This window comes from Dipteris shenzhenensis, chromosome 28, assembly GCF_047967505.1.
Source record: "Dipteris shenzhenensis isolate YYH24624 ecotype China chromosome 28, Dip_SZ_1.0, whole genome shotgun sequence".
NCBI classification, from domain to species: Eukaryota; Viridiplantae; Streptophyta; class Polypodiopsida; order Gleicheniales; family Dipteridaceae; genus Dipteris; species Dipteris shenzhenensis.
In genome coordinates this window covers 28,898,308-28,970,396 of record NC_141623.1, presented here as the reverse complement: position 1 = coordinate 28,970,396, position 72,089 = coordinate 28,898,308, and the positions used below count along the sequence as shown (strand labels likewise).

The 72,089-nt window shown below is 43.2% G+C and overlaps 1 protein-coding gene and 4 pseudogenes across 1 annotated transcript; 3 read left to right on the top strand and 2 right to left on the bottom strand.

The window, feature by feature from the left end:
- Window positions 1-27,465: 27,465 nt before the first annotated feature.
- Window positions 27,466-40,762, bottom strand: LOC147883422 (uncharacterized; annotated as a pseudogene).
- A 529-nt stretch (window positions 40,763-41,291) lies between these two features.
- LOC147883421 (uncharacterized) lies at window positions 41,292-43,952 on the bottom strand (annotated as a pseudogene).
- Window positions 43,953-57,888: 13,936 nt separating this feature from the next.
- Window positions 57,889-58,758, top strand: LOC147883420 (uncharacterized). Its single transcript, XM_087399489.1, has one exon. It carries the CDS (start codon window positions 57,889-57,891, stop codon window positions 58,756-58,758), a length of 870 nt encoding a protein of 289 aa, XP_087255615.1.
- Window positions 58,759-59,183: 425 nt separating this feature from the next.
- LOC147883419 (uncharacterized) lies at window positions 59,184-60,640 on the top strand (annotated as a pseudogene).
- Window positions 60,641-60,738: 98 nt separating this feature from the next.
- On the top strand, window positions 60,739-61,872 carry LOC147883418 (uncharacterized; annotated as a pseudogene).
- Window positions 61,873-72,089: the final 10,217 nt, after the last annotated feature.

Below are 72,089 nucleotides of genomic sequence, written 5' to 3'. Positions count from 1 at the left end.
TCAAAAACACAAGCACACCCGAGGAATGGTTGTAACCAATTCCACCATAGTGATTTGTAATTTGTAGCCCTTTTTGTACTGGAGTTAAAGTCTCACTGAACAAGTAATAGTATTTTGGAGTTAGAACATTTCCTAGCATCCATTGTAGAAAGTGCAAGTGCACAAGGAATGCTTACCTTTTTGAAAGATGTTAATACGACTCCTTTGAGAGCAGCCTGTTTGCATTTATCCACATCCCCATTAGATAGTGAGCCCCAAAATTTTAAGATATCTATGCTCAAAGGCGCTAATAAATTCAAATTATTAAGAGTCCACATCTTGTTTTGATGAGTCTCTTGAGACATCAAATTCCTCCTCCCGAGCAAGCGATGTAGGAATGCATGATGATCCTTGTGGCATGGTGAGATTGTCCATAGCTACCTGTTCTACCAAAGTAGTGAGTAAGATGGAGAAAGTATCCAACTTCTCTTGCTGAGATCAAGAAAGAGAAATTTTTTTGAACCAAGGAAGTTCGGTAGTGACCTTAGGTATAACAGCAGAAGATAGAGCCTTTTCAATTCTAGGCAACATTTCTTCATGATGATGCACATTAACATCATCGTAGCAAATGATTTCATCTATCATAGTTTCCATTTCAGAAAGTAGTGCATAGGCTATTTTTGTAATCTTTTGGCTTGTATCAAGGACCAACGACCATTCTTCAATGCCAAGGGTATGTAACAATGTGCTATTACCTACTTCCTTTGCCACCATGTCATGCTCAATGATCTTTTTGTGTATCTCCTTGTTATCGATAAGGGCCATAGTAGCTTGTACCACTAGACTTGGAATCGAAAGATTATCAAAATATTCTCTTATTTGCTATAGTTGCAGACACTTTGGGATGGCTAATAAAAGATCAGGTGGTAATGGAGGAAATCAATTGTATAGAGCTCCCTTCAGGAAAGCAGCTAGTAAACCAACAATTTGCAGATGATACTACTCTGACCATCAGAAACACAGATGTAGATATACAAAGAGCTATGGATTGTATGGATATCTTTTGTACTGCATCTGGATCCAATAAATCACTTAAAAACTAGTTATGCCCTGTTATCTGGAGACCCCCAAAATCTTCTGGAACAAATGGGCTGTAGAAAATTTCTCATGAATAGATCTTCAGACTTTTGGGTATCCTTATGGGTTTCAAAGATAAGATGAAAGATAGATGGGATTGGTTTCTAGAAAGATTCAAAAAAAAAAAGATAAACTCGGGGGTTTGTAGGCAAACTTAGCAGGAAGAAGGGTAGTATTAAATCACTATATATACCCAATTGCTATCTTCTATCTCTCTTGTTGGTGTCCTTCCAGAGTAGGCTTAGAAAAGTTTATAAGAATCTGTAGATCCTTCTTGTGGGGGGGGAGTGACACTAGAAGGAGAATAGCCAAGGTCAAGTGGGATTTCTACACCAGACCTAGAAAGGAAGGAGGCTTGGGTGTTATAAATATACAGTTAGTAGCTTATAAATTAGCAGCCACTTGGATAATAAAAGCCATGACTGCTCCTGAAAGTGATTGGGCTAACCTCCTCCTCGGAAACTTCAAGTATGTTAGACCCTACAAAGCCCCTATATGGAAGGACTATCCCCTTCTCTCAGCCATAGGGAATCCAGACCATGCACAACCAAAGGGAGCCAGCTTTGGAAAACTCTATGGTGGGCCTTTGAACAAATAAAAAGCCACATTATCCTCTCTGGAAAAGGGGGATTTATGGCTTTAGATTCAATCTGGGTTTCTACCATCTTCACCAAACAACAGTTTAGTGATGATGACTTCCTAAGGCATGGCACTTGGCAAAGAAAGAGTTATCTTGTTGGGGAGATGTATGGGACAAGACCAACTTCAAGTGGAAGACATGGCTGGAGATAAGAAGAGAATTCAGACTCAGCAATGCAGCTCAAGAGTTGATTATGAGTAGAATACAGCTATGGGAGGGAGACATCATTTCGAAAGGGGGCAGGATCCTCAACTTCCCTAGAGGGTTTGGCTGGGTAGGCAGCTCATCCCTCTTACCTATTCCCACTCCCTCTGAAGGTGTTGAAGAGATTGTGACTAAACTTAATGCTAGATATAACAATTCTAATAATGAAAGAAAATGGGGTAATAGATTTGAGCTCATCTGGGACAAAAGAATCCTAGAGAAAATGTACACTTTGTTATGGTTAATTCTTCAGAAGGCTTTCTGGACTGACTATAGGAGCCTCAGAATTGGTAAAGGAGATGGTACATGCAAGCATTGTTTGGTTATCAAGGAGAACATCTTCCATTTGTTTATAGCTTGCCCTAGAGCAAGAAAGGTCTGGAAATTTGTGTAATTAAGAATAGGGGAACCAATAAACTAGAGGTCTATTCTTTTAGGAAATGCACTCAAACTTCCTTATGCTACATGGGTACACATCAGGGCACATGCATTATGGTTTATTTAGATTTCCAAAAATGCTTTTCAATTCAATGAAGAGGTCCTGCATGGTGATAAGATATTTTTTAATTCGTATGAAAGCTATTCTCCTACTAACTGATCACTATTTGCTGTGGTCTAGGCCAAGTTCTTGTTGGACCAAGAATTTCATAATTATAATGATCAAGTCTCACAACTGCAGGCAGAGCTTGAAGACCACATCCAGGATGCAGTGAGGTGTTCCAATTCAGGGATTGACATGCAAGCACATCTCCTTCCATCTCTATTCCCCCTGTTAAAGCAGAACCCACTGTCTAGAGAGCCCTCTCTGGCACATACATTTTCTATTACACAGTTCCTCTATGCCCAGTTCCATTGTAGCAAGTTTTGCTACCAGGATAGCTGCAACCTTGGTGGTTACCAGGTCAACAACAGCAAATTTTGTTCCCAGATCAACTGTATGTTTTTTGGGCATCAAGTCAACTGCAGCAGATCTTGCTTTCTTTAGTTGGATAAGGAGGCATCCTAGCCTCAGGATATAAGATACAATCATCCTTCAACAAACAGAGCAACACATGATAAAGCTTTACTGATCAAAACAATGAATTTGAGCTTAGGCTCCTCTCCTCTTTCACTACTAGATATTTTGTTTCTCACTTCTATACAGTGATTTTTTTGTATGCAAGATAGATATTCCTCTCGAGGAGAATATTCAGTCTACATTTGACTTCATTCTACAAATCATATGATTATAATATAATCAACTATATCTTTGCCAAATATATATATATATATATTCTCTCTTCATGAGATCAACATGCCACTATAGATCCATATGAAGAATAACCATAAGATGTAGTGTTAGTCATACATTCAAGGAATCAGGGTGACCAAACCCCGATGGCAATATTTGTGTGTGTGTTTAAGATTTAGATAAGAACCCCTCAAGAAGGTCCAAGAATATATGAACAACATTTTTACATCAAATGATATATGAGAGAAGGTATTACTAGAGACAAAAATAAGGTTGAATCCTAAAACGAGAATATTTCTAGGATTATAAAGAAAGTTTCCATGACAGAACCTTTGTACTACACTTCAACCAAGAATTAGTTGATGCCACACTTTACAGTCAGGCGGTTGGATGCCTCATATATCTCTGCAACACTAGACCTGATATTCAGTTTGCAGTATCTCAGGTGAGCAGGTACATGCACAGCCCAAAAACTATGCATTGGTAGGTAGTTAAGCCCATCTTCCGTTATTTACAGGGCACGAAGTCTTTTGGCTTATTATTTCCCAGGGGGGGTGACTTGTAGATGCATGCCTATAGTGATTTAGATTGGGCTGGTGATTATGACACTAGGCAGTCCACTAGTGGCAATTGTTTCTTTTTGGGTAAATCTTGTATTTTCTGACTGAGCAAGAAACAATCTACAGTGGCTACCTCATCACGTGAAGCTAACTATAGGGCAGCTTTCACAGCAACAGTTGAATGTGTCTGGCTGTGACGTCTATTTGCTGATCTTCATCTGTCTTTGGAGGGTCCTTCTCCAATTCTCACTGATAGTTAGAGTGCCATTGCAGTGGCAAAAATCCAGTGTTTCATGCTCGCACGAAGCACATTGAGGTTCACTATCACTACGTCAGAGAGAAGTTGCATGCAGGAGAGATCAGTATGATCTTTGTGTCCACAAATGACAACGTTGCAGATATTTTCACCAAAGCACTACAACGTGAAAAGTTTGAGGCATTTCACAGTGCCCTGAACTTATATCCGTTTGGTGATTGATCAGCCTTGTACATGACATTGGCACTGCAGGGGCGTGTTAGAATTATAGATATAATTCAGCAGTGACCAATGTAATTTAATAAGCTAGTTAGGGGCACTTTTCCCTATTTAAGAGGTTTTTCTCCCTAACTGCAGTTAGTTCACTAACTATGGTTAGTGACTACTAAGGTTTTGTCACTAGGACAAAACCTTGTCTCTCACTTTTTCAGTTGTACTCTCACACTCTTCTATTGCAACCGGGCTATCAAGCTTTCAGCTCTCAAGCTCACTCTCTCTTGCTCTCTCTCTCTCCCCCCAAATACTCACACTTGGGGCCTATAAAAGGAGAGGCTTGTCACCTCATTTCTCATCTAGCAAGTCAACAAACAGAGGAGCAGCAAGAGTAGCAGAAGCCTGATCTTTGGGCCTACATCCAGGAGGCAAAGCAGGGCCAAAGTTGCTGCAGACTGAGCTCACTTGGAGCTGAGCCTAGGCTGTCTACTAGGGCAGCAAGGTGCTGAGATCTTTGGATGGAAAGTCTACTTATGCTCGAGGTGGAGGACGCGGGCTCGAGTCTAGAGATAGCCAGCAAATTGGAGAAGGACCTTGTGGTAAGATCATAGGACCACACCATTGGTGGGACTCTGGATCTATCTCTTTTGTACTGTGTCCATAGTTTTGGATGGAAATATATTATTTTGATGGTTTCTCTATCTGGCTGATTCATTGTCTATTGATGAGTCTGCACACCTATTTTATGCACATAAGTTAAGAAGTTTGTGATTCCATACCCACACCGCACACTGTGTGAGCTCCTGGGCATTACTATAAGTCTTCGGCTGTGTGTATCCTCTGTTGGGTCTTTTCTAACATGGTGTCAGAGCCCAAGTAGGAGGCTCACAGGTGTGGGAGCCTGAAAGCAGGGACCTTCCTGAAGGACGACCCTGATTTGCTCTTGGGAATCGACTTCCACGACTGGAGGATTGTGCCCTTGCGAGGAGGGTGACTCAGGTTTAGTCAGGTGCGTTTAAAGTTTGCGGTCCAGGTTATCTGGAGATGTACTTTTGTTGCAAACCTTGCCAAAGGAAGGACGGGTTGAAACATACTCTCAGAGCATGGTGCCTGGAAGACTCCAGGTTGTTCACTCATTATGAGTGGGACAAGTGGAAGATCGTGATGGCTAGATTGCTCGAGTTCGAAAGCGGGAATGTGACTGAAGGAGGTGGTGCCAGGAGCTGCTACCAAAGATGGACCTGTGTACCAGGATGGTGTGCAAAAGCGGAACTAGACCTGGTGGAGCAAGAGCCACTGGATGAAAAGCCAGGAAAAGACTACGACACCGAAAAGTTCCAGAGGACTACGACCAGGGAGTTACTGGAGCATCTTCATCGACGTGTTGGCATAGGGCCGAGTTGTGTCGATGAGAGGGGGTGTTGGAATGGTCACCTCCCCATCTGTAAGCCTCCAAATGAGGAGAGCATGGGGGAGGGAGACCTAGGGCAGGATGTGCCCAAGAGGAAAAGAAGAGATGGGGCTGCCACATGGGCAGCACCTCACATCAAAGCAACATGGAAGGTAACCGGAGCTAGGATGGATCTGCATGGCACTGACATCAGCAGTGTACGAAATTGTACGACGCTGAAGAAGAGTCTGGTAGAGGGCAGAACCAGCAGGACAGAAAGGCGCTAACATGGCAGGTCAGCAGCGCAGGTGTATGGGGCTGTATGGGGCCTAGTGGAGCAGCAAATGGGGGTTGCCAGTGGGCAGGGGCACTTATATAGGCTGGGCCCTTGCCTAGATTGGAGGGCCAAAAGCCCTAAAAGTGTGGGCCATAAAGGCCTAGTTTTGTGAGCCCTTAAAGGGCTGTTTTATGGCAGACTGGTTGGCCCAAACAGACCAGCCAGTCAGCCCATTTAGGGCTGGCTGGTTGGCTAGTTCAAGGGGCCCTTGGGCCCTATAAAGGGAGAGGCTTGTGGCCTCATTTCTCATCCAGCAAGTCAGCAAACAGAGGAGCAGTAGGAGAAGCAGAAGCCTAATCTTTGGGCCTACATCCAGGAGGCAAAGCAGGGCCAAAGTTGCTGCAGACTGAGCTCACTTGGTGGAGCTGAGCCTAGGCTTTCTACTAGGGCAGCAAGGTGCTGAGATCTTTAGATGGAAAGTCTACTTATGCTCGAGGTGGACCACGCGGGCTCGAGTCTAGAGATAGCCAGTAGATTGGAGAAGGACCTTGTGGTAAGATCACAGGACCACACCATTGGTGGGACTCTGGATCTATCTCTTTTGTATTGTGTCCATAGTTTTGGATGAAAATATATTATTTTGGTGGTTTCTCTATCTGGCTGGTTCATTGTCTATTGATGAGTCTGCACACCTTTTTTATGCACATAAGTTAAGAAGTTTGTGATTCCACACCCACACCGCACACTGTGTGAGCTCCTGGGCATTACTATAAGTCTTCCGCTGTGTGTACCCTCTGTTGGGTCTTTTCTAACATGGTGTCAGAGCCCAAGTAGGAGGCTCACAAGTGTGGGAGCCTGAAGGCAAGGACCTTGCTGAAGGACGACCCTGATTCAGAAGCTCTTGGGAATCAACTTCCACGACTGGAGGATTGTGCCCTTGTGAGGAGGGTGACTCAAGTTTATTCAGGTGCCGTTTAAAGTTTGCGGTCCAGGTTATCTGGAGATGTACTTTTGTTGCAAACCTTGCCAAAGGAAGGACGGGTTGAAACATAACCTCAGAGCATGGTGCCTAGAAGACTCCAGGTTGTTCACTCATTATGAGTGGGACAAGTGGAAGATCGTGATGGATGGATTGCTCGATTCAAAGGCAGGAACATGAATGAAGGAGGTGGTGCTAAGAGGTGCTACCAAAGATGGACCTGTGTACCAGGATGGTGTGCGGAAGTGAAACCAAACCTGGTGGAGCAAGAGCCACTGGATGAAAAGCCAGGAAAAGATTTCGACACCGAAAAGTTCTAGAGGACTACGACCAGGGAGTTACTGGAGCATCTTCATCGACGTGTTGGCATAGGGCCGAGATATGTCGATGAGAGGGGGTGTTGGTATGGTCACCTCCCCATCTGTAAGCCCCCAAATGAGGAGAGAATGGGGGAGGGAGACCTAGGGCAGGATGTGCCCAAGAGGAAAAGAAGAGAGGGGGCTGGCACATGGGCAGCGCCTCACATCAAAGAACATTGAAGGTACCCGGAGCTAGGATGGATCTGCATGGCACTGACATCAGCAGTGTACGGAATTGTACGACGTTGAAGAAGAGCCTGGTAGAGGGCAGAACCAGCAGGATAGAAAGGCGCTGACATGGCAGGTCAGGAGCACAGGTGTATGGGGCTGTATGGGGCCTGGTGGAGCAGCAAATGGGGGTTGCCAGTGGGCAGTGGCATGCCTTATATAGGCTGGGCCCTTGCCTAGATTAAAGGGCCAAAAGCCCTAAAAGTGTGGGCCATAAAGGCCTAGTTTTGTGAGCCCTTAAAGGGCTGTTTTGGGGCAGACTGGTCAGCCCAAATAGACCAGCCAGTCAGCCCATTTAGGGCTGGCTGGTCAGTTAGTTCAAGGGGCCCTTGGGGCCTATAAAAGGAGAGGCTTGTGGCCTCATTTCTCATCCAGCAAGTCAGCAAATAGAGGAGTAGTAGGAGCAGCAGAAGCCTAATCTTTGGGCCTACATCCAGGAGGCAAAGCAGGGCCAAATTTGTTGCAGACTGAGCTCACTTGGAGCTGAGCCTAGGCTGTCTACTAGGGCAGCAAGGTGCTGAGATCTTTGGATGGAAAGTCTTCTTATGCTCGAGGTGGAGCACGCGGGCTTGATTGTAGAGATAGCCAGTAGATTGGAGAAGGACCTTGTGGTTAGATCAGAGGACCACACCATTGGTGGGACTTTGGATCTATCTCTTTTGTATTGTGTCCATAGTTTTGGACAGAAATATATTTTTTTGGTGGTTTCTCTATCTGGCTGGTTCATTGTCTATTGATGAGTCTGCACACCTATTTTATGCACATAAGTTGAGAAGTTTGTGATTCCACACCCACACCGCACACTATGTGAGCTCCTGGGCATTACTATAAGTCTTCCGCTATGTGTACCTTGTGTTGGGTCTTTTCTAACAATAGCAGAGGAGTTCTCTGATTATTTTAGGAATGAGTTACCTCCAGAGCAGAATGTTCAGCATAAGATTGAACTAATCCCGAGAGCAGAACCTGTAAATAGACCTCCCTATAGGTTAAGTTTTACCGAAGAAGCGAAGGTATGAAGACAACTAGAAGAATACCTCAAGGTGGGATAGATTCAACCTTGTTTCTCCCCTTTTGCTTCGCCAGTGATATTAAAAAAGAAGAAAGATGATACTTTTCACCTCTGTATAGATTACAGAGCATTGAATAATATCACTATTAAGCACAAGTATCTGATGGCTTGGATCGATGATTTGCTAGATGCGTTACATGGGGCCGTAATTTTCAATAAGATAGATCTTAAATGTGGCTACCATCAGATCGTATTAGAACCGAGGATGTGCATAAGACCGCTTTTAGAAGCAGGTTTGGACATTATGAGTTTTTAGTAATGCCATTTGGACTTACCAATGCTCGAGCTACATTCATCATGCTTATGAACAATTTACTACGTCCGTATATCGGGAAGTTTGTAGTACATTTTATTGACGATATTCTTGTGTTCAACAAAAGTATTGCTGAGAATCACAAACACTTAAGAATAGTGTTCAATACTTTAAGGAAAGCCAGTCTTTATGTAAATAAAAAAGAAAACTGTACTATGTATGGTAAGACTTGAATATTTAGGATTCATTATTACTCCTGAGGGGGCATAAATGGATCCAAAGAAAGTGACTGCGATACTGACTTGGCCTATCTCTCAGAGTTTGACCGCTTTGCGATCATTCCTGGGATTTGTCCAATTTTATCCAAAAAAGGGTGACATGGCATCCGAAAAAGGCCAAACTAATGCAAGATATACCATAAGAGATGGTATGATGAAAAGAAATGGCAAGGTAGTAGTACCTAATTAGAATGATCTCAGGCAGAGAGTCATTCAATAATGTCATGACAGTCCATGTGCGGGACATCCAGGAATCGAGAAACCATATGATCTTGTGAAGCGAGATTTCTTTTGGCCAAAATAAAAAAACATATTCATGAATATGTGACACGTTTTTCGTGTCAAGTAAGGTAGAGCGGGTGAAACCACCCGGACTTTTACAACCTTTGGAAATACCACTAGGTAGGTGGGAGAGCATTTCCATGGATTTTATTGTAGGTTTGCCTATGACACAAGGTGGATATGATTCCATCCTTGTGGTAGTTGATCGTCTTACCAAGATGGTTCACTTCATTCCAACTACAGAGTCTGTTAGTGCCCCGCAAGTAGTAGATTTGTTTATTAAACATATATTTCGTTTGCATGGATTACCCAAATCCATAGTGTCAGATAGGGATGTCAAATTGACCAGTCATTTTTGGACTGTAGTGTTTGAGACACTAAGGACTGAGTTGGGAATGAGTAGTGGGGATCATCCAGAAATGGATGGTCAGACGGAAAGAATCAACCAAATTTTAGAAGATATGCTTAGAGCATATGTGTCATTGAGGCAACATACATGGGACAAGTGGTTGCCACTATTAGAATTTCCCTACAATGATAGAAAACATTCCTCTACAAAGTTCAGTCCGTTTGAGCTGAACTATGGTTATAGACCAGCAAATCCAACTACACTTGGAGTACCTCAGAAAGTGCCTAGTGCCATGAGCTTTGTGGTTCAGATGCAGGAGATGCTAGCACTTGCGAGAGCTAACATCCGCCAAGCTATGGATAGAGCTAAGGCGTATGCGAATGAAAACAGATCCGTTAGAGAATTTAAGGAAGGAGAAAAGGTTTTTCTCAGAGTTCCTTCGCACTCTAAGTCTTTGACTGCAGGAGAGTGTGCTAAGTTATCACCCCGATATCGTGGGCCATGGTTAATTCTAAAAAGAATAGGCAAGATGGCTTGTTTGGGCTTCACGTAAATGATCAAAAAGGAATCAAGGTCAAGGTCCTTGGTGAGGGTGACATGGCACAAGACTAGGTGGATCTAAGGCTAAGGGGTCTAAATGCATTAAATGTGCCAAGGGGCAAATGATTTCAATGATATCTCAAGAGAGGGGTAAATGATGCATTGAGGAGATGCCCTCAATTGTAGACATGTGGCATACTAGATCCATCTAGGGAATTGTGGGCTTTGGTATTTGGCACACAGGCACTTCTCACGTGTTAGATTCTTTTTGATGAGCTTGCTGAACCAGAGATATGGCTGGGCGGTTATTCATCGTGCCATCACCTGTTATTTTGTATTCGTCAAGTTCGTGGTCTTGGCTGAGCTTGTAGTTTTTGGGGGTGATAATCCGCCTAGTTGGAAAAAAACTAACCTGCTGGTCAGTTTACCTCAGGGGGCTGCCAGCCCCTATAACTCCCCACCCCCCCCTCTCGTCCCCCCAATCGCATCAGCCACTAAGGCCTACAGGAGGCAGCGTTGCGCAGGAGTTCACGAGATCTATATCTACAGAGAGTTCTCAATTTTTACCCAGCCCTTACTGGTTTTTTGATGCTCACCTTTGAGCTTGTTTTGCCCACTGTTTGGTGGAAGAATATATATCTAAGTTCTCTCTCTCTGTGTCTCTGTCTCTGTCTCTCTCATGTGATGTCTATTCTCTATTCTTTGAGTGAGGTCTTCATCAGTCTGCTGCATCATTGCTCTCCCATGGTGCGTGAGGCACAAGAAGAGGCATCAGTAGGGCAATTGCCTTCCATCTATCATACTTAACTTTCTGAGAAGTAAGGCATCCTGTAACAAACTTATGTATATCCCTACGCATGGCTGGCTAGTAAAAATACGTCTCCAAGGCTTGAGTAGTAGCTGCAATAACTCTAGTGTCCAGCATATGGGGGTGCATGGCATTCCTCCAAAATTTTATGTCTTATGTCTCTGGTAATGCACATATAGTCATCCATCATCAATTACCCATTTTTCATGGAATATGGGTTTGTAAACTGCCCCTCCTGCATTTGTTGCATTATTTCTTTAAAATCTGGGTCTCTAGCATATTGCTTCGAGATCCCTTTGGTAAGCAATGGTAACATTATTGAGCTGGGGTCTTTGAGATAAGGGTTATCTACCACTCTATTCTGAGCTCTGGTGTATGGACTATTTGAAAATGGAACATGGACAGCAAATTTGCCCAAATTTGTGTGCTTCTCTTAGAGCTTAGTTTGTGTTAAGAAATATCTCAGACTTTGATGATCAATTTAATCAGCACCCAAGAGATAATGCTTCCATGTGTTTTGGATTTCATAAGCCACTGACCATCTTGATGCCAATACACTCTCCACAAGCATCGCAATCCACATCAGGTCAGGGACAACAAGAATTGGTTTGTAGTCAACTTCCCTTTTACAGTATTAAATGCTGTCTTTTATGGTTCATCCCATCTAAAAGCTGTATTTTTCTTGGTCAAGTCATGAAGTGGGGCCGCAATGTCAGCAAAGTGCCTGATAAGTCTCCTATAATAGGAATAGAGGCCCAAGAAGCTGCACACTTAATGTATGGTTTTCACCTCAGGCCATTCTTGAATGGCATGTATGTTGAATGGCCATCTTTCTCCATTCTTGGAAATGATATGCTCCAAGTAGTGGCTCTCTTCTAGGAAAAACTCACTCTTTTTTGCTATTTGCACAGAGCTGACGACTTCACAGCTCTTGAAAGACGATACCAAGATATTACATGTGCTTTTGCTTCAGACTTCGAAAAGATTATAATATGATCGAAAAAGGTACCTATAAAATGCGTGTAAGGATGACGGATACAATCCAACATTCTGTCAGAGGTAGCAGGGGCATTTGTCAACCCAAATGGCATCACTCAATACTCACATAGACCAAATATAATGTGGAATGCAGTCTTGTGTACATCTTGTGATTGTATGTGGACCTGATGGTAGCCACTTTTTCAAATCTATTCTCTTGAGTACTGATGCTCCACTTAGTTGATCCAACACATCATCTATGCATGGAATAGGGAATTTATAGCCATTTTATTAAGTGCATGGTAATAATCAGCGCACATGGGGAAGGAACGATCCTTTCTCTGAACCAGAAATATAAGGGAATAGAAAGAGGAGGAGTTGGGCTGAATTAGCCCTTTGGACAGCAATTCTTGTACTTGGGCCATGATCTCCTCTCTTTGTGTGGCAACAACCCCGTAGGGTGGTCTATTAGGTGGCTCACTGCCTGTCATAAGTTCTATAGTATGATCTTCTAGCCTCTCAGGAGGTAACTCCCTTGGCAAGGCATCTGAGAAGAAATCTTTAAAACTCACAAGAAACTGAAATTTTTCGTTGTCAAAAGCATTCATCTCAGCATGCATTTCTAAATCTTTTTTCTTAATAAAAACCATGTACACGAAAACAATAGACTTTATTACTTTTCCAGCAGAAGTTTTAGATACAATGGGAATAGTCTCCCCTCTATTCTTCTGAATGGAAATGCTTCACACCAGGGGTCTACCCTTACACTGTTCCTCTCTGTGCAAATCCTCTATCTATCTTTAAGGCATCTAATCCAAGTGCACCACTAGAGAACCAACTGGCAAGGCGATCTTAGGCATCCACTTTGTGACCCAACTGAGAGGCATCCAGGCATCCATTCCACTGGCAAACTGAGATCAAAGCAGCCTCAAGGATATCACATGCATCCACATTGACCTTAGGCCTTCCACATGAACACCCTTGCCTCTGGGTGCTTGCTAAAACATGTAGGAGACTTGAAAGGACTACAAACAACACGCATGCACTGCGAAAAGCTGCAAAGCAAGAATGAACAAAGAAAAACATAACCTGGAACCAATTTCCGCTGTTTGTGGCAGAGGGGCGAGCTCCTTCCTCATACTTATCCTTTGTCCAGGCTCCTCGCAAAGTGCAGGTGGCTTCCAACAATCAGGATAAGAGAGAAAATGAAGGTAGAGAATGGAGGGTGAGCGAGAAAGAGCTATAGAGGTCAACATATAATCAAATCTTCCCCAAAGCCTTGACCCTAGGATTTGTTGCCTCGATCTCCGTGCTCCCACAATTCATACAATAGCAAAGAGCCTCAAATCGCATGCCCAGCAGGTCATACAACAATAAAAAGCCTTGAATCATGCGCCAGACAGTTCGTACAGCATGAAAAATGTCTCAAAATTCATGCCACAGGCTGTACAGCCTCTCGAGATGCGTGCCTATAGCAAAGCTGTCTCAAAAAACGTGCCAAAGGGAAGGGGGGAGTAGCTAGAGCAGCAGCACACAAGTAGGAGTAGCAAAAGTGCAACGAAAAACACACAGGGAGCTTCTGCTTGACATCCAACCCCTCTGGGAGAGTGAGGGGAGAGAGATGGAAGGTGGGGGAAGGGCATGCATACACATGCATGACAAATGCACCTCCTCCTTGCCATTTGCCCCTTCATCAAAGTCCTAACCCCCATACCAAGAACAACATTGGTTGTCCTTGGGCCTAACCTTTGGACCCCTCTTTTCAAGCCTTTGCCTTGCCCCTAGGACCTAGTGGTACACCTAGACTTTGCCCCTAGGAACTTCTAGGAAGCGTGCACTTCCTCTAGCCAGTCTCTCACAGCCAAACCATTACTACACTTAACCATGGTTAACCTTGGGTTAAGTGTGGGTTGAGTTACAAAGATGCTTTACATCACTTTTCACATCCCGTGACATACCCACCCTCCTCTTAAAATAGCAAACTACCTAGGTTGCTGTTGAAAAATCACAGTGAAAGTAAAGTAGATAGGCAGAAATAGCCCATACCAAAATATGAAGGAGAGTCCATCCATACATCAATGCATCCTCTGTGTCGAGTGTCATGAACACCCATCATGGAGACCTCACGGTAGAAATACTTTTAGCAAGCAGCATCTCAGGTGAGACAATCGGTGCCACCAGCGATCTCCAGATACATGAGCAGTCTGAATCAAGGAAGGGGAGGTGCTACCCTCCTCTCGAGCAGGAGTCAATGCTCCACATCTCTGCTCTGCTGAACCTGTAGTAGGAGCTTGTACAGCATTGGGCGCAAGCTGAAACGTGCCTAGGTAGAGCTGCGAAATCTAAGGTGACTCTACTAGGTCACCCTCCTCCATCCACTTTGCATCTAGTGCAGGATAATTCATGAACTTCGCCCCGTAGCGACAGGAAACTCTACCTTTCACTTTTCTGTCCATATGTGCCAAAACCTGTTCCGGAACCAAGATTGCATCCAAATCAGGCTGATCCTCATGAAGCAGGTCAGTAGGCACATCACCTTGGAAAGGCTTCAATAAACTCACATGAAAGGCATTGTGTGTGGTCCGCTTCAGCTTGTAAGCTACATCATTAATGCGTTCAAAAACCTGAAAAGGACCATAATACCTCATCTTCAGCTTTGTGTACACTTTGTGCTTACCTTTCATCTTCCTGAGTCGTGCTTTCTAAAAACGCCGCAACACCCAATCGCCCTCTTTCAAGAGTAACTCTCGATGATGCTTATCCATGGCCCGTATCCATGGCCCATTTGTGCTTCTCTTGGCTTTTCTGGAGGGCTGTTTTGACCTTCTGGTAAGCAACATCCAAGCTCTCCACAAATCTATCCACTACCCAGGATAGATGATATTTTGGATAGGCTACAAAAGTCTAGAATGTTCAGCTGCATTGATCTGAAGAGTGGTTATCACTAGATTAAAATTCAGCCAAAGGATGTGCACAAAACAGCATTTTGTACCACATTTGGTATGCACGATTTCTTGTCATGCCATTTGGGTTAACGAATGCACCTGTCACCTTCAACGGAATGATGGACATGATTTTTAGAGAACACCGAGCCTTTGTTGGCACCTTCTTTGATGACATCATCGTGTTCTCTCAGGATGAAGCTGAATAAAAGAAGCACTTGGCAATTGGTTTTTAGGAGCTTTGGAAGCATAAGTTGCTTGTCAATGCCAAGAAAAGCGAATTTTTCATGCATGAGATCCATTTTCTCGAGCATATTGTTTCCAAGGATGGAGTTAGGATGGACCCCACCAAGGTAGAGCCATCAGGAACTAGCCACACCTGAAGAACATCCATGAAGAACGCAGCTTTCTAGGCTTGTGCTCATACTACAAGAGGTTCATCTGGTATTTTGCAGAGATTGCATCCCCTTTACATGCCTTACAGAAGAAAGGGGTTACCTTCCAATGGGGTCCCAAAGAAATTGCAGCTTTTGACCTATTGAAAGAGAAAGTCTGCTCAGGTCCTGATATTATTTTGCCAGATCTTCACAAATCCTCTGCTGTCCAAGTAGACGCTTGTGGGAGCAGCGTAGGAGGGGTACTTATGCAAGAATGTGATGGCATACGAGAGTAGAGTGCTCCAGGATGCTGAAATGAATTTTGGCATCTATGAGAAAGAGATGTTGGCTGTCATACATGCTCTTTCGACCTGGAAGCATAATCTTTTGGGTGCTGATTTTCATGTTCATACTGATCACCAGTCCCTACGGTATTTCTCACTCCGAGGAAGTTGTTTGAGAAGCATATGAGGTGGGCAAATTTTCTTTCTATGTTTCATTGACAGAGAGTCATGCTCCACCCTATGCAGGGCACAGAGGCATTGATGCCACTATCAAAGCTATGGAGCACTATTTCTTTTTGCCATCCTTGAGGAAGGATGTTGGGGCATATGTCAGGACATGCATCACCTGCCAGAAGGTGAAATATGATAGACTGAAGCCAACTGGTTTGCTGCAGCCTTTACCTATTCCCGATCGACCCTGGCAAAACATTGCCATGGATTTTATCTTTGATCTTCCTCGTACACCATCGGGACATGATGGGATATGGACCGTTATTTGCAGATTCAGCAAGCAAGCCCACTTTATTCGAGTAAGGAAAAAAATTATAGCAGACCAAATGGCGAGACTCTTTATGTCTCATGTGTTCAAACATCATGGGATGCCTCAAATAATTGTCTATGATATAGACCCGCAGATGACAAGTCTTTTTTGGAGACGTATCTTTGAGAATATGGATACCACGCTGAATTTCTCATCCTCTTTTCATCTTGAATCTAATGGGCAGTCCGAAGAAGCCAACTCCATTGCCCTTGCTCTTCTCAAGTGTTATGTTTCGGATCAGCAATCGCAATGGGAGCAATTTCTGCCACTTGTCGCTTAGACAATACTGTACACTCATCCACAGGGAAAGCCCCTTTGAAATTGTGTCAGGAGAACGGAAGGGACCTCCCATTCTGCATACCAAGAGCACGGGTGAGCAGTAGGGTGAAGAGCTGGGCTGAAGGAGGTCGATCAAGAGGGATGCTACCAGGGATTATATCTATTGTATGGTCTTCTGGCCTTCAGGGGGCAACTCCTGTGGAAGTGAGTCAGAAAACATTCCCTAAACTAAAAAAGAAAATCTGTCCGCTGTTTTTCCAGCTTAGAAAAATGAGACCGACTTCTTTTCAGATGCAAACACTAAGTAAGCTGAAAGGCACTTTTTCATTACATTGCCAATGGCAAAAGCAAATACAACAGGGATGAATTCTCCCTCCAGCTTAGCATCAAGAATTAGCATCAAGAACGTGGGTTTTGCCACGGTGAGTGTAGCAGGAGATAGACTATCCTCACTCTCTCTCCTGCCCAATACTAATTGCAACTATAAGATGATGCACTCAATACACAAAGTGAGTTGTGGATGTGAGTGTGAGAATCAGAGGGGGAGAATGTAGTGGACCTCCGAAAAGGAAATAGATACAACTGAATAATGAATGCCCAAAGGGCTGAATACAACTGTATGGAGGGGCTGAAACCCTCACTGCAAAACTAGAAGACTAGACTACCTAGAGGAGGTGAATCCTCACTAGATCCTTGAAGAGGCTGAGGCTACCCTGCTGGTCTGCTACGGGGAGGTCTCACTCTGCTGCTCTGAAGGCTTGAAGGCTTGAGGAGTGGATGAAGAATGAGGGCCAAAGGCTACCCTTTTATAGGCTGATAGGTCAGCCTGGCCAACTTGGTCAACGTCAACCGTTGACCAGGTCGACAAAAAGGCAATGCGTTGACTTTTGACCAAAAACTCAACTCTGCATTTTTTGACCTACAATGATGTGGTGCTGATTGCTTGTTGACTGTGTGCTGATTGTTGATTGCGTAGGGTTGCTTGAATGGTTGTACGGACGTCTACATGGTCGTTGACTTGGCTGCATGCACTGGCACTAGCTAGCATGGCCACGGGCGTGTGGATGCTCGTGACAGTGAGTGATTGTGATTGTTTTATTCTTCGTATCCAAAAGCACAAGGGGCCCATCTCTTCTGCCCGAATTCCCATCTTTCCAGCCAGCTCTGGAGAGATGAAGTTGGTCTTCGCTCCTAGATCGAAAAACATCAGAGCTGTCTGGTCTCTTATCTTGCCCAGCCCACCACCCAACCATGATTTCTGCTAGAAAAGGTCTTGAGAAACTGGGATATCCCTCTGAGCCATGAGCCAAACTACTGGCAACATCTCCCAACCAATTTCCAACGAGCTTGGCGCCCCATACCACCAAGGGGCACCGAAGGACCTTGGAACTATTGTTGGGTCTTGGACTACAATAAGAAGCAGACGCTTATCCACCATGACACGAAAAACTGCAAGGAAGAACGAGACTTGCTCTAGCTTGCACTACTGAAAATTGAACCCTTGGGCCCCTTATATAGGCTCGAGCCCTTGGTTGCTATTGGTCATTGCTTTGATGCCCTTCTGAGATCCTTTTTTTTGCACTATGGCTTCAATGACCTCTATCCACTTCTTGTCCTACTCTAACTAGGGGTTAAGTAATCAGGTTTTGTTGGCCATACCGATGTAACATGCAACGGTTATCTGATCATGTAATTTTTAAGAAAAATATAACAGTGAGAAAAATAAGTACAAAAAGGAAATTAAAGAATATGAAGAAGAAAAATAAGACACAATTAACTGGATTAGACATTAAATAATTTCAAATAAAGGACAACATTAATCATTTAAGCAACTAGCTTAAAGAAAAAATAAAAAGGAGAGAACTTGAACATTAGAAATTAAATATTTACACAATTATAGCTATATGTATATATGTAACTCAAAAATCAAGAAGGATGCAAACTTAAGAAAATAAAAGAAAATAGTGAGAAAGGAAATATATAAAGAAAGGAAATTAAAGACAATTGAAAAAGAAAAATAAGAAAGAACTTACATAACTATCTTTATAGAATGAAAAATAAAAAAAGAGGACAATATTAAAGAAAGCAAATAACTAGCAAGATTTATCATTTAAAGAATATATAAAGGGAGTAATCCGCAATTGAAAAGCCCCAACTAAAAGTGATAGCTTCTAAGTCTTGTAAACCTAAGGGGGGTGTAGCTCCAAGAGACTTGACCAAGCAATGGCTTGAGGCAATGGAAAACCGTGACCAAAGTTGAAGTGCGACACAGTTTTAAGGAAGGAGCCCACAAGAAGAAGCAAGATGAATTTTAAGAGAAAGAGTTTGACACAAGGCATCAAAAAGGAAGGTGAGCAAAGGCATGCCTTTGAGAAGCAAGAATACGTTGCTCGCCACCATATTTATACCAAGTCAAGAGATAGAGTCTAGATGAGAGTTTCTAGTGAAGAATAAGAGGTTCCAATCAAGGGGGGGAAATGAAACTCGGCTTTATTTCTTGTGCATCCATCGGTGAGAATGCAAAAAACCACACCTTGCGCTAATTGTGTTTGTAAAGTACGAAAGATAGGAAGGTGGCGCCATGTAGACAGTCGCACAGTCGACGATCAACCTGGCTCGCTGAAACGTAGAGGCAAAACAATAAGGAGTGCTAGTGAGGAGGCAGTGGTCCGAGAGGCAAAGTAAAGAGGCGAATGAGCCATGTAGAGAATAACTTTAAAGGTCTACCTAATTAAGTCGAGCTCCAATAGAGTCACCCAAGAGCAACAAGAGCAACAAGAGCATGAAAGGGGAGGGAAAGGATCTGTGCAGAAAGGAGAAAACACGGTTGGCAAAAGAGAGGGAAGTGTCACCTATGCGGAAGCAAAAGCCATGACAAAAAAAGAACTAAGGTATCACGATAGTGAAACCAAAGCAGGCGCAAAAGTCCATAAGTGCTTCAGGTACGAGAGGGATCACGGAGGCACAACTGCAAAACAACAAGACAGGATCAACCCTAGCAACTAGGAAAGGCAAGGCAAGAGGAAAAGGCCCAAAAAAAGGCGGCACAGCTGAGGGAAGGAGGAAGAGTAAAGGCAAGAGGAGGAAGAGTAAAGGCAAGAGAAGAGGCTGATGAGGGAACAGCTTGTAAGAAACAAGGAAGAGGAACCAAGATGCAGAGTAGGAAACAAGAGAGCAGATGAGCTATGATAAGGCCAAGAAAATGCAGGCAGAAGGGGACGTAGTAAAGTGCAAGGTGGTGGCAGTTAAAAGAGAAAGAATGCAACGTGAGGTTTGGCAATTTTTTTGGGGTTGGGTTAAGTTAGAGTAGGAAGAATAGTTACTTTAGAATGCAATATATGTGCACTCAATCAATGGGATCTGGCAACAATATATAACAATTCTTTAACGTCAGAAGGAGTAACGCCATTATTTTCAAAGTACGCATGGCACCCAAAAATGCACTACTCCAAGCTAAAGGAAAAAGCAATATGTGAGCATGGGAGCTTGTAGCCATGCATCAATGCAAGGTAAGAGCTTTGCTCTAGAGTGTTTAATTAATTAAATACACTAATTAAGTGCCATTTCCATGTAGGCCCAGGGAGGAGGGGGGGCACTAGTATAATACCACAACCGGATTAGCCATAAAAGTTAATTAAAATATATAGAACCTTGTATAAATTTCAAAAAACCAAGATAAAAAGTCGGCAAAAGAAAAGAGCATAAGTGTAAAAATTAAAAGAGGGGGGTGGGGGGGAATACAGAAAAAATACTTAATAAATTATTAGGCAATGCATAAGGGAGGAGGGGGGGGGGGCAATTATTGTGTATTAGAATGTGTGTGCGTGCGTGTGTGTGTGTGTGTGTGTGTGTGTGTGTGTGTGTGTGTGTGTGTGTGTGTTGGGCTCGAGTTGCTAACTCAAGGGCTCAAGTTGTACAATATCTAACTCTAGGGCTCGACTTAAGCTCTTACTCGAGGGTGAACTTTCCTTGAAGCACTTAGCTCAAGGCTCATGTAAACTCTATTGTGACCTTGAGTTGCTAGCTCAAGGATCAAATTACAATAAAGGGCTTGTGGTGAGTTAACTAAGGCAAGGCTAGCTAATGCGAGGGTTCAAGTAAACAACTCGAGGGATAGTCTTAGTTCGAGGGCCTTGTTAAAGTTGTAACTTTTCAAGATTTATGGTTTTGGTCTTCCTCTGCCTAACGTTGTGGAGTGTGTGTATCTAATTATGTGTAGAATAAGTGTAAACTTTAGGTGTTTTTCACACAAAAAATATGCTTACAGCACTCCCAAATCATGCAAGAAGCCATTTTCAATGATGCACAATTTGATGTACCTACAATTGAAATGTTGAAACTAATGCATAAAGCTAACAAGTATACTAAATAATTTAGCCTAGCACAACATGTATCACTTGGTGGGGAACACTCTAGGATATAAAATTATCCTTTCATATGTTTGGCAAAAATTCACCACTCGTGCTACACTTCAAAACTCATGAAAGCCCTTATAAAGTTAAGTTTGTACCTTGAATGTTTAAAAATACTTGGGATAAGGAATAACATATACTAAGCTCATTATAAGGTGCCAAAGTAAAGCTTGGTATATCTTTCCAAGCATTAAATAAATGAACTAGACTCCATACTATAAATGGGTTAATGGATCCTTTGAGTCAAGAAAAAATCTATTATTCTCTATGTCTCATGGACAAGATATCCATTGCTTTAAATGTAAAATGGTTTAACACTAGTATATCCAATTAGTAGAAATTTTTATCAACTTTTGATATGATTCGATCAACATAAAAAATGTCAAGTTCTCTTCATGTCTAATGGCAACACGAGAAATTAAGAAATGGATGAGAGGTGTTTGTGCATTACCAAATTAATTTATCAAGAAACATGAGATAATAGAACATAATTATGTCCTAGGACATATTTGTGTCATGTTACCCACCTAGTAATATGAGTTATTTGATATGGAATGAACATGTAAGCCTCTAAAATGACCTATTAGCTATTTTTCAACCTAATTTGCAACCATAACTAAATCTATAGTAAACAATAGTAGATGAATCATATTCTTCATCAAGCTCTCCAAATCAATATAGTCCAATCCTACTGAGCATTGGGTACTCTATACTCACAATTCTTTAACCATCACACAAGCATTCGGATTGATTTCCCGACAATGGCACCAGTTGTTATGGACTTCCGCTACAACCATGGACACAGAGATGTTGGGGACTCTTTCGAACACCAACAAGAGTGCACAGACTATTATTTTACTCCACTGATGTGTTGGGAGAGTCTAAGGATTGTGTCTACTATACAAAATTACTATTATCTTACTAATGTAAGGTTTCATGATGATAGCCCTACTACTACCATTGTAGTCATAGCACACACAAAGTCAGTCTATTTATACAAATAGATTAGCAGGCACACAGGCCTCGCAGGCTAACAAAAAATTGTACAAGCTATTTATGAGATTATTTATTTATGCTTGCCAAGTAGTTGCAACATAGTTATAGCACCTGAAAAAAAAAGGGTGCTAAAAGATTAGCATGCAAAGATGCACAACCTAGAAGAGAGTTGATTCAAGGACAAAAAGGAGAGACTCGATTAATCTAGAGGATGCCTTTATATAGGCTACAAAAGTGAGGTTCTCTCTCATGCTCAAGTGTGAAAAGGAAGTAGTGAACCTATTTGTGAGAGAGTGTGTGTACCTAAAAATGTGGAGAGTCCCCTTAGCGGAGTAGCACTCTTGTGCTTAATTAACAAAAGCTCCTACCTCTCTTCCCTTGGCTGATGTGTGTTGGCTTAAGGCCATTCCATTGCATGTGTGTCTCTTGATCGGTGCTAAACATGTTACTACATGTCATTAACCTTGTCACTATTCTTACTCCATAGCTATCTCCATCATGCTTGCATCACCATCATGTATCTCATCAGTTGCATGGCCTCCAATAGAATGTTTACCGTCCTCTATACCATGGCTCGGCATAGTCGCGTATATGACTAGGGCCAAAAGGAGAAAAGTCCCATTAATTTCACTCCATGCTACTCAATGGACATTTCTTTTTACAATCCATGATGTACGACCATGCAGATGATGAAGCAACATACATTGACACACTTACACGTACATGAAGAAAATGAAAACAATAGTTTCAGAGAAGCAAGGTAATGATGCCGCTACTCCTTTGCATCTGCACACTCCAATGCATCATTTATGGCTCGAAAAACATCATATGTAATGGCTGTGATAATAAGGATGGGTTTTTAAACTATCGATAGTGATGTTATTTGGTTGCATCATTGACATATCATGAAAGCCCTATATGAATCGCCTTCACTTAGACTGACCACCAAAAACCCTAGCATAACGTGTTTCAAAAGGGCCACCATGGACAACTGTCCAAAGGTCCCATGGTCCTATTAAAAGGTATCCTAGTTCTAAGGGTATAAATAATAGGTCCTAAGGTCCCCTTAAAGGGCCTAGAAAAATTAGACGAATATATTTTATTAATTTTTAATGTAAGAAAAGCATCAAGTAACCTAAATGTCCTTAATGTTATTCCCACGGCTTGTGGCCACAGGACCCAAGATCCCTTGGAATCCAAATTCCCATGCCAGATGTGCTAGTCTACGTAGTCTTTTAGTTGGAGTCCATGCAGTCCTTGTTGTTCAGCGCACAGTCCATTAATGGTACACCCATGCATATTGTGCATAGCTCGTGTAAGCTCGGCGTATGATGGTCATTTGTGTGGTAGTGCGGCATCAACAGTAGCTCTTTTTGCTCAATGACCATGACCCAGCTTCTATGTATCACATATAAGGAAAAAATGTTTGACATCTAAGTTGAAAAATGTAACTAGAGTTTGCAAAAATTTTGATCAAATTAAGAATTTTTAATAATATTGAGTTTGACAAACATAATATTGAAAAAAGATGTCGAATCCTCAAGCAGCCTAGGTTCTGAGGTCGTGTCCACTTACCTGCCACCATCCAAATAAACTAGGTATTAGAACATCATAGTTGCATTTGGGTAGACAGGTAATGCTTGTTTTCCCGGGCTTGTTATCGCTTTACCTAGGAATATAGACAACCATATGGATTCTTAGATAATTTAAAAACAATTTAGCCAAAAGTGAAGTTTAAGTCACAAGTGGAGTAAGGAGCAAATGAGTGCATGGGTTAATAAGGGATTAGAGGAGGTATGGGCATTATCACGCGTGAAGAACTCTGTGGTGGGTACTAGTTCATGATGCGGGAAAAAGTGATGGCACGAGCTGCGAAGGCAGAAGGTCGTGTGGCTACTTGTCGACAGCTCGTGTTCGAGAAGGACTTGCCATGCGAAGTAGATGCATTGGAGGAACAAGTGCCAGAGGCGTGTGAAGCATTGCTAACAAAGGTCAAAGCAACCCAGCAGTTGTCAGAGGGTACTCAAGGTCGTTCTCCTCCCGAATCACAAATGAAGGAGCCCACCGATGAGCCTTCCAAAACGTGAGTGACCTCAACTATGTCGTGATTTTGGTGTGTTGTGAGTGTCATCGAATGCAACCTGCGTGCAATGCTACAACACTCCAATGCTCCGAACAATGCTGGATTCACCAACTTTGCCTATGCCAATGCTCCAACGTTGTTATGTACTCCATGTGAAGATAGTGGGAGAGAGGGAAGGAGTCTCACTTGCAGCTTTCTCACACACACAATGGGGGAATACACACATAGGTGGAGGCTGAAAACAGTTTTCCTCTTCTTAGTTGTGTAAGCCAAAAGAACTCTAGTACAAAGAAATAGAAGAACCCTATATGTGGGTCTCAAAACCAAACTCAACTAACTAAGGTGGCATACTAACTGAGCCACAAACTAGAGTAGATAAGGATAGCTGTCATCCAGCTATTATTCGTGGGCGGTGTACCAACCGCATCTGCAGCTAACAAGTTAGTGACATAAATACACAACGGTCACCCTGGCATATCACGAGTGGGAGCTCGATATCTCAACACTCCAACGTTGCGATTCTCCCCCCCCACCCCCAATCTCTGCCATGGATCAATGCTACGACTCCCCCCCCCAATCTGAATTTGCACTACGAACAATGCTATGGCTCCCCCCCCGGGTCGATTTGCGCTATGGATCAACACAACGGGCCCCCCACCAAAGTGAAGTTTAAGTCATAAGTGGAGTAAGGAGCGAATGAGTGCATGGGTTAATAAGGGATTAGAGGAGGTATGGGACAATAAGTGGGCTTGGTATGTGGGGTGCTTAAAAAGAAAGTATAAAGGAAAGATTTCAAGGGGGTACATAAAAGAATAATTCATAGTTAGGGAAGTATTCATGTGTGTGTGTGTGTGTGTGTTCGTGTGTAAAGAAATAAGTGTCTATGTGTATGAGATACATTTACTAATCAAATTTATTTTTGTGTGTGTACGCATACGTGCGTGCATGCATACTTCATTATTGAGAAAAATGTCTGCGCTTGTGATACATGATAGCTTTTAAAAATGCATACTTCATTTGGGCTGCATTTATGTTGCGTGCAAAGTGCTTGCCACTTCTTAGAGCTTCCGACTGCCATGCAGGCATTAGTTGGAAAAATGTCCATTTGAATCATAGATGGGAAGACCAAATGTCCGCAACATAAAAAATATATAAAGGCGTTAGTATTAGTTTAGTCGCCCTCCCCCGAGAAAGAATTAATGTAAGGTAAAAGGTTGCAACGAAAGTATTGAGGTGGTCATTCGAGGTTGTGAATGCAACGTATGTCGAAGGTTTAAGGTAGCGACTGTGTATCTTACCCGAGCCAACATATTCGTGTGTATCGTGTCCAAAAGCTCGACATGCATACTCTACATTATCACGCATGAAGAACTTTGTGGTGGGTACTAGTTCATGTTGGGAAAAAGTGATGGCACGAGCTGCGAAGGCAAAAGGTGGTGTGGCTGCTCGTCGACAGCTCATGTTCGAGAAGGACTTGCCATGTGAAGTAGATGCATTGGAGGAATAGGTGCCAGAGGTGTGGGAAGCATTGCCAACGAAGGTCAAAGCAACCCAAGCGCTGTCAGAGGGTCAGAGGGTACTCAAGGTCATTCTCCTCCCGAATCATAGATGAAGGAGCCCACCGATTAACCTTCCAAAATGTGAGTGACTTCAACTGTGTCGTGATTTTGGTGTGTTGTGAGTGTCATCGAATGCCACCTACGTGCAATGCTACAACACTCCAACGCTCCGAACAATGCTGGATTCACCAACTTTGCCTATGCCAACACTCCAATGTTGTTATGTACTCCAACGCTACGATTCTCTCCCCCTCCCAATCTATGCCATGGATCAATGCTACGACTCCCCCCCCCCCCCCCCCCCCATCTGAATTTGCACTGCGAACAATGCTATGCCTCACCCCCCGGGTCGATTTGCACTTTGGATCAACGCAACGGGCCCCCCGCTCCCCCCCCCAAATCTGTTGGGTCCTCGTGCTTGTGTAAGGCTCGAATATGTACCCCCACATAGCCAGTCGAATAACACATGTTTTCCATTCTGAGAGGCATCAAAAGACCAAGAGGCAAACCCAAAAAAGCAATAACCTCAAAAGCAAGAGCGACCAAAGTTTTCGAGGTCAACATCACAATAGGGGTGGGTGGTGCAGACATCGACATCGTTGTGCCTCATGACTCATTAAAAGTCCCAAAAAACACTTCTGTTCGAACTGGCTATACATAGAGAGAGTTAATATTTGATCATAACATGCCACAATCTTTTTGACTTGTTAAATGTTATGCCAAAAGATGGCAATGTGTGTGTGTGTTTAGATTAAAAAGTCACATCAATAATTGAGCCATACAATTAATTCCATCAATTGGATAAAAAGTTCAAAAAGGAAAACATATAAGGAAAAAATATTTGAGACATCTAAGTTGAAAAATGTAACTAGAGTTTGCAAAAATTTTGATCAAATTAAGAATTTTTAAAAATATTGAGTTTGACAAACATAATATTGAAAAAAGATGTCGAATCCTCAAGCAGCCCAGGTTCCAAGGTCGTGTCCACTTACTTGCCACCATCCAAATAAACTAAATATTAGAACATCATAGTTACGTTTGGGTAAACAGGTAATGCCTGGTTTCTCGGGCTTGTTATCACTTTACCTAGGAATATGGACAACCATTTGGATTCTTAGATAATTTAAAAAACAATTTAGCCAAAAGTGAAGTTTAAGTCACAAATGGAGTAAGGAGCGAATGAGTGCATGGGTTAATAAGGGATTAGAGGAGGTATGGGACAATAAGTGGGCTTGGTATGTGGGGTGGTTAAAAAGAAAGTTCAGATGTGGGCAGTATTTTCTTTGCTTCTGACGTCCCCACCACACGACCACGATTGGACTTGCACTTGCGAGGTACCTAGCGAGCCGCTTCTCATTACTTTGACATCAATCCAACCAGATCCCCCTGCTATGCACATCGCCTCACCTATCAATGTTCTCAGTCCTATCAGCTCCAGTGATGCTAGTCCGGTGCTAGAGGTCGTAGTAGACACTCCAAGAGCTCCAGTGTCGATATCCCTTTTGAGTGTCCACACAACCCCGATCGTCGTACAGGAAAAAAGGCTGCCGTGCTATAGCCTCCCAACGATAACGACGACGACACACCACCCTAAATTCGCTATTTTATACCTTTGATGTCTTGTGCGACGAAGGGGATCCATATTGCATAGCGACACTAGCTTGCATTGTGCTACTTTCCATTTTTGTTTTCTGTAATGCGCAAGCATCATCTCCCCCCCCCTTAATATTTTTCAGAAAAGCAAATTTTATTTTTTGGCATGTGAATTTTCTATGTGCAAAATAAAAAATACCGGTGTCTTCGGTCCTACGATCGGATCACATGTCAACCCACTACAATTTTTTGAGCATAATGTACCCATAATGTAATAAGCACTTAAGTAGAAGCAGATAAGTATATAGAAAACCAAAATTAGCACTTAGGTATTGGCTCAAGCAGATATCTTAGCAAATTAAAACAAGGCCTTGATGCAAGATGCAAAATCAGGCACTGGGAAGAGAATTGGGCTCAAGGCTCTTGGACAAGTCCTAGAAGCCCTTGGTGAGCCGCACCTCATCCAAGCTCGTCTGGAACGAGCCATTGCCTGCCTGGGCCATGGTTTGCAGGATGTGCTTGAAAGGGTCATTGCCCAACATGATGGTGTACACCACCAGCCTCGTGTCCTGTTGCTTCATCCACCCCACCAAGTACACAGGATCCACACTGCCATTGTTGCCCCGTCGCTCAAAAACACCACCACCAGGATCTTGTTCGCCATCTCCGCACCTCGCATGGATTCCGCGAATACCTCCTCTGCCCTCTGCAACCTCGCCGAGTAGGTCATGCCCCCTGAAGCTCCATACCTTAGTAGCCCATCCACAGCGGCCTCCGTCAGCTCCTGCAGCTTTGTGGCCACAACCACTATGTAATCAAAGAGAACCACTGACGACGTGTGCTTCACGGCCTGTAGGCTTATCGCATACAAGCGAATCTTGATGAACTGCACCATAGCCTCGTACACGCAGCCTAACCTGTTAGCATGCCCATTGTTCACGAATTTTGACAAGCTCAGGGATATACACCATCAAGGAACGGGAAAGAGAGATGGGGACCTCTCAAAAGAATGAGAAGTACAAACCCAAGAGAGAGAACATACTGTCATAAATGCAGGGGTGACCATAGTCCCTGCTGTCCATGGAGCCTGACTTGTCAATCACAAAGATAACATTGTGCGGAGCATGCTTCCAGTGATCACAAGCAAAGTGATGTCCATCCTCCATCACATACCCACCGCTTGATCCTCCCAACTGCATGCCCCCCCTTCTTGGCACGGGCATGCCAGAGCTTCTCTGTGCAATAAGACCTCCCTGCGCCAGTTGAAGATCCCTGTGCCAAATGCTCGTCAGACCTGCAGACGTGACCACCAAGGCTTGTTCTGCTTCTTCACATGGGTCCACAAATCGGATGTAATGCCAGTATGCCTCGTGGGTCAACTCATCCAGGAGCACATCCCTTCCCAGCCCAGAGCATTTTGAGCTGGTTGCCATGTGCCTAGCTCCATTGAACAACTTCTCTTTGCAACACCCTCCAGTTTCACCTTGACATGGCACCAAATGAGTATGTCCTCTTGTCCTACTTGTGATTACTACTGTCAGCTTCCTTTTGGGCATGGAGGTTTACATCAGACGGTGCATGGCAACATGACTAAGATGAAGTTTGTGTCTGAAGAAGAAGACATCAACATACAAGATCGAAAATATGCACGCAGAGTCCAGCAAGGCTGAGATGTGCATGATGCACTGCAAGGCCATTCCTCACATCACAGAAATGCACTGCATTCTTGATGGTATGAGGGTCGCCATGGCACCTTTCCAATGGACGGATCAGTATGCAGCAGGCTTTACGTTGTTTGGATTGCACTGACACATATTCATAGTCAAAATTCCCCCTTTTGATATGGAAGCTGTGTGTCTGTTTGCACATGGCACACCCCTGACCCCTACATACAACACTGCATAGGGCAAAATTTTTCATGGCAGGCATGCCTTTCATGGTCACCCCACTCCAAGGCAAACACACAATCATTGTTGCAAGAGGGTAGTCCACACTTCATGCCACATATGTGCTGTCGAGAATTGCAACGATGGTCACCTTCATGGTGGACCCTTAAGGAGCAAGTCTCACTGCAGTTGGACGCCTTTACAGAGAGTACACAAGGTTTGCTACAGGTGTGCTTCCGGCGCTTGCAATCGTGGGTTCCATCATGCCCAGTAGGGTCATTGCATGCGAGTACCATCCAGCAATGATCAAGCTGGTCAAACATCCGCTCTTTATATTCCTCAACACAAAAGGTGCATTCTTCTCTGCAACTGTGGCGTCCTAGGCAAGAGTGATCAGAGGTATGCCCTTTCTCTAGGATGCATTTCAAAAAGCAGCTCTTGCATTTGCAAGAACAGAGGACAAGCTTGTTTTTCATCTCAGATAGTCAGGCAAGCATTTCCAGCTGTAGCTTCTGGAGATCACTATCTTCTGGAAAATCTTAAGTATTGACTCGTAACCATGCAAGCACCCTATTTCTCCTCATCTCAACCACACCAGCTAGGAAGCTTACATATGATGATAACCAACTCTCATCAGTTCCTTTGTGTTGGAAAACTCTAGCAAATGACTCCTTCAAGGGGCTCAATATAACTCCCACGGCCTCATTCGATTCTGCTGCAAGCTCCAGACCCGCATCTGTAATTGTCAGAGTCTGACCTGCTACATGTATGGGCTCATCTTTCAACTCCTTCTGACTATCAAAGTTCACAAGCGGCACTCCATCCAAGCAGTTGCCAAGCCTAAGAGCACTTTCTAGATGCACTCTAATTAAGCTGAGCATCATGGCTATTCGCTTTGAACCTACAGGAGCCCAATCTCTTGTGCTTATTTGGGCAACCACCAGCTTCAAGTCCAGCATAAAGCTACGGCCAGTATTGTGTGGGAAATAGTTTTTCAATTGTTTCTCCAATGTCAGAAGTGCTGTCATGAAACTCAGGGCGTTGGAAGGGGGGCATTGCTGCAATCTCTACATCCCCCCCATACATAGTGGTAAGGAAGTTCTCCTTGAACTTGTTGCATATCTGGTGGATCTTTTCACAGAACTCATCCTTGAGATCCTCCACATCCAAAGCATCAACACCCTTGATGGACATATAGCTCCTTTGGACTAGAAATCCCGCCTCAAGATCACCCGATCAGTAGCCCATGGCCTCACCTACCTTCACCGCGAATGTGCACACCCAATAGATAGACATGAAGACATGAGGAAAGGACATGCACTTCAAAATGGGGAAATCAATTGTTTTTCAGTGCCTTACAAGCGAATCCTTGTTAAAGTGTGCATAGTAACTCCTTGTTATAGTGTGCACACACAGTAATCAGACCATGGAAGAAAGCAAGGGAATGGAGCAAGCCACCTTCTTGTTGAATATGGTCACATTGCTGATAGCAGCATTCAGGATGGAAAGGAGCATGTCCTCCTGCTCACATCGCTCAAAACTTCCCAGACCCTCAAAATATAGCAACGCATACATGCAATCAGGTTCACAGATGGCAGTCATCCACACCCCATCTGTGCACCTTCCTCCTGCTACATCCAGCAAAGAACCAGCCAAGTGATTAAGAAGGCAGGACTTTCTACTGCTTTGCTTGCACATGGAGGATATCACTTTAAAATGCCGTTTCCAATCAGCAAGAACTAGGTCTTTGCTGGGAACGAACTCCATCCACACAAGCTCTTTGCTTCCTACAAACTGTGATAGCTGAATTTCAATGCCTGTCCAGTCCATACGCTGAAAAGACTCGTCAGGGTGGAAGGCCTTGAGTGAACTAAGGCCCCGATCATACATGGCCATGAACCTTGAGGCCTCATCATACACCAACAAATCAAAACCCCTCTTATATTGCCTCATAGGATTTCTCCCATTTAGAGAAACTCCGAGCCTTGGGCACAGATAAATGTGCAAGTCTGACTTATCTTTAGCTACCACAAACTGTAACACTTGTCCTCGAGTAGCACTACCTTGCTAAGAACCTCCTGGCTTGGGTCAAGAACCGCTAACTCCAATGGCTTGCTGCAGGAAGGAGCCACTGCATGACTTGATGTTTGGCCATTCATTAGTTGGTCCAAGTCTCTCTTATCTGCTATCAACTCAACAGCTGTCCATGTACCTAGATGAATCCAGGAACATTCCCAAACTCATCCTCTAAAAACACAACATAGTGCAGTTTCAATCTCATGATAGTCACTCACAAGGTTGAAAACCATAAACTCCATCATCCATAGCAGGGACTAGCTACTATGACATCCCCACTAACGTCATCAACACCCAACAGTGGGTGTAGACCATAGTATAAAAATATGCTCTCACACATACAAATCCACACACCCACACATACTTGAGCATCAATTTATACAAAGTCTTCGTACTGAGTTTCTGTTGGCACTCCGGAGGTGAAGGGCAGACTTAGCCATGATGAAGGCTAGCACTAAAGGAGAAGGCTATCCATGTGACCATTTCTTTTTTAATCTCTTCAATGTCATAGTTTAGAGTCATCTTGGTAGATGATGAACTACCCCATGGGATCCATGTAGAAAAATCGGAGAAACCTTTATTCGAGAAGCCTTTCAATCTCATTCTCAACCTGCCCTCCTGAGACTACGTCGAGATTGACACCTGCTGCTTCATTGCTTGTAGCAAGCTGGAAAAATCCTTTTCTGCAGCCTCGTCCCTGAGCGATCTCTCCATCTTGCTACCAATGAGTGCGCGTATTTCTTGCTTTACCATGGTTCTTATCACATCCAACAGTCCATCCCGTACAAGGCTAAGGCTGCAGACATGATCTTATTGTGCACAGATGCAGATGATGGATCTGAGGGGGGGTTAATGACGTGCTCTATTGTCAAGGAAAAGCCTTCATCTTTGATGTCCTTTTCAAAGTTAGCTTTAGACCATGTCTTCACATCTGAGGTTAGAAGAGTTGTGACGAACTTCTCACTCAATGTAAGTTTAGCACCAAGCTTTTCCACTAAATAGCTGGCTGCCATCACTTGTTTCTCCAAGGACGGAGGCAATTTTTTATCCAAGAGCCCATCCATCCACAATTTCATTGTAAACTTCCAAAAGCTATGGATGATCGGACAACATGTCTTCATCCATCCACTTGGCATCTAATGCCGTATAATTATTGAATTTTACAAGATACTTGTAAAACTCCTTTCCCTAAGGGCCTTTGCGTACAGTATGATACAGAATCTACTCTAGCTAAAGGACCTCATCTAGCTCATCCACTTCTGGTGGATCCTCTGATATTGGCTCTGTAGGCTCTGGCCCTTGGAATTTCTTTAGAAGACTCACATGGAATGCATTGTGAATCCTCCAATGCTCTAGCAATGCCAACATGTATGCAACCTCATTTATTCTTTCTGTAACCCTGTAAGGGCCATAATATATGGGAGATAACTTTGCATACACTTTCTATTTGCCTTTGAACTTATGGATCCTAGCTTTCTCAAACTTTAAAAGTACCCAATTTCCTTCCTTGAGATCTAGCTATCTCCTATGCTTATCTACAACTCTTTTATGTTTCTCTTGAGACCTTTCGATTGCTATCCGGACTTGGCTGTAAGCTGTCTGGAGGTGTCTCACAAACTGATCAGCTGCAAATATTTCGTCCTTGGTCCTCAGGATAGGTGGTAGAATCACCTTTCCATAAATGACCTCAAAGGGGGCTTTCCCTGTAGAGCTGTGTACTGTATTATTATAAGCAAACTCTACCAATGGTAGGTACTTCTCCCAGTCTGAACCTTGGTCACCCATGTGGCATTTCAACACATCCAACATTGTAGAATTTGCTACTTCACTTTGACCATCTGTCTGGGAATGGAAAGAAGAAGAAAAATTCAGATTCGTCCCCATGTTATCAAATAAAGCTCTTCAGAATAGACTAGTCATTCTGGGATCTCGATCACTGACAATGGACTTAGGCAAACCATGGTGCTTAAAGATGTGTGCCATGAAAAGCTTAGCCATATGATTTGCCTTTATCGTTTTGCGAACCGGAATGAAATGAGCTTGCTTGCTGAATCTATAAATGATAGTCCAAATCCCATCATTCCTTGACTTTGACCTTGGCAAATCAAAAAAGAAGTCCATTGTAATACTTTCCCACGGTGCCTGAGGCATGGGAAGAGGCATAAGTAGGCCAGGTGCCTTCCGTCTATCGTACTTTACTTTCTGACACGTAAGCCATTCAGTAACAAACTGATGTATATCTTTCCGCATCCCTGGCCAAAAGAAATACCTCTCTAGTGCTAGAGTTATTGCTGTAATTCCTCTATGTCCAACATAGGGAGGTGCATGGCATTCCTCCAAAATCTTTTTCCTCATCTCCTGGGTGATGCATAAGCAGTCTCATTAGATACCCATCTTTCAAGGAATAGTGACTGGTGGACTGCCCCTCTTGCATTTGCTATAAAATCTCGCCAAAATCTGCATCATTAGCATATTGCTCCCTCATGCCTTCCAGGTCCTGATGATAGGCAATAGTCGCATTATTGACCTGGGGTCTTCGAGACAAGGCATCTACCACTCTGTTCCGAATTCCTGGGGTATGGACAATCTGAAAATGATACATTGATAGCATATTTGCCCATTTCATATTCTTCTCGGAAAGTTTTGTCTGAGTTAGAAAATATCTCAGACTTTGGTGATCTATTTCAACAGTAAAATCTACACCCAAAAGATAGTGCTTCCATTTGTTCACAGCATGAACTACAGCCAACAATTCTTTTTCATAGATTCCCAGATATCTTTCAGCATCACGCAATCTTCGGCTCTCGTATGCTACTACATGTCCATTCTGATGTAATGCAGCCCCAACACCATCTCCACAAGCATCACAATCAACATCAAAAGATTGATAAAAATCCGGGACTACAAGAATAGGCTCTGTAGTCAACTTCTCCTTGAGTGCATTGAATGCATTCTTTTGGAATATTCCCCATGTGAAGGCTGCATTTTTCTTAGTAAGGTCATGTAATGGAGCTGCGATATCAGCAAAATGCCTGATAAATCTCCTATAGTAGGAGCAAAGTCCCAAAAAACTACGAACTTCATGCATAGTTTTCAACTCACGCCATTCTTGGATGGCTCGGATCTTTGTAGGATCCATATGTATCCCATTCTTGGATATTATATGCCCCAGATAATGGATCTCTTCCAAAAAGAATTCACTTTTCTTGCTATTGGCAAAAAGCTGATGAATTCGAAGTTCTTGAAATACCAAAGCAAGATGTTCCCTGTGCTCTTCTTCTGTCTTTCAAAAGACTAGGATATCATCAAAGAAAGTACCCGTGAAATGCCTGTACTTTCGGAAGATACGATCCATCATTCTATTGAATATGGATCGAGCATTTGTCAACCCAAAAGGCATCACTAAGTATTCATACAACCCAAATGTAGTGCGAAAAGCTGTCTTATGCACATCTTGCGATTGTATCCTGACTTGATGATAGCCACTCTTCAAGTCTATCCTGCTGAAAACTGTTGCTCCTATCAGTTGGTCAAGCACATCATCTATGCGTAGTATCGGAAATCTATTTTTGATGGTCATCTTATTCAATGCACATTCGAAAAAAACCATCTTTCTTTTGTACTAGAAGACGAGCTGGGCTGAATCAACCCTTTGGACAACAAGTCCTGTACCTGAGCCATAATCTCCTCTCTCTGAGTCGCACTGACTCTATAAGGTGGTCTATTTGGTGGCTCACTACCAGGCATTAACTCTATCTAATGATCTTTTGGTCTCTCTGGGGGTAACTCCCCTAGCAAAGCATCGGAAACGCAATCTTTAAAGTTTACAAGAAACTGAAATTTATCTTTGTCCGCATCATTCATTTTAGCATGCATATCATTTTCTTTTTCTTTTACAAAAACCATGTACGCGGAAATTGCAGACTTTATTGCTTTACCACATGTAACATCAGATACAATGGGGATAGTCTCCCCTTTATTCTTGGCAACTAAACGCTTGTTTTTTCCCCTATGGATAAAACTCAACACCCTCTCAGGGTATTCTATTGTTACTTCCTTTCGATGAAACCACGGTGTACCAAGTACAATATCATGCTGCTTGAGAGGAGAGATTAAGAAGTCCTCTTGATCTACATAGCTCTGTACATGGACACGAAGCTTTCCAATCAAAGGAGTAACTTGCACTAGATTCCCTTGGAACATTTGATCAGCATCAAGAGCTCTACCTAGCTCTTCAGTTTTTATCCCTAATCTCAGGGCTAAATCTTCATATATGAAATTGTCTGTAGACCTAGATCAAAGAGGATTAATGCTTGCTGATCTCTTATCTTTTCCCATGATAGCAAAAGCTCTTTTTCCCTTGGGTCTGAGGTACTCCCCAAAACATCTGGGGCTGCTCCCACCATTGGCCTCGGTGGTACTTGTGGCTTTTTCTGCTCCTTAGAACCCTAAGGCTTCTCATGGCACTAGGCAACCATATGCGCCTCTTTCCCATATTTAAAGCATTTCCCATCTTTGCGAAATTCAGCTATCTATTCAGGAGTGAATGGGGATTTGCATTTATATGACTTTGAAAACTGAGTACCTCTCGGCTTCTGAGGTTGAAACCCTTTCTTTTCAACCTTGGGATACTCTTTCTTTTCTGATTTTGAAAAATCGGTTTTTCTTCTTTCAGCACGTCCTGCATGCAAGGATAGTACTGTGGATGGATCTTGTAACGGCACAAGACTAGCTACTGAAGCTGAATGCATAAGGTCTTGAATGCTCTTTGCCCCCAAAGCATTCACTACTGCCTGAATTCTTGGACTGAGACGTGCTCTGTACTTTCTCATTTGGGTTCCTTTGGAGACCTTTTTGAAAGGTGCAACCTGCAAATAAGCATCCCAAAACTTTTGGTTATACACATCCACTGTATCTACTGCATCCATATGCAAACTGTCCCAATCTTGAAGAACATGATCTCTAAAGTGTTTAGGCATAAACTGCTGGTAGAAAGCTTTCTTGAAGTCCTTCCACCTCTTTGGGGCTGACCCATCTGTGGTCTGTGCACTCCACCATGCACTAGTTGTCGCTGTCAAGTGCAAACTAACCATTCTTAACTTGGAGGATTCTGAAAACTTTTCTATACCGAATGCAGCATCAAACTGCCTGATGAACTGCAATGCTTTGTCTGTATGACCATATTGTCCATTATAGGTCATAAACTTGACAGATTTACCTCCCTCTTTGAATTCCTTGGTCTCTCTGGAAGACTTACTCTTCCTAGACTTCTTGTGTTTCCTTCTTTTCCTGGATGGTTTATCTGATAAAGAAGAAGATACAGAAGTCAAGCTCGAGGTAGACGGTGAAGGACTGGGAGATCGGTGATGATGCCTCGATCTCTTCCTGCTATGAGACCGTCTCTCTCTCTGGCTGTACACAAGAGTGTGCCTCTGGCATTGGCACATCATAAGCTACATTAGGCATATTTTCTACTTGAAACAAATGCTGAGCTCTTGGATCCCTTTTGAGATTTTCCATCTCTTGCATACGAGTGCATACCATCTACTCAAATTCTTGCTGATTTTGCTGCACACTTCTCTGTCTTGGATGTGCATCTCTATCGTGTGAATCCCACTGGATAGGTGATTGGGCCATTTTCTTACGGACTCGTCTGAGATCTGCAAGTTTGTCACACACACTGTGTATGCAACTAATGCACGCAACCTTTGCTTTTCACAGAGAAAAATTACCTCAACAAGAGGTGTCTTGCATTCACAATCTATGCCAATACCGGGCTGTCAACTCAAGGCATATACCCACAAAGTTGCCAAGGCATCAACAACTATATTGCCCCTTTTCTGGCTGCTGCAAAAAGCACTAAGTATGCATCTGATTCCCTTTTCCTAAGCACAAAGGCATGCATTCCTTTACTTGTGCAAATCTCTGATTTTTTTCTAATTTCTGCTTTTTCTGACAGTAAATACTTTCTCAGATAGGTGAAAACTGCTAGCAGAAACAGTCTTTGCTTGCATCTAATGTTTTTTTAAAGAAATACTACAACAATTCTCTTGGGTTTCTCTCTAAGGACTTCCTTATGAGTTCCTTTTCCTCGACACACTTCCTTATGTAGTCTATCATGGCCATAATGTATTTGTTCTTTCCCAGGTGTGTGGACACTTTAAAGGGACAGACAAGTCCAATCCCCATTTTTGGCATGGTTTATTAAGTTTAATAGCATCTAAAATGGAATTTTGGTCTATCAATTCTTTCTTTTTCTTTTTCTTTTTCTTTTGACAGTAATCAGATGGGTAGCTACTGGTTACACTAACCAAATCAATCCTGTTCTGGTCTGGTTACATTGACAGACTAGTTAGTCTGTAACTTGGCCACTAGCTTAACCAAACTGTCTAACTGAACCAGTCTAGTCTAGTTAATTAGTCAGTCTGGTTAGCCAGTCCTCTGACCAGATCTCTAACTAGGGTCAGCTAACTGGATGCCACGTGTCAATCACACACGTGTGGGCGCCACATCACCTGTCACATGTTCTGCCACATCAGCATCTGAGCTGGCTGCCATGTGTACTGCCACATCAGCATCCCTCAGGCCTGCCTTGCCTGCCATGTCAGCACCACGTGTCAGGTCTGCCACGTCATCAAGCCTAAGGTTCCATACCTTCTGGCTGGTCGACGTCGCACATCGCGCCAACGCCCTTCTCCTTCAACAATGCCTAGTGCCCGCGTGAAGAATTGACACTTTCCATCAAGGATACACCTGCGTGGGAGGGAGTAATTGCCACGCGTGTAGGAGTCTTTTGTCCTTGCTAGCCTTCCCGTCAAGCAATTGTCTGTTCCATCGTTTCCTTTGCCATACATCCCCGTGAAGGTGTTGCCAACCTGATCAGCCTTTGTACTGAGGTTCCATTAATTGAACCTGCAGATGATGGAACACCATTCTACGCAGGCGCTTTAAAAGCCTATCGCCAAGCGTCGGCATAATTAGTGCATCCGTTAGTTATAGACACAACGGGTCTATGCTCTAGTGCTGTGACGAAAAGAAAAGTCTGTAGGTGGATGCAAGCTTGCCCGCCGTCTCTTAAGAAATACAATAACTGATAGCTGAAACGCCATGTTAGCCCACTGCTCTCCACAGGCCAATGTACTCCTTCGCTTGAGTCGTCACCTTCTTGAGGAAGAGGGTGAGCCTATTGCTCTGATACCAATGAAATCTTCCTTCGTAAAAGACAGCAAAGACACTCTCATTTTCTCTCCCTCTCTCAACAAATACACTAGGGCCCAGGACAATCGTCGGGCTGGACACCCCCCTAAGGTTTTTATTACTTGAGAGAAAACTGAGTACAAGAGTTCAGCATGGAAGCTGTTCATACAAAATTCAAACGTAAATGAATCATTACATGAGCTCTTAGGCTCTCTTTCTTGGCAACAAGCCACTTGTCAAACTCTACATTACTTTCCTAATTACATGCCACTAAGGGCAACTCTGGAGTCTTTGAAGCACTTGGTCACGCGAACTGCCTCTTAGACTCTTGTTAGGCTCCCGTAGCGCTTAGGAAAATCACTCTTCCTAGTACCTGCAACAATTTATTAAAGCGCACCACCATGACACCCATTAATTGTTAGCACTTTGCATGCAAATAACACATTGTGGACTAATTCTAGTAACGGTGGGCGTCCCCATTGAACACATGTGCACACATAACAAATATTAAAAAATATATTTATTCTTTGGTTGACCGAAGTCAATGCTCTTGATTATAATTAAGAGGCTTTGACCAAGGGAAGAGGCGCCTTAATTATAGTCAAGTCTCTCCAACCGAAGTTGGCACATCTTAGTTAACCGTAGTTAACTCTTTTGGCAATAAACCAAGTCTCGTTGACCGAAGTCAACACTCTGTAGTCAGCTCTATGGTTCTCTGTACCGTTGTTAACCCTCTTGGTAATAAACCAAGTCTCCTCGACCGAAGTCAAGTTTACTTGACCAAAGTCAAGTATCTTTGACCGTAGTCAATTCTTTGACCATTAAAAAAGAACTCTTTAACCATAATTAACACAAATAGAAAACTCTTTAATTATGATCAAATAAATGGTCAACTGGTACTTTGACTTAGGATATTTGCATTGTGGTGACATGAATGACTTCCATCACGGCTGAGACTCTACAGGTTAGCACCACTAAACAACAATCTACCATGCTGCATACCAGGTTCACCTGACCAAATGCTACAAAGCTCCTCCTCCAACTTCGAGAGTTCTAGTAATAAACAGGCACCATAGTCACAATCCACCTTGTTGACATTGCAACACAGATCATTTACTTTCAGCTCCTGATCATTCCATCAACAGCTTCTTTACCAGCAATGTTTGGACCCTCTAAACAGTGGTCATTTGCTTTCAGCTATTGTTCATGTACATCACTAGCTCCTTTACCAAATATATTTGTACCATTATCACTATCCACCTCGACCACGGAACAGCGACCATTTGCTTTCAGCTCCTGATCATTTCCATCATCAGCTCCTTTGCAAGTAATATTTGGACCATCCACCCAATGCATTACGAAGCACATTTTCTTCCCAGGGACGTCTTTCTAACAAGTAATGTGGCAGCACACGCTTGAATACATCTGAATCATACTATTTAAATCGTTTTGCTTGGATTTTCTAGCATCCAGACGTTGCTTCCAAGCCTCTTTGGCTTCATTGTACTCTCTCTCCAGATCTTCTTTGCACATGACCCGCAAGAGATTGACAAAATCATCACTTGGCAAGGCAGTGCACTCCACAAAATGAGAGGCGAACAACAAATTCAAGACAGGTTGAGCATCAATGGAATGATAGACTGCTTCTGCTTTAGTGTTGGTGACCATCTTAGCTGAAATGCGCATGCAGACAAGCAGGGCAGTTCTGTGGTGGCCTTGGGAGAGCATAAAGCCCACCGGTTGGTGGTGCTCATGATCATGGGCAGCACTGGCAGCTATTTGGGAGGGCATGAGTTCATGGAGGAGCATAGGCATATTGAATCCTGGCAGAAGCTTGAGGTAATCTTCTGATTCCTTGCGGAGAGCCTCTGGGTTCTCTGCTTTCGGCTGGGGATGCTCGAGCTGCTCTACTGAGATGTAAGTGAGGGGCTTATGTTTGCACCCTGCACGCATGCACACACACAGCTGCAAAGCTCCATCAGATATCTCACAAAGTTGCAAGCCACATCCCTCCTGCTGGCTTCGTGTCCGACCATCTGTTTGTTCCCAGGCCAGTAAAACAAGCAAATTCAATTCTTTTGAGGTGCACATGTAGCGTACAGGCCAGGCTTAAGGGCATCTGCATTCATTCTTTCCAAGACCCTTCGAGGTAGCAAGCCCTCTTCTTTGAGTAACTGAGTGCATTGAAGCCAAGCTTGGCAAGCTTCCCTTGTTTATCAAGGGTTGCTGATCCTGGCAAGAGCGTGTTACAGAGAGCTGCGATTTGCCCCTTAGGGATGACCACTTTGTCTACAAAGGATAGGTCTTGCTTGTCGGAGATGATTTCTATCATGCAAAAGATGGTAGGGGGGTGGCTGGTTAAGCTTGCAGCACCTCCATTCTCCACAGGAGTAGGCATGGTGTGCCTGCGAGGGGCAATTGGGGTGCTCTTGGGGGTAGCAGAGGGAGCTGCATTTGTAGTAGCAGGGCGAGGAAGGGCATCGACCTCTGGTAATGTTGGCGGAGGGCTGGAAGGAGCTGGTTTCATTAATGTATTCATCAGCTTCCACATACAAAAAATACCAATACATAGAAATAAGTCTCTAAGTAATTCCAAAAGTAACTAGAGTCGAACTCTGAAATAGTTGGTATGTAACATTCACTCCCTCTTAACAAACGAGATGTTCTCATCTCGAGAGCAAACTGCAATAGTTCTAAATAAACTCGTTTAATCAAGAAGAGACCCAATCACTGTAAGAAGGGTTCCTTAACAATCCAGTTGTAAGAAAATATGCTTCAACTAAACTTTTAGAGTCTAGTAAGATTACAACTAGCAAAACCTCAATGCTAAAATACTACCAGACCTTCACCATGGTTGTAATTTAAGTTAATATTATATTGAACTTTAGCATGCACCCAATTATTAAAAAAAAAAACTTGCAAAGATGGAGATGTGGATACACTCACTCAATTTAACAACCATATAGAACTCAAGACCTTTAGTTTGAGCCTTTATAGGTGCTTTCAAGAAAAGTGAAGTACAACTGAATTAACTTTAATTAGAATTCAGATCTCCTTCCTTGCATAACCAGAAATCCTATAGACAGTTACACACTAATACCAAAAGTACTAGACAGTCTCATGAAACTTCCCATTCTCAAAACAAAATCAAGTAACTCTCTTAACATAGCCCTTAACGCCTGACTCTAATTGATGAGGTCCAAAACCTTACAGAAGTATATTGTCCTGGCCCCACATTCAACAAAATCACATTAGGCACAGCCTTCTCGTGAAGAAAGACTCTTCTCCACCCTTTCTTTTTCCCAGAGCATCTGCTGCCTCCTCTGGATACACATCGTGCATTATCCTTCGTAGTGCAGTCAACTCTAACACCTCAACATTCTCTGCCTTCAAAATGCTCATGGGCTCTGGTGATTCTCTAAGCACTAATTGGAGCACTTCCATATATTCATCTGGGCACTGGACTTCATCCAAACTCTCCACTGTAAACGCAGCGACATCACCTGTCTCTTTTACCAACTGTGTCTTCATTTCTTTCTTGGATCTTTTTCTTTTTTGAGGAGAATCTTTTGTTGCTTCTATCGTCTGCCCCACATTCAACAAAAACAAAACATAAGGTCTGGCCTTTCTTGACTCTTCTCTGATAAGTGTGCATGTCCTTTAGGGTGCCTACTGAATTAACCACATTTTTCCTGTTTCTGACTTGGATTGCTATGCAACCTATGCAGCTGTCATCACCAATGTCATATTCTCCCTTATGATTAGGAAACACAAAAGGTATCATGAGATCATATGCCTCCTGCCTTTTACTGCATATCATGGCCGCACAATTCCTTATAAAAGTCTTGAGAACGTCAGTTGAAGGGTATCCACCATAAAAGCGATAAAATGCATTGAAAAATACACGTGCTTCTTTCAGATGGCCTGATTTTGTGAACCCCTTCCAGTTCCTCAAGAAAGCTTGAAGAAACTCTTCCAACCCTTGAGGAGTAGAGAAAGCCTCCCAGTTCTGTAAACTGTCCATGGCATTAAGTAGTAAAAACCGTGCTACTAGCTCTCCTCTTTCTCCTGCACTCGCAATGCCATTCAGGAGTAGAGAGTTTAAATGTCGAAGCTGTGTAGTAACCAAGACTTCACTGTGCAGAACCTGTGCTGCTGCTTCAGCTAAAACAGGTTCAGGTAGCGCATGGGTAAGCACATAATCTCTAGCTGCTGATGTATGCAGACAGATGCGCATATGTGCTGCAACCAGCTGTTGAGCAACCATTGACTGTGGGCAAACATCCACACCTATTCGACGGCCAAGAAACACTAATGACATATCTCGAGACTTCAGCTTTTCTTGCCCCTGCACTGACTTTACTTCTAGCCCTCCAAGAAGCTTGACTTTTGCCAGATTTACCAATTCTTGTATATTGTGACCTTCCAGAAAAGCAGCCCACAATGGCCTGCCACGAACGAGAAAACGTTCTGGTTCTGCAGCCTCGTTCAGAGTGGTGGGTTGTGATGTAGCAAGTATATTAAACGTGGGCATTCTTGATAACGGCACAAAAAGTTGCTGGAGACCGATCCTCACTTTAGCACTTGGGTCCTCCCTATTCACAGGGGTAAAATTGCTCACCCTTGCAGTTGTATCAATAAACAACACAAACGATCCCATGCGTTGAGCTGCATTAACCTTGAGAGGCAGCTCTGCGCAGGCTCTTCTAAAAACAATAAAGCTTCTCTGACCTGTATCATGGGCTTGAGTAAGAAGCTCCCTGGCTTCGTCTATCACGAACAAAAACTGAACACCAGATTTTTTGAGGGAGTTTTCGAATTTGTTCCAAACAGCAGAACATGCAAGCTTCATCTCGTCCGAAGAGCACTCTGGTCGCTCTAAAAGTCTGTCTAGTATGCCACCGTAGTCCTTGGTCTGCTGTATGTGAAACAGCTTGGCTCTATCTGGAAACGTTTCTTCGTTGGCCAACCAATCAAAGCAAGCCCAGAAGATGGCGAAAGCCTGCTTAACTTTGGTCATCGTCACAAAGTACTGTCTCAATTGTGGGTGCGAGGGAGGGTACCCTGTAGATGTGGGTTGAAGCAACGAGAAATAGAAAACCATCATACCGCTAGCAGCATGTGCAACCTCTTTCATTGCCCTAGACTTTCCCCAGCCGCTAGACTGGACTATTGGAGCGCATGGAGCATACCAGGTCTTTGTATCTTGAGCCCACTTCATGAAGCACCGATCAATATAGTGCTGAACATAGGAGACAACGAAGCCTTCTGGGTCCTCATATTGTCTGTCGAAGGCCTTTTCGAGAAGATCCAGCTCGGTTGGAGAAAGACCCTGGGCGGGAGCGTCGGCTTTAGCATCGTCAATGGCAAACAAGCTCTCTATGATCCGTTGCATCCATTCTTCGCTGTTCTGTGCCGCAAAGATATACTGTAACGTCCGTGGAGGAAAAGTATTAACTCTGTCCATCAAACTATCAAAGCTTTCATCAGAGAGGGTGCCCCGACTGGCGATCACAGCACTATATATTCGATAACGACGGACATGGTCCGAAGTCAGAATCTCCGAAGGATCAAAGGCAACGGTGTGCTTGCACTTGTCCCAGCCCTCCTGTAAGCGCTGCCGGTCGTCGCCCATGCTCTTTCAGATGGGAGACAACAGTTAGAGAGCTGAACACAACCAATCTGTTGTATGGCAAAACAGAGAACAACAGGATGAGTGTCTTGTTATTCTCTCTTTTGCCATACAACAGATTGGTGTGCAAATGAAACAACATTCTGTTGTCATGCTGTTGAAGTCCCCCAATACGTAAATGGGAGCTTGTGGAGGAGTGGTGGCTTGTTAATATTTTTCTATGACCTTCCGTTGGAGATGGAGATGGAGTTGGAGCTGGAGGTGAGGACGGAGATGGAGATGGAGATGGAGAACAGGTGGATATCCCTATAGTGTAATATAAAAGGGAATTTTTTCTTTCTTGTGTCTCTATATGCTCCCACGCGCTATGTGGATAGAGTATATAGGCTTGGCAATCTCTAGGGAGTCCATCATATTGGGAGACTTTAACATGGTGAAGAGCAGAAGGGACACTTGGCTAGGCAAGGGACAGAGTCATTAGATGAGTAATATGTCAAGCTTGGAAAGACCTCAAAATTGCACTCGAGTTAATAGACCTTGACTCAAATAGGTTTTTCACTTGGTCTAACCGATAGGTCGGCAACTGTAGGAGAGAAGCCCGACTTTATAGGTTTTACTTATCTATGTATTTGTTCTCCAAGGCCATTAGTTGTTTAAAGGCTGAAACTTTCTCCACTTTAGCACTATCAAATCACAAACCGGTCATGTTGTCCTATGATTTTGGTAATGGAGATAGAGTTTCTTTGTGGTTTAAGGTGGACCCCAGTCTCCTTAAGTATAAGGCAGTGTAGCACATATATTTGGGACAAACTTATCAGTGAGGATGCGACAACTTTTTGGCAACCTAGATTGTTCTAAAAGAAGCTAGGAAATACTGTGGTGATCGGAGGAGATAGAATTAAATCTCCTTCCCAACAACTAATGTCTCCAAACTTTAGTAGATTTCTTCCCTAAGGTTCAATACAACTAACAAGAAATCACACAACTAGTAGGGAAGAAAACACAAGCATGTAGCAGTGAGGAAGGATGTCTATGTATTAACAAACTTACGCGAGGATCAATTGTGCAACTATTGAATTTTAGACAAAATTAGAAATATATTTCACGCAAAAAAATCATCATTCAATCAAGAATCCTATAATAGATCTTCTTTATTCTAAAGACTACTGGATTGAGCAAGATGTATGTGAGCAATGTCTTGCAAATCCAACATAGCTAAGTAGATTATATCAATGTTGAGATACTCTAAACCAAAATTCATAAAGTAGGAAATAAAAGATAGTAGAATGATGCCACAAGACCTATCTAAAGTAGGAGGAATAGAAAGGAAGTATAAGCATGTAAGTAGTAGACAATGAGATAGATGGGATCTCTCAGTTAGAACTCTCACCTTTACAAGGAAATGTTGGGTTATAGACAGCTCACCTAAAAATTAAAAATTAAAAACCTCAACTTTGGGCATGGAGAGTAGTCCCTTCTTCTCCAAGTCTCTCATTGGTCTGATGTGGCTTTTTCAGCCACAGTGGTGGTTTCTTTTAGGATTTTTTGTTTAGATACTTTGAGAGGCACTTCACCACTATTTTTTCATGCTATGACGTATTTGTGCCTTGAGTGCTTTGCTCATGGCCATTTCTTTCATATTAATAGAAGTCTTTTTTAGGGTGAACAACTAGGTGCACTTCTACACACTTGTAGGTTTTGTTAACTTATTTCTCCAGCTTCTCAGTGCTCAATCATGTTGGGGTGGTGCTTTATGGAATTCTACCAATGTTGGATTCCTTACATTATCAAGCATGATTGCATCATGCCAGCAGCAGCAATAGCTGACGGTTGTTCGATTTCAAAACTACAGTGACATCTTCAAATACAATCCCAACTCAAGCTAAGTTGGCTTGAAATCAAAGCGCTAATCATGGTTGTTACTTCTCCATTGTTTTTCTTTGAGGTCTTGATCTGCTCGTTGTAGACATGCCATTAGAAGAGAGTGGCCAGATGCTAGGAAAACTTTGTAGCTATACCCTGTAGAGTAATGGGACAAATGTTTGAGAGAGTTCTAGGCTTTCAGCTCAAGGTGTGGGATTATGGCATTGTATTCCAGTTTGCAGAAAATAGTAGTAGATGGATAACATGCCCACCTCCTAATTCATAACCGATAGATGATGACCGATCATTCTTTGGTCTCCATGTTGCATATTCTACATTTTCTTTGCAATTTGTAAGGTTAGGATAGAGATCATGTTGTATTCCCAACATGGTGTATTTTGTAGAAGATTGGGACCCAAGTTGGTTCTCATGCTTTGAAAATTAATTTCTTGAGAAGTAACATATTTCACATTTTTCAATCAAGATTTCTAATGGTAACCAAAATAGCACTGGACAATAAAATGTTCCAATTGCAATACAATGTTTCAAATAATAACATTCCTCTTTGCTAGTAGATAAATGAAACAATCCTAGAGCCTTCCAAGTTTAACTAAAAAACCACACATAAATTTCAACAAATGAATAGTTCCTAGTGAACACTTGCGGGAAGATTGCCAAGTGTAGTATGAAGGTCGGAATTGGCCTGAAGTTTGCCCCTGAAAATTCCCATTTTTTAAAAAAGATGAGCCTAATGCGCATTTCATAGAAGTGGATACAAGTATTTAAATGCAAGAACTAAAGAGAAGTGAATTAAACATTTAAGTCTGTAAAAATTAAGATCCCTTATGTACAATTCTAAAAGCATAAAAGTACCATCATTGTCTCACATACGAAAATACCATGCAAAAACAACCAATTGTAGAGAAGTCCAGGAAGTGTAAATTTAGAATTTCATTGCTCATTAGAAATGTGCACAACAAAAGATGTGCACAAAACTTGCATGGAAGCATGTGATCACAAAAACATCTTATCAATTGAAATGTCCAAAAGACCACAATGCAACTCATTTTGCATTTAGTTCTAGATCTTAGACCTACAAGATATTTCAATGAAACAAGAAAATTGAGAGTGATATTCAAGATCAGACGTTTCTGGGTCTATAACTTTTCCAATTCAACTTGCAAGCTCCACCCAAGAACAATTATGAGGACAACGTTAACTTGAATGGAAAGACCATTCTCTAAAAGTCTCATTTTCCATGACCCAAATGATAAGAGCATTGACTTCGGTCAACTAAAGAATAAATATATTTTTAAATATTTGTTATGTGTGCACATGTGTTCAGTGGGGACACCCACCGTGACTAGAATTAGTCCACAATGTGTTATTTGCATGCAAAGTGCTAACAATTAATGGGTGTCATGGTGGTGCGCTTTAATAAATTGTTGCAGGTACTAGGAAGAGTGATTTTCCTAAGCGCTACGGGAGCCTGACAAGAGTCTAGGAGGCGGTTCGCGTGACCAAGTGCTTCAAAGACTCCAGAGTTGCCCTTAGTGGCATGTAATTAGGAAAGTAATGTAGAGTTTGACAAGTGGCTTGTTGCCAAGAAAGAGAGCCTAAGAGCTCATGTAATGATTCATTTATGTTTGAATTTTGTATGAACAGCTTCCACGCTAAACTCTTGTACTCAGTTTTCTCTCAAGTAATAGCCTTTGTGCTTAGGAAAAGGGAATCAGATGCATACTCAGTGCTTTTTGCAGTAGCCAGAAAAGGGGCAATATAGTTGTTGATGCCTTGGCAACTTTGTGGGTATATGCCTTGAGTTGACAGCCCGGTATTGGCATAGATTGTGAATGCAAGACACCTCTTGTTGAGGTAATTTTTCTCTGTGAAAAGCAAAGGTTGCGTGCATCAGTTGCATACACAGTGTGTGTGACAACCTTGCAGATCTCAGACGAGTCTCGTAAGAAAATGGCCCAATCACCTATCCAGTGGGATTCACAAGATAGGGATGCACATCCAAGACAGAGAAGTGTGCAGCAAAATGTAAACTACTTTGTGCTTTCTATCAATTCAGACAAATGATTTTGCAGAGGTGTTTGAATGAAATGATTGCAAGTTGCCAAACACATATACTTGAACTTAAGAGTTTGCAATTAAGCTGGAATTAAGACTTATACAGTTTAAACACAAAGTCACATCATTGGAAAATGCAATATGATTGAGGGGCCAAGACGGCCCCCCCCCTTTATCCAGGCTCACTTTATTCTTGAAAATGGAGATACAAGACCAAGGTGCAATGCACCTTCCAAACTGATGAACTCAGTGAAAACCTAGGACCTAGATACAAGACTCAAGAGCAAATGTACAAGTTAGACAACAAAAAGGAGGACTCCAAGCTCAGGTTTCAACTCTTGGCTTGCCCAATCCACAAGGAAGAAGCTTGCAACAATCACCACTTACATCCAACATTAGAGGCAAGCACTAGTTTCTAGAAAGATAGTAGAAACAACATGAAATAGTGCTGCAAATGAGATAAACTTGACAATACAGGCTCCCTTCGTGACTTGACCCTTTTGTAGATGAGTCCTTGATGCCTCTGAAGCTACCTTGGGTGAGGAGAGCGTGGAAATGGGGCTGGAATGAAAACAGCTTAGAAAAACATCCTGTAGGCTAGAGAGAGAAAGCCTTTATGGAGTGATAGCTATAGAGAGAGAGTGCCAATGCTGATCCCAAGGGAGGGGATGTAAGAGAGGAGCTGCTGCTGTTCCAGAGGTGTATAGAAAGGCAGATTTCTGCAAAGGAAATGGGCTGGAAGAGTAGAGAGAGAAATTCTACAGTAGAGAGAGAAAGACTACAACAGGAGAGAGAAAGGGGCTGTGGCTGCTCCAGGCTAGGAGAAGGAGAGAGGATGCTGCTGTTGTTCCAGAAGAGCTGAGAGGGGGCAGATTTCTAGAGAGGAGGGGCTGGAACTGTAGAGAGAGAATGTCCTATTATAGAGAGAGAAAGTGCTGCTGAGGTGAGAGAATGGCCTGGGGAGAAGCTGGCTGCACCCAAGGAGCTGGAGAGGTTCTGCTGCATCATCCAAAAAAAGGGAGAAGAAAAGTGACGAATTTTCATGTAGAGAATGAAGGGGAGAGGCCTTCTTTTATAGGCTCAACTCTCCCCCCAAGCCTAGAGTGGACGGTGGACACTTGTCCCAGATTTTTGGTGGGCTGCAGTCCCAAAGAGGACAGCCCACAACCTGCCCCAAATCTACCAGATTTGGGGCCAGACACTTGGCCTGCATGCCCTGCCACTTGCCATGCATGTTGCCACATGTGTGGGACAGGTGGACTGACCTGCCAGCTCAGATTCCATGTGGCAGTGTGCCACATGTTAGCTGCCACATGTCACTCCCAAAAACCGTAAAATTTTAAAGTTGTCAGAATTCAATTTTGATCGCACCCACGGGTTCCTAACATCTTAGACTATCTATTGACATACTCTAAGGTAATAATTGAGCCATACTGAGCTCATTTGTTTGTCGTCTTATCTTGTATCTCCATTACTCTTGGCATGCTACCAGGCCCACACCCAAAGCTCAGGGAACATTCTCTTGAATGGTTCCTAGGTCGATATGCAATCTATGCATTTGATTGGTTCCATGTTTGGGTACTCAGGTGGGGTGTGGTTTCCAGATGTTCCTCTCAAAGAGAGGCCATCACTCTTGTGGGTCACTATTGCCCATAACCCCAAGCAAGGGGGTCCACCCTCAAATGCTAGACCTAGTCCCCATTGTCTGTAACTGGACACTGTAACTGGACAGTAGGAATATATTTCATTTCTTAATAAGCATACTATTGAAAAACAAAAAGAAATAGTACCAAGCAAGTGGATACATGTTGAAGCAGGATGACATTCCCTCCGTCTTTCATTCGACAAAAAGAAATAGTACCAAGCAAGTGGATACATGTTGAAGCAGGATGACATTCCCTCCGTCTTTCATTCAGTTGTTCGCAACTGAAATGCCTCCACATAAGCATCCAGGATTTCAGGACACTCCTGAAATGTAGCTCTGTCCACCCATTGGGCATCGGCGGTGGATGGGAGCCCTTTGAACTTCAAAAGGTACTTTTTGCAAGTCGTGCCTCGACGTCCCGTAGTGAAGTTATGCAAAATAATTTGCTCTAGGATCAATAAGATCTCTGTGTCCTCTACTTTAGGTGCATCGTCCAGTGTGGGCTCTTGAGGTGGTTCCCCAATGAAGGGTTGCACCAAGCTTATGTGGAAGACATTGTGGATCTTCCAATGCTCTGGAAGTCTCAATCGGACTGAGACATCATTTATTACCTGCAACACCTGAAAAGGACCATAATATCAAAAGGATAGCTTGAAGTAGATGCGCTTTTTGCCCACTTTGGTTTTTTTAACCGAGCTTTCTCAAATTTCAATAAGACCCGTTAGCCTTCTTTCACTGCAAACGCCCTCCGTCTTTTATTTGCAGCTGCTCTTTGTTTCCCCTGTTTTTGGCAGCTTGAGGGCATTCGTAGAAGTTGTGGCCTTGATCGCCACACTTGAAACACCACCCTTCGGAGTAATACTTTTGCTTCTATTGTGGAGACAATGAGCTGAAAGTGCGGGCTGCTTTCTTTAAAGGAGGCTGGTTGGCTGACTTTTGCTCTTTTGGTGTGTCCTTTGCTGTCTCCTTACCCTTTTGTTCCTTGGAAGAGGTTCCCTGGGACTTCCGCTTGTTGTTGCTGTCGTTCCGCTTGTTGGAGAAAGACTGTTTCTTCTCCACCTTCAAGGCGATGTTGATGGTGTCTTCGAGAGAAGTAGGAGTGGCAATGTCCACCTCATGCTGAACGACATACCGTAGGCCAGCAAAGAACTTCCTTTGCTACTCTTTTTTATCCTTCTTACTAAATGCTTGAACTTTTAACAAAGTATCCCAAAAACGATCAACATACTCACTGACTTTCTCTTCTTGGCGTTGGCGGAGGATGTCCCACTGCACCATTGTATCTCTTTTAAACTCCTTAGGCAGGAAGTGCCTCATCAAGTTCTTCTTGAAGCACTTTCAGGTGTGGGCTTGCTGTCCAGTGTTGACCATAGCTGCCCACCAGAGTGAAGCACAGTCTTGCATGTGCAGGATGGCAAACCGGATCTTCACCTTGTCTTCGTACTCGTCCCCCTTAAAGAAATACTCAAGGTCTCGGATCCAGGCCAGCAAGACCTCGGGCTTGTCCTCTCTCTTATACTTGGTAAACTTGAAGAGCTTATCTCCAAGAGGTACCTTATGCTTTGCATACCTTCGTCTTCATGGACGTCTCAAAGGAGATGGACTCCGATGATGCCGTCTACTTCGAGGAGGGGAAGAAGAGGATGATCTTCCCTCCTTGTTGGAGTTGGTGTTGTCCGCACGGCCTCTTCCTTGGGATTGGGGCCCTATGTCATGAGTTTCTGCTTGGTTGCTTTCCAGCACTTGAACCTGTTGAGCAATGCTTGACAAGAGAGCACTCAACTCATGCAGGTTAGGAGGACCATTGGCTGCCATCATGACAAGATGACTCAATGAAGGAGAGACTCAACAAGAGAAAGCACAGAGTATAAGACCACTGCCTAAGCTCTAATACCAATGTAAACTACTTGGTGCTTTCTATCAATTCAGACAACAGATTTTGCAGAGGCGTTTGAATGAAATGATTGCAAGTTGCCAAACACATATACTTGAACTTAAGAGTTTGCAATTAAGATGGAATTAAGACTTCTACAGCTTAAACACAAAGTCACATCATTGGAAAATGCAATATGATTGAGGGGCCAAGACGGCCCCCCCCCTTATCCAGGCTCACTTTATTCTTGAAAATGGAGATACAAGACTAAGGTGCAATGCACCTTCCAAACTGATGAACTTAGTGAAAACCTAGGACATAGATACAAGACTCAAGAGCATATGTACAAGGTAGGCAACAAAAAGGAGGACTTCAAGTTCAGGTTTCAACTCTTGGCTTGCCCAATCCACAAGGAAGAAGCCTGCGACAATCACCACTTACATCCAACATTAGAGGCAAGCACTAGTTTCTAGAAAGATAGTAGAAACAACATGAAATAGTGCTGCAAATGAGATAAACTTGACAATACAGGCTCCCTTCGTGACTTGACCCTTTTATAGATGAGTCCTTGATGCCTCTGAAGATACCTTGGGTGAGGAGAGTGTGGAAATGGGGCTGGAATGAAAACAGCTTAGAAAAACATCCTGTAGGCTAGAGAGAAAGCCTTTATGGAGTGATAGCTATAGAGAGAGAGTGCCAATGCTGATCCCAAGGGAGGGGATGTAAGAGAGGAGTTGCTGCTGTTCCAGAGGTGTATAGAAAGGTAGATTTCTCCAAGGGAAATGGGCTGGAACAATAGAGAGAGAAATTCTACAGTAGAGAGAGAAAGACTACGACAGGAGAGAGAAAGGGGCTGTGGCTACTCCAGGCCAGGAGAAGGAGAGAGGATGCTACTGTTGTTCCAGAAGAGCTGAGAGGGGGCAGATTTTTGGAGAGGAGGGGCTGGAACTGTAGAGAGAGAATGTCCTGTTGTAGAGAGAGAAAGTGCTGCTGAGGTGAGAGAATGGCCTGGGGAGAAGCTGGCTGCACCCAAGGAGCTGGAGAGGTTCTGCTGCATCATCCAAAAGGAGGGAGAAGAAAAGTGACGAATTTTCATGTAGAGAATGAAGGGGAGAGGCCTTCTTTTAGAGGCTCAGCGTCCCCCCCGCCCAGGCCTAGAGTGGAAGGTGGACACTTGTCCCAGATTTTTGGTGGGCTGCAGTCCCAAAGAGGACAGCCCACAACCTGCATGTTGCCACATGTGTGGGACAGGTGGACTGACCTGCCAGCTCAGATTCCATGTGGCAGTGTGCCACGTGTCAACTACCACGTGTCACTCCCAAAAACCCTAAAATTTCAAAGTTGTTAGAATTCAAATTTGATCGCACCCACGGGTTCCTAACAACTTGGACTATCTATTGACATACTCTAAGGTCATAGTTGAGCCATATTGAGCTCATTTTTTTGTCGTCTTATCTTGTATCTCCAGTACTCTTGGCATGCTGCCAGGCCCACACCCAAAACTCAGGGAACATTCTCTTGAATGGTTCCTAGGTCGGTATGCAATCTGTGCATTTGATTGGTCCCATGTTTGGGTACTCAGGTGGGGTGTGGTTTCCAGATGTCCCTCTCAAAGAGAGGCCATCACTCTTATGGGTCACTAATTCCCATAACCCCAAGCAAGGGGGTCCACCCTCAAATGCTAGACCTAGTCCCCATTGTCTCTGTAACTGAACAGTAGGAAAACATTTCATTTCTTAATAAGCATACTATTGAAAAACAAAAAGAAATAGTACCAAGCAAGTGGATACATGTTGAAGTAGGATGACACAAAATTAGCAAGAATTTGAGCAGATGGTACGCACTCGGATGCAAGAGATGGAAAATCTCAAAAGGGATCCAAGAGCTCAGCATTTGTTTCAAGTAGAAAATATGCCTAATGTAGCTTATGATGTGCCAATGCTAGAGGCACACTCTCGTGTACAGCCAGAGAGAGAGAGATCTTATAGGGGACAGTCTCATAGTAGGAAGAGATCGAGGCATCATCACCGATCTCCCAGTCCTTCACCACATCTACCTCGAGCTCGACTTCTGTATCTTCTTATTTATCAGATAAACCATCCAGGAAAAGAAGGAAACACAAGAAGTCTAGGAAGAGTAAGTCTTCTAGAGAGACCAAGGAATTCAAAGAGGGAGGTAAATCTGTCAAGTTTATGACCTATAATGGACAATATGGTCATACAGACAAAGCATTACAGTTCATCAGGCAGTTTGATGCTGCATTCGGTACAGAAAAGTTTTCAGAATCCTCCAAGTTAAAAATGGTCAGTTTGCACTTGACAGCGACAACTAGTGCATGGTGGAGTGCACAGACCACAAATGGGTCAGCCCTAAAGAGGTGGAAGGATGAAAGCCTTCTACCAGAAGGTTATGCCTAAACAGTTTAGAGATCATGTTCTTCAAGATTGGGGCAGTTTGCATATGGATGTAGGAGATACAGTGGTTGTGTACAACCAAAAGTTTTGGGATGCTTATTTGCAGATTGCACCTTTCAAAAAGGTCTTTAAAGGAACCCAAATGAGAAAGTACAGAGCAGGTCTCAGTCTAAGAATTTAGGCAGTAGTGAATGCTTTGGGGGCAAAGAGCATTCAAGACCTTATGCATTCAGCTTCAGTAACTAGTCTTGTGCCGTTACAAGATCCATCCACGGTACTATCCTTGCATGCAAGACGTGCTGCAAGAAAGAAAACTAATTTTTCAAAATCAGAAAAGAAAGAGTATCCCAAGGTTGAAAAGAAAGGGTTTCAACCTCAGAAGCCGAGAGGTACTCAGTTTTCAAAGTCGTATAAAGGCAAATCCCCATTCACTCCTGAATAGATAGCTGAATTTCGCAGAGATGGGAAATTCTTTAAATGTGGGAAAGAAGGGCATATGGCTGCCCAGTGCCCTGAGAAGCCTTCGGGTTCTAAGGAGCAGAAAAAGCCACAAGTACCATCGAGGCCAATGGTGGGAGCAGCCCCAGATGTTTTGGGGAGTACCTCAGACCCAAAGGAAAAAGAGCTTTTGCTATCATGGGAAAAGATAAGAGATCAGCAATTATTAATCCTCTTTGATCTAGGTCTACAGACAATTTCATACATGAAGATTTAGCCCTGAGATTAGGGATAAAAACTGAAGAGCTAGGTAGAGCTCTTGATGCTGATCAAATGTTCCAAGGGAATCCAGTGCAAGTTACTCCTTTGATTGGAAAGCTTCGTGTCCATGTACAGAGCTATGTAGATCAGGAGGACTTCTTAATCTCTCCTCTCAAGCAGCATAATATTGTATTTGTTACACCGTGGTTCCATCGAAAGGAAGTAACAATAGAATACCCTGAGAGGGTGTTGAGTTTTATTAATAGGAGGAAAAACTAGCGTTTAGTTGCCAAGAATAAAGGGGAGACTATCCTCATTGTATCTGATGTTACATGTGGTAAAGCAATAAAGTATGCAATTTCTACGTTCATGGTTTTTGTAAAAGAAAAGAAAATGATATGCATGCTGAAATGAATGATGCAGACAAAGATAAATTTCAGTTTCTTGTAAACTTTAACGATTGCTTTTCCGATGCTTTGCCAGGGGAGTTACCCCTAGAGAGACCAAAAGATCATCGGATAGAGTTAATGCCTGGTAGTGAGCCACCAAATAGACCACCTTATAGAGTCAGTGCGACTCAGAGAGAGGAGATTATGGCTTAGGTACAGGACTTGTTGTCCAAAGGGTTGATTCAACCCAGCTCGTCTCCTTTTTGCTCACCAGTAGTTCTAGTATAGAAGAAACATGGTTTTTTTCAAATGCGCATTGATTATCGTGCATTAAATAAGATGACCATCAAAAATAGATTTTCGATACCACGCATAGATGATGTGCTTGACCAGCTCAGAGGAGCAACAGTTTTCAACAGGATAGACTTGAAGAGTGGCTATCATCAAGTCATGATGCAATCGCAAGATGTGCATAAGACAACTTTTCGCACTACATTCGGGTTGTATGGATACTTAGTGATGCCTTTTGGGTTGACAAATGCTCCATCCATATTCAATAGAATGATGGATCGTATCTTCCGAAAGTACAGGCATTTCACGGATACTTTCTTTGATGATATCGTAGTCTTTTGAAAGACGGAAGAAGAGCACAGGGAACATCTTGCTTTGGTATTTCAAGAACTTCGAAATCATCGGCTTCAGATGGATCCTGCAAAGATCCGAGCAATCCAAGAATGGCCTAAGTAGAAAACTATGCATGAAGTTCGTAGTTTTTTGGGACTTTGCTCCTACTATGGGAGATTTGTCAGGCATTTTGCTGATATCACAGCTCCATTACATGACCTTACTAAGAAAAATGCAGCCTTCACATGGGGAATATCCCAAAAGAAAGCATTTAATGCACTCAAGGAGAAGTTGACTACAAAGCCTATTCTTGTAGTCCCGGATCTTTATCAACCTTTTGATGTTGATTGCAATGCTTGTGGAGATGGTGTTGGGGTTGCATTACATCAGAATGGACATGTAGTAGCATACGAGAGCCGCAGATTGCGTGATGCTGAAAGATATCTGGGAATCTATGAAAAAGAATTGTTGGCTGTAGTTCATGGTGTGAACACATGGAAGCACTATCTTTTGGGTGTAGATTTTACTAATAAAATAGATCATCAAAGTCTAAGATATTTTCTAACTCAGACAAAACTTTCCGAGAAGAATATGAAATGGGCAAATATGCTGTCAATGTATCATTTTTAGATTGTCCATACCCCAGGAATTCGGAACAGAGTGGTAGATGCCTTGTCTCGAAGACCCCAGGTCAATAATGTGACTATTGCCTATCATCAGGACCTGGAAGGCATGAGGGAGCAATATGCTAATGATGCAGATTTTGGCAAGATTTTACAACAAATGCAAGAGGGGCAGTCCACCAGTCACTATTCCCTGAAAGATGCATATCTAATGAGACTGCCTATGCATCACCCAGGAGATGAGGAAAAAGATTTTGGAGGAATGCCATGCACCTCCCTATGCTAGACATAGAGGAATTACAACAACAACTCTAGCACTAGAGAGGTATTTCTTTTGGCCAGGGATGCGGAAAGATATACATCAGTTTGTTACTGAATGCCTTACGTGTCAGAAAGTAAAGTACGATAGACAGAAGGCACCTGGCCTACTTATGCCTCTTCCCGTGCCTCAAGCACCATGGGAAAGTATTACAATGGACTTCTTTTTTGATTTGCCAAGATCAAAGTCAGGGAATGATGGGATTTGGACTATCATTTATAGATTCAGCAAGCAATCATTTCATTCCGGTTCGCAAAACCATAAAGGTAGATAATATGGCTAAGCTTTTCATGGCACACATCTTTAAGCACCATGGTTTGCCTAAGTCCATTGTCAGTGATCGAGATCCCAGAATGACCAGTCTATTCTGGAGAGCTTTATTTGATAACATGGGGACGAATCTGAATTTTTCTTCTTCTTTCCATCCCCAAACAAATGGTCAAAGTGAAGTAGCAAATTCTACAACGTTGGATATGCTGAAATGCTACGTGGGTGACCAAGGTTCAGATTGGGAAAAGTACGTACCATTGGTAGAGTTTGCTTACAATAATACAGTACATAGCTCTATAGGGAAAGCCCCCTTTGAGGTCATTTATGGAAAGGTGATTCTACCACCTATCTTGAGGACCAAGGATGAAATATTTGCAGCTGATTAGTTTGTGAGAGACCTCCAGAGAGCTTACAGCCAAGTCCGGACAGCAATCGAAACGTCTCAAAAGAGAAACATAAAAGAGCTGCAGATAAGCATAGAAGATAGCTAGATCTCAAGGAAGGGGATTGGGTACTTTTAAAGTTCGACAAAGCTAGGATCCGTAAGTTCAAAGGCAAATAGAAAGTGTATGCAAAGTTATCTCCCATATATTATGGCCCTTTCAGGGTTACAGAAAGAATAAATGAGGTTGCATATAGGTTGGCATTGCTAGAGCATTGGAGGATTCACAATGCATTCCATGTGAGTCTTCTAAAGAATATCAGAGGATCCACCAAAAGTGGATGAGCTGGAGGACGTCCACCAGCAGCTAGGGCAGATTGTGTATCATACTATACGCAAAGGCCCTCAGGGCAAGGAGTTTTATAGGTATCTTGTAAAATTCAAGAATTATACGGCATTAGATGCCAAGTGGATGGATGAAGACATGTTGTCCGATCATCCATAGCTTTTGGAAGTTTACAATGAAATTGTGGATGGATGGGCTCTTGGATAAAAAATTGCCTCCGTCCTTGGAGAAACAGATGATGGCAGCCAGCTATTTAGTGGAAAAGCTTGGTGCTAAACTTACATTGAGTGAGAAGTTTGTCACAACTCTTTTAACCTCAGATGTGAAGACATGGTCTAAAGCTAACTTTAAAAAGGACATCAAAGATGAAGGCTTTTCCTTGATAATAGAGCACCTCATGAAGCCCCCCTCAGATCCATCATCTGCATCTATGCACAATAAGATCATGTCTACAGCCTTGGCCTTGTATGGGATGGACTATTGGATGTGATAGGAACCATGGTAAAGCAAGACATACACGCACTCATTGGTAGCAAGATGGAGAGATCGCTCAGGAACGAGGCTACAAAAAAGGATTTTTCCAGCTTGCTACAAGCAATGAAGCAGCAGGTGTCAATCTCGACACAGTCTCAGGAGGGCAGGTTGAGAGTGAGATTGAAAGGCTTCTCGAATAAAGGTTTCTCCAAATTTTCTACATGGATCCCATGGGGTAGTTCATCATCTACTAGGATGACTCTAAACTATGACATTGAAGAGATTAAAAAAGAAATGGTCACATGGACAGCTGTTGAGTTGATAGCAGATAAGAGAGACTTGGACCAACTAATGAATGACCAAACATCAAGTCATGTAGTGGTTCCTTCCTGCAGCAAGCCATTGGAGTTAGCGGTTCTTGACCCAAGCCAGGAGGTTCTTAGCAAGGTAGTGCTACTCAAGGGAGGACAAGTGTTACAGTTTGTGGTAGCTAAAGATAAGTCAGACTTGCACATTTATCTATGCCCAAGGCTCAGAGTTTCTCTAATTGGGAGAAATCCTATGAGGCAATATAAGAGGGGTTTTGATTTGTTGGTGTATGATGAGGCCTCAAGGTTCATGGCCATGTATGATCGGGGCCTTAGTTCACTCAAGGCCTTCCACCTTGACAAGTCTTTTCAGTGTATGGACTGGACAGGCATTGAAATTCAGCTATCACAGTTTGCAGGAAGCAAAGAGCTTGTGTGGATGGAGTTTGTTCCTAGCAAAGACCTAGTTCTTACTGATTGGAAACGGCATTTTAAAGTGATATCCTCCATGTGCAAGCAAAGCAGTAGAAAGTCTTGCCTTCTTAATCACTTGGCTGGTTCTTTGCTGGATGTAGCAGGAGCCTAGGTGCACAGATGGGGTGTGGATGACTGCCATTTGTGAACCTGATTGCATGTATGCATTGCTATATTTTGAAGGCCTGGGAAGTTTTGAGTGACGTGAGCAGAAGGACATGCTCCTTTCCATCCTGAATGCTGCTATCAGCAATGTGACCATATTCAACAAGAAGGTAGCTTGCTCTATTCCCTTGCTTTCTTCCATGGTCTGATTACTATATGCACACTGTAACAAGGAGTTACTGTGCACACTTTAACAAGGATTCACTTCTAAGGCACTGAAAAACAATTGATTTCCCCATTTTGAAGTGCATGTCCTTTCCTCATGTCTTCATGTCTATCTATTGGGTGTGCACATTCGCGGTGAAGGTAGGTGAGGCCATGGGCTACTGATCGGGCGATCTTGAGGTGGGATTTCTAGTCCGAAGGAGCTATATGTCCATCAAGGGTGTTGATGCTTCGGATGTGGAGGATCTCAAGGTTGAGTTTTGTGAAAAGATCCACCAGATGTGCAACAAGTTCAAGGAGAACTTCCTTACCACTATGTATGGGGGGGAGGTAGAGATTGCAGCAATGCCCCCCTTCCAACGCCCTGAGTTTCATGACAGCATTTCTGACATTGGAGAAACGATTGAAAAACTATTTCCCACACACAATACTGGCTGCAGCTTTATGCTAGACTTGAAGCTAGTGGTTGCCCAAATAAGTGCAAGAGATTGGGCTCCTATAGATTCAAAGCGAATAGCCATGAGGCTCAGCGTGATCAGAGTGCATCTAGAAAGTGCTCTTAGGCTTGGCAACTGCTTGGATGGAATGGCGCTTGTGAACTTTGATAGTCAGGAGGAGTTGAAAGATGAGCCCATACATGTAGCAGCAGGTCAGCAGACTCTAACAATTACGGATGCGGGTCTGGAGCCTGCAGCAGAATCGAATGAGGCCGTGGGAGTTATACTGAACCCCTTAAAGGAGGCATTTGCCAGAGTTTTCCAACACAAAGGAACTGATGAGAGTTGGTTATCATCATATGTAAGCTTCCTAGCTGGTGTGGTTGAGATGAGGAGAAATAGGGTGCTTGCATGGTTACAAGTCAATACTTAAGATTTTTCAAAAGATAGTGATCTCCAGAAGCTACAACTGGAAATGCTTGCCTGACTATCTGAGATGAAAAACAAGCTTGTCCTCTGTTCTTGCAAATGCGAGAGTTGCTTTTTGAAATGCATCCTAGAGAAAGGGCATACCTCTGATCACTCTTGCCTAGGACGCCACAGTTGCAGAGAAGAATGCACCTTTTGTGTTGAGGAATATAAAGAGCAAATGTTTGACCAGCTTGATCATGGCTGGATGGTACTCACATGCAATGACCCTGCTGGGCATGGTGATTGCAAGCGCCGAAAGCACACCTGTGGCAAACCTTGTGTACTCTCTGCAAAGGCGTCCAATTGCAGTAAGACTTGCTCCTTAAGGGTCCACCATGAAGGTGACCATCGTTGCAATTCTCGACATCACATATGTGGCATGAAGTGTGGACTACCCTCTTGCAACAATGATTGTGTGTTTCCCTTGGAGTGGGGTGACCATGAAAGGCATGCCTGCCATGAAAAATTCTGCCCTATGTAGTGCTGTATGTAGGGGTCAGGGTGTGCCATGTGCAAACAGACACGCAGCTTCCATATCAAAAGGGGGAATTTTGACTATGAATATGTGTCAACACAATCCAAACAATGTAAAGCCTGCTGCATATACTGATTCGTCCATTGGAAAGGTGCCATGGCGGCCCTCATACCAACAAGAATGCAGTGCATTTCTATGATGTGAGGAATGGCCTTGCAGTGCATCATGCACATCTCAGCCTTGCTGGACTCTGCGTGCATATTTCCGATCGTGTATGTTGATGTCTTCTTCTTTAGACACAAACTTCATCTTAGTTGCCATGCACCATCTTATGTAAACCTCCATGCTCAAAAGGAAGCTAACAGTAGTAATCACAAGCATGACAAGAGGACATACTCATTTGGTGCCATGTCCAGGTGAAACTGGAGGGTGTTGCAAACAGAAGTTGTTCAATGGAGCTAGGCACATGGCAACCAGCTCGAAATGCTCTGGGCTGGGAAGGGATGTGCTCCTTGATGAGTTGACCCACAAGGCATACTGGCATTACATCCGATTTCTGGACCCATGTGAAGAAGCAGAACAAGCCTTGATGGTCATGTCTGCAGGTTTGACGAGCATTTGGCGTAGGGATCTTCAACTGGCGCAGGGAGGTCTTATTGTACAGAGAAGCTCTGGCATGCCCATGCCAAGAAGGGGGGCATGCAGTTGGGAGGATCAAGCAGTGGGTATGTGATGGAGGATGGACATCACTTTGCTTGTGATCACTGGAAGCACGCTCCGCACAATGTAATTTTTGTGATTGACAAGTTAGGCTCCATGGACAGCAGGGACTATGGTCACCCCTGCATTTATGACAGTATGTTCTCTCTCTTGGGTTTGTACTTTCTCATTCTTTTGAGAGGTCCCCATCTCTCTTTCCCGTTGCTTGATGGTGTATATCCCTGAGCTTGTCAAAATTCGTGAACAATGGGCATGCTAACAGGTTAGGCTGCGTGTACGAGGCTATGGTGTAGTTCATCAAGATCCGCTTGTACGCGATAAGCCTACAGGCCGTGAAGCACATGTCATCATTGGTTCTCTTTGATTACATAGTGGTTGTGGCCACAAAGCTGCAGGAGCTGATGGAGGCCACTGTGGATGGGCTACTGAGGTATGGAGCTTCAGGGGGCATGACCTACTCGGCAGGGTTGCAGAGGGTGGAGGAGGTACTCGCGGAATCCATGCGAGGTGCGGAGATGGTGAACAAGAACTTGGTGGTGGTGTTTTTGAGCGACGGGGCAACAATGGCAGTGTGGATCCTGTGTACTTGGTGGGGTGGATGAAGCAACAGGACGTGAGGCTGGTGGTGTACACCATCATGTTGGGCAATGACCCTTTCAAACACATCCTGCAAACCATGGCCCAGGCAGGTGATGGCTCATTCTAGACGAGCTTGGATGAGGTGTAGCTTGCCAATGGCTTCGAGGACTTGGCCAAGAGCCTTGAGCCCAATTTTGTTATCACCTCTTCCTAGTGCCCGATTTTGCATCTTGCATTGAGGCCCTGTTTTAATTTGCTAAGATATCTGCTTGAGCCAATACCTAAGTGCTAATTTTGGTTTTCTATATACATATCTGCTTCTACTTAAGTGCTTATTACATTATGGGTATATTATGCTCAAAAAATCGTAGCGGGTTGACTCGATCGCAGGACCGAAGACACCGGTATTTTTTATTTTGTGCATAGAAAATTCACATGCCAAAAAATAAAATTTGCTTTTCTGAAAAATATTAAGGGGGGGGGAGATGATGCTTGCGCATTATAGAAAACAAAAATGGAAAGTAGCACAATGCAAGCTAGTGTCGCTACGCAATATGGATCCCTTTCGTCGCACAAGACATCAAAGGTATAAAATAGCGAATTTGGGGTGGTGTGTCATCGTTATCATTGGGAGGCTATAGTACGGCAGCCTTTTTTCCTGTACGACGATCGGGGTTGTGTGGACACACAAAAGGCATATCGACACTGGAGCTTGGAGTGTCTACTGCGGCCTTTAGCACCAGACTAGCATCATTGGAGCTGATAGGACTAGGAACATCGATAGGTGAGGCGATGCGCGTAGTAATGGGGGATCTGGTTGGATTGATGTCAAAGTAATGAGGAGTGGCTCGCTAGGTACCTCGCAAGTGCAAGTCCAATCGTGGTTGTGTGGTGGGGATGTCAAAAGCAAAGAAAATACTGCCCACATCTGAAAGTGTGACTGTCGTGGGTGTCACCATGGTGCACCACAAGGAATATGTATGGGAGTAGTCCATGCCTCGTCCTTGATAGAGGGTCACCCATGAGGTAGAGGGGTAGTACTTCTCGGTGCGAAGCATGTGAACAATGCACCTGTCGAGTATTGCGACCAATCGGGAGCTTGTTCTTCGAATACATGAACACCCATTCAAATATGTTCGAGCTTGTTAAGCAAACACGACTCCGGATGTCCTCTGCATTGTATTTTGCATACATGTCCATGTTGATGTTGATGTCCTCTGGTTCAATGTTTTTGTAAGTGGTTTGGAAGTGAGGTTTGCTGTAGTCCTTCATGTAGTACCCAAACGTTCCGTGGAAGTGTGAGTTCTTTTGCTTCAAGCTCTTGCATATAATCACCCCGCAATTGGCCATTGTACCAACCTCTGTACCTTTGGATGAGTTTGTTGACACCTTGGATGTTGCGTGCGGTTATGTGGCAAACCATCTGTAAATGGAGGTGAAACAGTGTGCCCCCCCTCTTGGAAGAACAAAGGCTAGCATGGCATGCCTCATGCAAGAATTTGCCCACATCGTTGAGCATAACGATGTCGATGTCTGCACCACCCACCCCTATTGTGACGTTGACCTCGAAAACTTTGGTCGCTCTTGCTTTTGAGGTTGTTGCTTTTTTGGGTCTGCCTCTTGGTCTTTTGATGCCTCTCAAGATGGAAAACATGTGTTATTCGACTGGTTGTGTGGGGGTACATATTCGAGCCTTACACAAGCGCGGGGACCCAATAGATTCGGGGGGGGAGGCGGGGGGCCCGTTGCGAGCCCGTTGCATTGATCCATAGCGCAAATTAACCCAGGGGGGAGCCATAGCATTGTTCGTAGTGCAAATTCAGATGGGGGGGGGGGAGTCGTAGCATTGATCCATGGCACAGATCGAGGGGGGGGGGGAGAGAATCATAGTGTTGGAGTACATAACAAAGTTGGAGCGTTGGCATAGGAAAAGTTGGTGAATCCAGCATTGTTCGGAGCATTGGAGTGTTGTAGCATTGCAAGCAGGTGGCATTCGATGACACTCACAACACACCAAAATCACGACACAGTTGAAGTCACTCACATTTTGGAAGGTTCATCGGTGCGCTCCTTCATTTGTGATTCGGGAGGAGAACGACGCTGAGTACCCTCTGACAGTGCCTGGGTTGCTTTGACCTTCGTTGGCAATGCTTCGCATGCCTCTGGCACTTGTTCCTCCAATGCATCTACTTCACATGTCAAGTCCTTCTCGAACACGAGCTATCGACGAGTAGCCACATGACCTTTTGCCTTCGCAGCTCGTGCCATCACTTTTTCCCGCATCATGAACTAGTACCCACCACAGAGTTCTTCACGCGTGATAATGTAGAGTATGCATGTCTTGAGCTTTTGGACACGATACACACAAATATGTTGGCTTGGGTAAGATACGCAGTCGCTACCTTAAACCTTCGACATACGTTGCATTCACAACCTACAATGACCACCTCAATACTTTCATTGCAACCTTTTACCTTACATTAATTCTTTCTCGGGGGAGGGCGACTAAACTAATACTAATGCCTTTATATATATTTTATGTTGCAGACATATTTGGTCTTCCCATCTACTATTCAAACGGACATTTTCCCAACTAATGCCTGCATGGCAGTTGGAAGCTCTAAGAAGTGGCAAGCACTTTGCATGCAACATAAATGCAGCCCAAATGAAGTATGCATTTTAAAGAGCTATCATGTATCATAGGCGCATACATTTTTTTCAATAATGAAGTATGCATGCACGTGCATACGCGTACACACACACAACAATAAATTTGATTAGTAAATGTATCTCATACACACAGACACTTATTTCTTTACACACAAACACACACACACACACACACACACACACACACACATGAATACTTCCCTAACTATGAATTATTCTTTTATGTACCCCCTTGAAATCTTTCCTTTATACTTTCTTTTTAACCACCCCACATACCAAGCCCACTTATTGTCCCATACCTCCTCTAATCCCTTATTAACCCATGCACTCATTCGCTCCTTACTCCACTTATGCCTTAAACTTCACTTTTAGCTAAATTTTTTTTTAAATTATCTAAGAATCCATATGGTTGTCTATATTCCTAGGTAAAGTGATAACAAGCCCAGGAAAACAGGCATTACCTTTCTACCCAAATGTAACTATGATGTTCTAATACCTAGTTTATTTGGATGGTGGCAGGTAAGTGGACACAACCTCAGAACGTGGGCTGCTTGAGGATTCGACATCTTTTTTCAATATTATGTTTGTCAAACTCAATATTATTAAAAATTCTTAATTTGATCAAAATTTTTGCAAACTCTAGTTACATTTTTCAACTTAGATGTCTCAAACATTTTTTCCTTATATGTTTTCCTTTTTGAACTTTTTATCCAATTGATGGAATTAATTGTATGGCTCAATTATTGATGGGAATTTTTAATCTAAACACACACACACATTGCCATCTTTTGGCATAACATTTAACAAGTCAAAAAGATCGTGGCATGTCACGATCAAATATTAACTCTCTCTATGTAGCCAGTTCCAACAAAAGTGTTTTTTGGGACTTTTAATGAGTCATGAGGCTATAAGAAAAAAGGAAAAAAAAAGGGATAAAAGCATTAAACCATGTAAAATTCAGGTCATATATCAATTAGCACATGACCTTTATTTGTGACAAAATCACTCAAACACAAATGCTTGCTTATTGATAAATAGCATATTCTTAACCGTTGCTTATTGGTTAAGAAATAAGAATTTATGCAAAAGGGTTTAATTTGCAAGTGACCCTTAAATTTTCAGGTGTAGGAATAGGAAAACGCAATGTGGCCCTACCTTCCATGTTCTTTGATGTGAGGTGCTGCCCATGTGGCAGCCGGCTACTTGCCCTTTCATCTTAATTAACTGCGTATTGTTCAAGGCTATATACCCCATTGCTGCGGGCTTTGACAGGACATTATCAGGTGCACTAGTTACTAGCTTAGCAACAGACACACATAACAAAATAGGTATTGACCTTTGAGAAGATCCCGCTAGCTAAATCTGCATCTGTTCTGCTTTGGGACTTTCCTCCATTTCCACGTCACATTCTGAGATCACCATCTTAGCCATCCGACAATCCTTGTTTTGTGGGACAATCTTTCCACTGATGAGGTTGAAGGCATCCAAAACACAAGCCTTCTGTCCTCGCTTTTTCTCTTTGCTCTGGGTTGAAAGAAGACTTTGACCAATCCCGAGCTACCATTGGTGTTACTTTTCTTTTCATTCCAATGGTGTTACTTGGTTTAGGAGTCTCAACAGACTTCGCTTGGTTGGCTTGACCACTAGGCCTTTGCTAATCCACTTCTTCTTAAACCCAGTTTTCTTCGGGTACTCATACCGAGTCCCACCTGCACAAACCCACTTGGTTTGTTCCCTTTGGCATCTTCATAGTTCAAGGCTATGGCAATTGCTTCATCTAGTGTGTTCGCATACTTAGCCCGAACTTCCACCTTGATCCGATCATTCAGTCCAAAGAGAAAATCTTTTACCTGGATTGACTGAGGTAGAGGTTCATACACTCTCTCTGAACTTATCAGTGTATTCCGCCACTGATAAATTTCTCTGACGTAGGTTTTGATACTGATCCCAAGCTTGAGATGCTTCATCAGGACGTAATAAATTCTCTTTTAAACCCCTCCCAAGTAGTGGATGCCACTCCATCTTTCTACTGTTTTATCCACCACCTATCTGCTGCCTCATTGAATATATGGGTGGCCTCGCGGATTTTCTTCATATCATTCCTGATTTCACAAATGGTGAAGGCCTCGTCCCATTTGTGTAACCAGGTCTCTATGATATCGGAACTACGGTTAGACATCTGACTAGAATACTTTTCTGGCCTATAATTGGCAATATTAGGCACCTTAGCCCTCCTAGGCTCAACTGTATGAACACTGGTTTCAAGCTCCATTGGAGATTTACCTTTCTCTTCACGAGATGGTCTAGCAGACATACTATGAACCATTTTCCTGAGCTTGGATTGTCCTACATTTGCTTTGTAACTGTTGCGCTAAAATCTATTGCAAGGCATCCTCCAATAATGCAATTCTACCAGATAGTGCGGGGTTGGTCGGACTCCCGACTCTACGGGATCCACCCTAGAAGCTACTTCTTCTACTTCCATTTAGGTCGATGGGGGTGTGTGTGTGTGTATTTTGTTTTGTTTTTTTTTGTTTTTGTTTTTTTTAAATACCTGAAATCGAAAGTCCAACTCCCGAAATTACAGCTAACCAGAAAGTCCAACTCTCGAAATTACAGCTAACCAGACATATATCAAACTGCAAACCAAAACTGCTTTTCCCTATGCTAGGGAAACTCCTACAATCTCAGAAACCTCAAACCCTTTCCAAATCCATAATTCCAAAAGCATGATCTCGCTCCCAATCCAGCTCACACACCTTGAAACTTTAGAAAACTAACCACAAAATAAAACAAAGGGAAAAAGGAAATCAAAAGTCCCATGGTATCTCCACATGATCAACACATGCCAGACTGGTCTCATGGATGGTGCATCATATGCTAATGTAGGATCGATTGAAACACAGAGAGAGCGCAGGTAGTAAAGAGTCGCATGAGTCTTCGCCGTCACGTCAAAACTAGGATGATGAAAAATGGGAGTACAAGGTACTTGTACCTAGACCTAGGACTAAGTGTCCTAGGTGTCACATAGGACTAAGTGTCCTATGTGGCCTAAAAGGCACTAACACTACAAGTGCCTACATTTATGCCTACAAGGCACATACCATGGCCTATAGGGCATCACTATAACCACCAGAAGATGGCTTACAAACCCCCCTCCATGGGATGGGCTGAAGTACTTTGGAAACGTCTCAGAATACCTGGTATTTTCCGGTCATGGTAGCACATGTTCATCTAAAAGGATATAGCCACCTATGAATGTATAAGGGATGTCAGATCATGTTACAAAGGGAACCAAGTGTAAAACTTGTCAGAAGACTTCGAACTTGGGACGAGGAAGTGCCTTTGTAAACATATTTGCTATGTTGTCCTCTATGGGAAGATAGGACAACTCTATGTCTCTTGCTGACAACCGCTCCTGAACATAATGATAGTGAACTTCAATATGCTTGGTACGCACATGAAATACTGGGTTACGCGTAATGGCCAAAGCACTCTGGTTGTCAGTGTAGACAATAGTGGAGGATGTCTGGCAAATACCAAGATCTGTAAGTAACTGTCGAAGCCAAACACACTCTACTGTAGCGGTGAAAGCTACCCTGTACTCAGCCTCACAGCTAGATGTGGCAACTATTGGTTGCTTCTTGCTAAGCCAAGAGATACATGAATTGCAAGCGAAAAACAATTGCCAGTATGTGACACTCTAGTGTCGGAACATCCTGCCCAATCACTATCCGTGTAAGCATGCATGGTAAGTGAACCCTGATCACCATAGAAGAGGGCTAAATCCTGAGTGCTTCTGAGATATTTGAAGACTCTCTTCACTGCCTGCCAATGCTATGAATTGGGCATGTGCATGAATCTATTGAGCTGAGATACTGCATATTGTAAGTCAGCTCCGGTGTGACATAAATAAATAAGGCATCCAACAGTCTGTTGACAAAGAGTGATATCACATGGTGGGCTCCCATCATGAGCTGAGAATTTGAAGCCAGGGTCCACTGGAGTAGAGATTGGCTTGCAATCCTCAAATTGAAAATGATCAAGGAGCTATCCAATATACTTGGACTGAGACATCATGATACCCCCCTCAACATGAGCAAACTGAATACCCAAATAATAATGGAGCTGTCCCATGTCTAACATTTCAAAAACCTGTTGCAAATCAGCTTTGAAAGCTACAATTTGCTGAGTTTCTAGGCCCGTGATAAGCATATCATCCACACAAAAAATTAGCACTAAAAAATCAGATCCACTCCCACGGACATAAAGAGTGGGTTCTGTAAGACTATTCTGAAAACCAAGGGATAGTAAATGTCCATGAATTTTGGCATACCATGCCCTGGGTGCCTGCTTCAAACCATAAAGGGCTTTTCTAAGCCGGCATACCTTATTTTTAGAATTAACAACCTCAAAGCTAGGAGGTTGTGTGACGTAGACTTCTTCTTGCAGATCCCCATGAAGAAAAGTAGCCTCGATGTTGATGCACTTGCCAATGATGATGGGCTACAATGGCAATGACACATCTAATGGTAGTAATCCTGGATGTGGGCTCCCATGCACCACTCTCATGTAACTACGCGGGAACCAGCTAACTCTACTTGTAAGCCCTCGATATGAGAAGAAGGCATTTGAGTAGCTTGGTTATCCGGTAGGTCCTAGTTTGGACACTAGATGGGGGCCATGTGTGGCCTGATGGCTGGATGGAGTTGGCACACAGTGAACTAGGCTACATGCAAGTGCGGGAAGGCATCCCATGACTGACTGCACTGAGGGTAGATGGAGCATTTCCTAGGGCATTCCACTCTCGGGTTGCGGGGCCCGTTTGGAGCCCCAGATGATCCCAGATGGCTGTGGGCCAAGCGGAGACCGTAGGTTAGTTGCTCTATTTTGCGCACCGGTTCTATCTTGTGGTCGGTGGCCTATTTCGGGACCGACCCTCAGTCGACTGTTTAGGGCGGATTGGGTCGGTCACCCAATTGGGTCTAACCGACTACGACTGGTGGCTTTATAAGAGCAAGCCCATGAAGCCCATTTCATCACTGGCTATAGCAACCTTGATTCCTTAGAATTCAGTCTCCGTCTTCTACTGTTTCCAGCTCGCCATCAAAGCTTCTTTCACAGGAGCGCACGGCTAGGAGGCAGTGCCATCTATTGTATCAGTTCTATAGTAATCAAAATTTTGATTCTCCATACTATCTGTTTCTCTCTTGCGTACGAGATCCTGTTATCTATTGAGCACAGACGTATTGTTTTCTTACAAATGCCTCCTCAAAGTCAATGCCTTGTTGTTGGGCATACCCTTTTGCAACAACACGGGCTTTGTATCGATCTATACTGCCATCAGATTTCCTTTTTAATTTGTAGACCACCGAGTACCAATGGCATGCTTGCTGAGAGGGAGATCTACTAATTCCCATGTGTCATTTTCAACAATGGATTGTAACTCGGCTCTCATTGCATCCATCCACTCTTTGATGTGAAAAGCATCTTTATGGCACATAGGCTCTTCATTGCAAGCTATAGCAAGGAGTGCAAACTCAAGAAAGTGACCATGTTGTCTATTCCCTGATCTTGTCTGGGCAGCAAAAGGCTGATCTTGTTTGCTGTCCCTCAATGTATCAAGAAGCCATTTGGGAACTTGCCTTTGCTGTCTATTGACAACCCTTTCTTCAATCACTGCATCATGTATAATGGGATCATTTTGTGCAGGAAGAGAAATCTACAAATCAGCATGGGGGACTGGCTGATCATTGCTTGTTGGAGGGCCTGTAAGAGGCTCATGTTGCTAGTCAAAGTCCTCTTCTAAGGATGGCAGAGGTAACTAAGATTCAAAGGCATCAAATATGTCAACTTCTGACTTAGCTTTGCAGTCCACAAGAGGAGAAGCCGAATGTTCAGCAAAGATGACATCTCTACTAACAATAATCTTCCCAGTATTTGGTTGATATAACCGATACCCTTTGCTCTCTTGGCTGTAACCAATAAATATGCATTTGATTGCCTTGTCATCAAGCTTATGTCTCAGCTGAGATGGTACATGAACATATGCAAGAGACCCAAAAACTTTCATGTGTGAAAGTGAAGGCTTCCTGCCTTTCCATGCTTCATAAGGTGTAACAGTCTTCAATGCCCATGTAGGTGATCTATTCAGCACATAATTGGCATACATCACTGCATCAAGCCAAAATTTATTGGGCAAAGACTTGGCCTTAAGCATGCATCTGGCCATCTCCATTGTGGACCTATTTTTCCTTTCAGAAACAGGATTTTGCTGAGGAGTGTAAGGAGTAGTGCATGAGTGAATAATGCCCCTTGAAGAAAGAAATGCATCAAACTCCTTTGACATATACTCTCCCCCCCATCCTGTGTTGAGGGTGACAAGCTTGCATCCTGATTCATTCTCAACCATATTCAGCTACCTCTAAAAGCATAAGAAAACTTCAGATTTGGCTTTTAAAGGATATATCCAGCAATATCTTGTGAAATGATACAATGAGAGTCATGAAATACTTATACCCCCCAATGGCATTTGTCCTCATTGGGTCACAGACATCACTGTGTCCTAGCTGCAATTTCCTTTGTAAGAGTTTTGGACAATTCTTTTGAAAAGGAAACCGATGCATCTTACCCAAAAGATAGCCCTCACATACATGTTTGGAAACGGTGTGAGTTTGAGGTACATCATTTGCCATCTACTATGAATGTAGCTTTGCAAGAGCTCTATAATTGAGATGACCCATTCTCTCATGCCAAAGCTAAGTTTCAACAAGCTGTGAATCTGAAATAGCCAATGCTTCAATATAAAGTGCAGCTGAGTGATGATCAAGGTGATAAAGTCCCTTTTGCAAAGTGCCAGTGAGAACTATGGCATTGTCATCACGAAGATCATATACTAGGCATTTGTAGCCATCAAAAATCACTCTGAAACCTGAAGTAGCAATTGTTGAAATTGAGATCAAGTTGATTTAAATTCCAAGCACAAAGAGAACATTTGTCAAAGTGACAAGATGGCTTGAAATGGATGTGAGCTGCACATCTCCAACTCCTTTTACAGCATATGAAGCATTATTAGCACATGTAACACTCCCCCCTCGAGGTGCATCAGCAGCTAAAGAATTAAACAACTGTCTGCAAGATGTGACATACTTGGAAGCACCACTAGCAAAGTACCAGGAAAGTAGTTTGATGAGCACATCATACACATGCTTAATACAATGTAGGATAGTGTGACTATCATTGCAATATGCTAGGTTAACTTGGAGTTGATGTAATTGCCCTAAACCAGCCCGGTGGTTGAAATTGTTGTCTCTACGTTATCTATTTCCATGGCTACAAATAGATGCGCATCTACAATGAATCAAGGATATTGCTCTCAAGGGTACATGTGATTCCATCCTTGACCAATATTTTACCTTGTGCGGATTTCTTAGCCTATGAATTATAGTAAAGTTGAACTTTTGAAGTAACAACATCCCCTCTTCCTGTCACCCCTTCCTCTCTCCCTCTCCCTTCTTCCCTCCTTCTCCCTTCCTTCATCCCTGTCTCTCTCTCCCTTCTAACTCCTAAAGTTACTCATTTTTCATACCTCCCTCTACTTGGGACTGCATTAGTAGACAGGGACAATACAAGTACCTTGTAATTGAGCATAACGTTCTTCATTGCAACTTCCTTCCAAGCAATGAAAGAACTCAACCTAGGTAAAGGAAGTGCCAAGGCTAGATGGGGAGAATACGAGCATCTCATAATTGAGCATAACTT

Excerpts from the sequence above, each read along its gene's own strand:
- LOC147883420 (XM_087399489.1), top strand. The coding sequence starts at position 57,889 with ATGGTAAAGCAAGACATACACGCACTCATTGGTAGCAAGATGGAGAGA.